Source organism: Silurus aristotelis (genome assembly GCF_946808225.1).
Source record: "Silurus aristotelis genome assembly, chromosome: 4".
Taxonomy (NCBI): Eukaryota; Metazoa; Chordata; class Actinopteri; order Siluriformes; family Siluridae; genus Silurus; species Silurus aristotelis.
In genome coordinates, this window is record NC_139577.1 from 10,725,403 (window position 1) to 10,786,350 (window position 60,948).

General features: G+C 40.1%; 1 protein-coding gene across 6 annotated transcripts; it reads right to left on the reverse strand.

The window, feature by feature from the left end:
• Positions 1-19,167: 19,167 nt before the first annotated feature.
• syndig1 (synapse differentiation inducing 1) lies at positions 19,168-59,768 on the reverse strand. 6 transcript variants are annotated; one of them, XR_014533287.1, is made up of 5 exons: positions 59,389-59,768; positions 55,941-56,605; positions 48,365-48,502; positions 27,457-28,078; positions 23,506-24,645 (listed from the first exon to the last, which is right to left on the reverse strand). XR_014533287.1 is itself a non-coding variant. In XM_083540100.1 (5 exons), the coding sequence occupies exons 3-5, from the start codon at positions 56,493-56,495 to the stop codon at positions 27,920-27,922; spliced, it is 852 nt and encodes a 283-aa protein (XP_083396226.1). In that variant the 5' UTR covers positions 56,496-56,605; positions 58,635-58,744; positions 59,389-59,695; the 3' UTR covers positions 25,001-27,919. The 6 variants fall into 6 exon arrangements, 2 of the variants coding, with proteins under 2 accessions (XP_083396227.1, XP_083396226.1); XR_014533288.1 differs by having other exon boundaries at positions 23,506-24,647; positions 27,746-28,078; positions 59,389-59,729; XR_014533289.1 differs by having other exon boundaries at positions 23,506-24,707; positions 27,390-28,078; positions 59,389-59,729.
• Between the last annotated feature and the right edge of the window lie 1,180 nt (positions 59,769-60,948).

Consider the following 60,948-nt stretch of genomic DNA (forward strand, 5'->3'; position numbering starts at 1 on the left):
TCCTGCCTACTTTTCTCATCACTCTGTCTATCCCACTTCTGTTTTGCCAACCTCTTTCTCCTTATGCTCTCCTGCACTTCCTCATTCCACCACCACGTCTCCTTGTCTTGCTTTCTATTTCCAGATGTTACACCAAGTACTTTTCTAGCTGCCTCCCTCATCACTCCTGCAGTAGTTACCCAATCATCCAACACCTCTTCAACACCACCGAGCCTCTGTCTGACCTCTTGCCTGAACCTCACACTACACTCTTCCTCCTTCAGTTTCCACCATCTTATTCTTCTTTCAGTCCTCACTCTCCTCCTCCTCTTTTTCGCCTCCAAAACCATCCTACAGACCACCATCCGATGCTGTCTAGCTACACTGTCCCCTGCCAACACCTTACAGTCTCCAATCTCCTTTAGGTTGCATCTCCTGCATAGCACATAGTCCACCTGTGTGCACCTTCCTCCACTCTTATACGTCACCCTATGATCCTCCTTCTTCTTAAAATAAGTGTTCACCACTGCCATTTCCATCCTTTTAGCAAAATCCACCACCATCTGCCCTTCCACATTCCTCTCCTTAAAACCATACCTACCCATCACCTCCTCATCACCTCTGTTCCCTTCACCTACATGCCCATTAAAGTCTGCCCCAATCACCAATCGTTCTTTAGGTACACCATCTACCACTTCATCTAATTCACTCCAGAATCTTTCCTTCTCCTCCATCTCACAGCCAACTTGTGGAGCATAGGCACTGATGACATTTATCATCATCCCTTCAACTTCCACCTTCACGATCATCACCCTATCAGAAACTCTCTTCACCTCCACTACACTCTTACTGTACTCTTCCTTCAGAATCACCCCTACACCATTTCTCTTTCCATCCACACCATGATAAAACAGTTTAAACCCACCTCCAATGTTCCTGGCTTTACTCCCTTTCCACTTGGTCTCCTGAACACACAACAAATCCACATTTCTCCTCTCCATCATATCAGCTACCTCTCTCCCTTTACCCGTCATAGTACCAAAATTTAAAGTACCAACCCTAACCTCCACTCTCCTACACTGCTCCTTTCCCTGCCGTCTCTGTAGACGTCTTCCTCCTCTCCTTCTCCTCCTTCGGCCAACAGTAGCCCAATTTCCACCGGTACCCTGTCGGCTAACGATACCTGTGGCGGTCGTTGTTAACCCGGGCCTCGACTGATCCGGTATGAAATTCTCATTTGTGATCCGCATATTTGATTTGGCACATGTTTTACGCTGGATGCCCTTCCTAACGCAACCCTCCCCATTTACCCGGGCTTGGGACGGCACTAAGAGTGCACTGTCTTGTGCATCCATAATGGCTGGGTTGGGTGAAATAATACATAAACATGGTATTTGCTTCCATTGCTTTGCTGATGATTCACAGCTGTATATTTCATCAAATCCAGATGAGAGAGATCAGCTTAACAATGTTGAGGAGTGCGTAAAGGACATTAGATAGTGGATGCTTGATAACTTCATTCTGCTTAACTCGGATAAAACGGAAGTTCTAGGAGCACATGCAGCTAGAAGTAACTCAAGGTTGAAATACTCCATTGACTTCAAATCATCACAACAGAGCAGGAGAACACAACACTGCATGCTTTCGTGTTTTGTTTATTCTAAACCTGGCTCAGCTTTTGAAGGACTTGGCAGTTAAAATGCTTCATTGATTCAGGAGTTTCAAAAGCAAGAAATGACTGAAACCTAGGAATGTAATACGTCATAATAATAATTTAGAATTAGTCTTTGCCATAATTGTATGCTATTTTATGGGAATTCCTTTGATATTTGGCTTAATATGATAGGATGCATTAGGGTGCAGTTGTTGTTTTGTTGTTTTCACTTTTGTGAATTATCAGCTAAATTAAATTATAAGTTAAACTAATTATCTAGTTTATTTATATAGAGTTTTTTTTAAATCAACAGATATCTTTTTGTATGCAGGGGCAAATTAAAAGGAGAACTGGTGGCTCTGCTAAAATGCTGTACAGTGGTCACCCCAAATCAATACACAGATTTCAGGCTGATCGCCTTTATCCTATGATGAAACATTTCTAGCCTAATAGGTCTCTGCTAAGATGACACTGTGCCCATCCATGGAACTCACTGAATGGTTTGATAAGAAAAAAAAATATTAGTCACCAGTAGCTATATAGTGATGGGAATTTATTTGACTTTGCAGTCTGTTAAAAAAAATATGCAAAAGTTTCACATTAATAACTGACCTTTTTAGCTCCCCGATGGCCCACTGCCACCTTTTTTCTAAATTGGACAAAGCATACAATATTTTGATCGGTGAACAATGCCTGAAATTATAAAAAAAAATCTTACTTTATGTTTTAATGAACTAATAGCTGTACATTGCATTGTATTTCATAAGGAACAGAAATTTGCCTATTGTAAGTTTGTCATCGTGTCTGCTGTGTCCGCATTTTATTAAGAAGGTTCATTTTCATTTATACTGATAATTAACTCCTCTAATCCACTTTGACTACAAACCGAGCCATGCTGAGCACTGCGTGTTGGCCCAGTAATATTGCAAGCAGTGATCCGCGTCTGTGAGGCTCTCCATTGAATGTGAATAAATTCTGGTCTATTGTTATAGGATGTAAAAAAGCACTTTTGACCATTAGTATCTAAACACTTATTTGTGGAACACTATTTCGGGGAACATGGTTTATATCCCTCCAGTACATAAATGCTGTGAATGTAAATGAGATATGTTTACTCATTATTCTGATTAGTGTTTATTATTAGATTTTTATTTTTTTATTTTAATGCACTTGGATTCTATTTTATTACATTGTATAGTCTATGTTATTTCTCTATTCTATTTTAATTTTATCTATTAATTTTTTATCCATTTTTAAAGGTCAGTGGTAATAAGCATTTTGCTTTGTGTCATACACTATATGGCTATGTATGTGACATAAAAAAATTAATTTGAAAAATTCAAGAAAGAGGCTTGACTCAAAAATATAAATAATTTGATAAAAGGTTATACATATACAGGTGCATCTCAATAAATTAGAATATCACTAAAAAATGTATTTATTTTAGTAATTCAATACAAAAAGTAAAACTTGTATATTATATATATTCACACACAGACTGATATATTTCAAATGTTTATTTCTTATAATCTTGATGATTTGAGCTCACAACTAACAAAAACCCACCATTCACCATCTAAAAAAAATTAGAATACTTCATAAGACCAATCAAAAAAAATTTTTAGTGAATTGTTGGCCTTCTGAAAAGTATGTTCATTATATCATCATACTGTATATATACTCAATAATTGTTAGGGGCTCCTTTTGCTTGAATTACTGCCTTAACTGACTTTATCAATAAATTGTTTGAATCCTTGCCAAGCCGCATGGATGCAGTCCTTCAAGCTCATGGAAGTCATACAAGATATTAAATTTGGATCTCACAGCACCAATACTTAATTTGCTGCCATATTTTTGTATTTGCAGTAAATTTGTTCAAGCACACCAACACTATGGTCGTTTAATTAACGTTTGGTGCTTTTGGCAGTGTTGGCAGGTGCCAAATGCTACTGGAAAATACAATTTTACAGTGGACCTCAAGTAACTTGGATTCTGTTCCTCTCTTCTCTTCTTTCAGACTCTGGGACCTTGATTTCCAAATAAAATGCACAATTTTCTTTCCTCTCATCTTAAAAGACGACTTTGGCCCACTAAGCAACAGTCCAGTCCTTTTTGTCCTTTGCCCAGGTAAGACACCTCTGATGTTGTCTCTGTTTCAGGAGTTGACACAAGGAATGTGTCAGATGTAGCCCATGGATACATCTGTGCGTATAGGCTCTCAAAGAACTGCAGTCCATTTTTTGTGAATCTCCCCCAAATTCTTGAATGGGCTTTGTTTCAGCCAGCTTTTTTAGCGATGAACTTTTGTGTCTTACCCTCCATGTGCAGGGTGTCAATGATCGTCTTCTGGACATCTGTCAAGTCAGCAGTCTTCCCCCATGATTGTGTAGCCTGAACCAGACTGAGACACCATTAAAATGCTCAGGAAACCTTTGCAGGTGTTTGGATTTAATTAGTTAATTAGAGTGTGACACCACAAGTCTCCAATATTGAACCTTTTCACAATATTTACATTTTCTGAGATATTGAATTTTGGGTTTTCATTAGCTGTAAGCCATAATCATCAAAATGAAAAGAAATAAACACTTGAAATATATCAGTCTGTGTGTGATGAATCTATAAAATATCCAAGTTTATATTGGCACAAATTAAATTGATTAAATAACATTAAATTGCTGGAAAAATTCAATTAAATAAAGAGTTTACATTTGTTAGACCCCATTTGGGTAATACTGGTGTGTGTGTGTGTGTGTGTGTGTGTGTGTGTGTGTGTGTGTGTGTGTGTGTGTGTGTGTGTGTGTGTGTGTGTGTGAATGCAGAACAATGCACTACAAATCTTATTTTTCTGGCACTAAGTAAGTAGCCTGTGCTAACTCTTGTTTAATTTTTATACCCCTGCCATTCTTGTGTATGTTTTCAAGTTTAATAATGATAGTTGAAAAAATGCGCTTAAAGTGCAAGGCAGAACAAAACAAACAAGCGGTACACCACTGATGTTTCTGAGGGAACTCAGATTTGAACTATGTTCTCCATGTTTTCCTGTACCGGAAAACTTTGGTACGAATACATGTACCGCTACACCCCTAATATATATTTATACACCTAAACTAATCCCCAGATTATTATCTGTCCAACAAAAAGAAACTTAGCCAACGGTTTAACTAGCAACCTTAACGGTGCTAAAAATAGCATATGCTGTATGCAGCTTCTATATAGTTAAATGCAGTCCTAAAATAAATTTTCTTCATTCCAAGGCAATTTTCGAATCATTGCTTTGAGAAACTGCTACAGCAGCGACATGAACTTTACCCCCTTTAACACGAAAATGCAGATAGACATTTCTCCCTATTTTGAAAAAAAAAAAATTGGCCCTCAGCTCTGCGTGGAGTGTAGCCTAGCAACAGTGTCTAAGTGCCATCTACTTTAATCTAGATTTCCAAACACAGTGCTGTATGAAGTAGGGTTGCATCTAATGTCACCTGGATTTGCATTTTATACGGCCTGCATGAACATGATAAATAAAATGTTTGTCAAGGAGAAGAATAACTGTTTATGGTGCATTGCACTCTGAGATGCTTCCAACATTTCCAAAATGTTGATTTAGCAGTGGAATGAATGCAGATTGCTGGTTGGTGGTTTGTTTTTTTCCCCATAAAGCACGGTAATTTTCTTCCTTTTAAATCTGCTAGAAAGGGAAGGAACCATGCAAATGATGGTAAAAGCAGGGTCAGGAAGTAAGGTATAAAAGAAAGGCAAGAACTTAACAATAGAGCAAAACCAGGGAGCTGGAGTGAGACAGAGGTTTGTTTTTTATAGCAGGCTCAGCTGAGAGATGACTTTAGAAATCCACTGTTTTCTGTAGCAACCACCTTAATCCAGAAATAAAATGTACATTGTTAATCACGCACAATAATGTTAATTGACCCCACTGATGACTGCATTATATAAGAGGGAGCTATAGAGGACTGCTAATCCCTTCTGAAACCTATTAATTACATTCAAAGATCAATACACGAGAAGTGAACTTGTTATAAACGCTTAAAGCCATCCTGTCTACAGTGATCCTGTTAAAAACCCAGCTTAATACCATTTTCCATCTAAGCAAGAAAATTAAAAAAAATAATAAACCATTTAATTAAGGCAATATGTTACTTCAGAGATGCATTTGTTCTTAAAGACAGTTGCTATGGCAAAACAAAACCAATAAAAATTCCATTGTTTATAATATAGCATTAATAAAACAGTCAGAGCTTCAAAACATTACTTCAAGGTCTCATTCTTTTGCTTATTAATATTAGTGAATATTAGTATTAGTGCTCTTCTAAAGGTTTACTGATAATTACAGATGACAGCTTACAAAGCATGGAGACTGAACCACCAGCACAGAGAGCTCAAGATCATTGCATTGGGCTAAATTCTTAGGGCTGCTAATTATCACATACACACACACACACAACAATAAAGCCCTGTTTTCCTCCAGGTAGGTCCTGTAATTTTTTTATGGATGCACCAGTCTTGAAAAATCAAATCTTCAGTCAGTCATGTTTAAAAGCTATGTGGTGAGACGGACTTCTATTCGCTAACAATCATCCACTTAGCCACCAACATACATTAAATAAAAGACAACTATTGAAAAGATGCTAGTGCTCTTGTAAGACCAGAACATGCAAACAAAGCTAATGTAACATCTGGACTTATATCATTTCAGATATCATTTTTAAGAACATGCAAGTGCCACTGGAATATGTAATTGTTAATAAATGTCATTGTGCTGAAGAAAGCAACATTGGGTCCAGTGTAAGTTTATCCCTAATGATTGAGCCAGTGGTGACTGTGGCAAGGAAAAACTCCCTGAGATGGCATTTGGAAGAAACTTTTAGAGAGACCAGACTCAATACGGAACCTGTCCTCATCCTCAACACAGAATGTTAATTCATAACAGTTCCATCATGAGGTGTACTGTTTTGTGATAAGTGCTCAAATACAGAACTGTTCATGCAAGCTGTTTTCCTGAGAAGACTTGTAGTAGACTGTTGACTGTTGATTTATGCATTATATAATATTTATGAAAAAAAAACCTAGTGATAATCACTTTCAAACAGTTATTTACACTGACTAGGCATAAAATTATGACATTATAACATTATGAGCGGTGAGTGAATGACACTGATTATCTCTTCATCATGGCACCTGTTAGAGGGTGGGATATATTAGGCAGCAAGTGAAAATTTTGTCCTCAATGTTGATGTGTTAGAATCAGGAAATATGGGTAAGCATAAGGATTTCAGCAAATTTGACATGGGCCAAATTCTGATGTCTAGACGACTGGGTCAGAGTATCTCCAAAACTGGAGCTCTTGTGGGGTGTTTCCAGTCTGCAGTGGTCAGTATCAATCAAAAGTGTTCCAAGGAAGGAACAGTGGTGGCAACAGGGTCATGGGTGGCCAAGGCTCATTGATGCATGTGGGGAGCGAATGCTGGCCTGTGTGGTTCGATCCAACAGACGAGCTCCTGTAGCTCAATTTGCTGTAGAAGTTAATGCTGTTAATGCACGATGGGTCAAAACTGTTTTGGCAGCATAAGCGGGACCAACACAATATTAGGCAGGTGGTCATAATATTATGCCTGATCAGCATATATTTGAATAAGGCTTAGAAGCTACATTTTTGTGAAATGTATCATGCCAAATACAACCAAGCCATTATGGTTTCACAAGCCAGTGCACTCTTAGTGCTGGTCCCAAGCCTGGATAAATGGGAGGGTTGTGTTAGGAAGAGCATCCAGCGTAAAGCATGTGCTAAATCAAATATGCAGATCACAAACCAGAATTTTATACCAGATTAGTCGAGGCCCAGGTTACCAACGGCTGGGTAATCCTTAAGGAGAGTTTAGTAAGAGTGTAGTGGAGGTGAAGAGAGTTTCTGATAGAGTAATGAACATGAAGCTGGAAGCAGAAGGGGTCATGATAAATGTCATCAGTGCTCATGCTCCACAAGTGGGTTGTGAGATAGAGGAGGAGAAGGAAGAATTCTGGAGTGAGTAAAATGAAGTGGTGGAGAGTGTACCTAGGAAAGAAAGATTGGTGATTGGGGCAGATTTCAATGGCCATGTAGGTGTAGGGAACAGAGATGATAAAGAGGTGATGGGTAAAATGGCAGTGGTGTATATTTATTTTGAGAAGAACTAGGAGCATAAAGGGACATAAAAAAGTGAAGGAATGTGCACACATGTGGACAATGTTCTATGTAGGAGATGCAACCTGAAGGAGATTAGAGACTGTAAGGTGTTGGCAGGGGACAGTGTAGCTAGACAGCATCGGATGGTGGTCTGTAGGATGGTTTTGGAGGTGAAGAAGAAGAGGAGGAGAGTGAGGACTGAAAGACGAATAAGATGGTGGAAACTAAAGGAGAAAGACTGTAGTGCGAGATTCAGGGAGGAGGTCAGACAGGGGCTCAGTGGTAAAGAGGTGCTGGATGATTGGGCAACTACTGCAGAAGTGTTAAGGAAGACAGCTAGAAAGGTACCTGGTGTGACATCTGGAAATAGAAAGGAAGACAAAGAGACATGGTGGTGGAATGAAGAAGTACAGGAAAGCAAAGGGAAAAAGAGGTTGGCAAAACAGGATTGGGCGATGAGAAAAGTAGGCAGGAGTACAAGAAGATGCAGCACCAGGTAAAGAGGGATGTGGCTAAAGCAAAGCAAAAGGCATATGAGGAGCTGTATAAGAAGTTGGGCACTAAAGAAGGAGAAAAGGATTAATACCGACACCGTGCAGCTGTTGAATGAGGAAGATGAGAGAGTGAGAAGGTTGTATGATGTGGAGATGGTGGATCAGGAAGTAGATAGGATCCCTTTAGGATTAGTAAGGAGGAAGTGAGAGCAGCAAATAAGAGGATGAAGAGTAAAAAATCGGTTGGAGCAGATGTCATCGGTAGAAGCGTGGAGATGTTTAGGAGAGATGGCAGTGGAGTTTTTAACTAATTTGTTTAACAAGATTTTGGAAGGTAAGATGATGCCTGAGGAATGGAGAAGGAGTGTGTTGGTACAGATTTTTGGCACTATAGATGCAATATTTGCTTTGAGAATGTTGATGGAGAAGTATAGCGAAGGTCAGAAGGAGCTGCATTGTGTGTTTGTGGATTTAGATAAAGTGTACAGGGTGCAGAGATAGGAATTGTGGTATTGTATGAGGAAGTCAGGTGTGTCAGAGAAGTATGTGAGGGTGGTGCAGGACATGTATGAGAACAGTATGGAGTAAGTAAGGTGGGACTGCATCAAATATCGGATTTGGGCCCTTTCTTGTTTGCAGTGGTGATGGTCAGGTTGACGGAGGAGGTCAGACAGGAGTTGCCGTGAACTTTGATGTTTGCAGATGATATTGTCATTTGTGGTGAGAGTAGGGAGCAGGTTGAGAAGAGCCTGGAGAGGTAGAGGTATGCACTGGAGGAAAGGGGAATGAAAGTCAGTAGAAGTAAGACAGAGTACATGTGTGTGAATGAGAGGGAGGGCAGTGGAGTGGTGCGGTTGCAGCGAGAAGAGGTGGAGATGGTGGATAAGTTTAGGTACATGAGATCAACAGTGCAATGGAATGGAGAGTGTGTTAGAAAAATGAAAAAAAGAGTTCAGGCAGGGTGGAGTGTGTGAATAAGAGTGCCAGGAGTGATTTGTGATAGAAGAGTATCTGCAAGAGTGGAGGGGACAGTTTATAGGACAGTGGTGAGACCTGCTATGTTGTATTGTTTAAAGACAGTGGCATTGACTATAAGACAGGAGGTGGAGCTGGAAGTAGCAGAGCTGAAGATGTTGAGGTGTTCGTTGGGAGTGACGAGGATGGACAGGATTAGAAACAAGTTTATTAGAGGGACACAGCATGTAGGACGTTTTGGGGACAAAGTGAGAGAGGCGCGTTTGAGATGGTTTGGACATGTGCAGCGGAGGGACATGGGGTATATCGATAGAAGAATGCTGAGGATGGAGCCACCAGGAAGCAGGAAAAGAGGAAGGTCAAGGAGAAGGTTAATGGATGTGGTGAGGGAAGATATTCAGGAATGAGAGGGAGGGACGTGAAGGGGTGTGGTTGCAGGTAGAAGAGGTGGTGAAGGTGGAGGAGTTCAGGTACCTGTGGTCAACAATGAAAAGTAATGAAGAGTGTGTTAGAGAAGTGAAGAAAAGAGTGCAGGCAGGGTGGAGTGGGTGGAGAAGAGCAGGAGTGATTTTGATAGAAGGTATCAGCAAGAATGGAAGGGAAGGTTTATAGGACAGTGGTGAGACCTGTGATGTATGATTTAGAGACAGTGGCATTGACTTAAAAACTGGGGGTGGAGCTAGAGATGCTAAAATTTTTATTCGGAGTGACGAAGATGGACAGGATTAAAAATTAGTTTATTAGAGGGACAGCCCATGTCAGATTTTTTGGAGACAAGGTGAGGGAGGCTAGATTGAGATAGTTTGGACATGTTCAGTGGAGGGAAAAAGGGTATATCTGTAGGAGAATGCTGACGATGGAGCTGCCAGGCCAAGGAGGAGGAGGACAGGGATGTATGGAGACTGTGGCAACCCCTAATGGGAAAAGTTGAAAGAAGAAGAAAAATCAATAGATTCCCAATGATGGAGACAAACAACAATTAAAAAAATAATAATAATTGCAATGCTAATTAAATGCAGTTAGTGAATTATATACTTTGGGCTTAAAATGTACATACTGGATAAGCTCATAAGAATAATATTTCTCTTCAAGGACATTAAGTACATTGTTTAATGACCTTTGCAACCATTGTCATTTAATTAATTTCACTGATTTCACTCTATTTGATTATTGACACCGATTTTGAACACTCATTGCAGCCTAACAAACTTATTGCGATGACAACACACATTGCGGAATTTGCACATTTATGGTGAACTATGGTACACACAGTTGATGTTGCAAAATATGTTTGCATACTTTTTCACACACTGCACACTGCATACACTCATTGCACAAATATATCTGGTTTTGTACTCTTCTCTGGATACATATGTAAAGTTTACAGTATATACTTTCATATGCTGCTGTTTTCAACACATCAATTATTTTGTTATATTATTGTTATATATTATAATTTTTTTGTGGCAGTCACTGTGGACGTGGGAAAAAGGAAGAATCTTATTGTACGGGGGAAACGTTTCTTTGCTGTGCATATGACAAGAAAAGAAAAGAAAAGAAGAAAAAAGAAAAGAAAAGAAAAGAAAAGAAAAGAAAAGAAAAGAAAAGAAAAGAAAAGAAAACAATGATTCTCCTCTCATATTTTATCCTATGTATATTTGGGGCAATTATAAATATTGTAAATGATAAATGTTGGTATTTTCCCAAATAAATGTTTATCATTATTTCATTTGCATAATTTTTCTGTTCTGGATGACATTGTACCTCAGTGTGTCCGAAATTTGCATAGTAATTAATTGCCTGTTGCTGGGGTGAGCATCATTTCCATTTGACTGCATTGGCTGCCCTTTAAAAGGTTGATTTATTCCATCCTTTTTTGGAATTAGCCTCTTAAACCTCTCTTTGTCTGGTTTTGTTTTCTCTTTCCCGATTATTCATCAAGCCAGCATTGCTGGAAGAGGTTTACTAGTGATTGGACCCCCACTGTTGACTTTATAATGTGAGTAACCACTCATGTACTCAACATAAACAATGCGGAAGCTTTTTCTTAACAATTTGCACAACAAGACTGGACCTTTCCATCAATCAAATCACAAAAGTAATATAAGAAAGCAATATAACTAATGTTGCCACTGTTGTGATGATTGAATGGTTTCAGAGGTCGTGCTTTGTTGGCTTGCTGTGTGATGATTAGTGTAGGAATGCAGAGCTCCCCTTGCTAAACACCCAGAGGCTAAAAATGTCTTTATTCCCGACAAGTGCTGTGCTTTATTCGAGTAGACAGGCATTCAAGAGCGTTTGGATCTTCTGATCTGAGCCTTAGGGAATTCCAACTAAATTGCTTCATTCATTTTATCATTTTTACAATATATGAAGGATAATGAGTTTAACTTGAAATACTACAGCTAAGCGTTGGAACCTGATTTATATTAAATTGTTTATGACATTTAATTGAAACATAATTTAAATTTTATTGGCATTCGGTGCAGTCAGTCAATTAAAATGTACACCCCTCACATTTCAGTAACCATTATAGTGTATCTTCTCAAGGAACAGTACTATAGAAATAAAACTTGTATATACTACCAGTAGTCAAAGTGCAGCTTGTTTTATTTTTATAGTATTGTCCCTTGAGAACGTGTGTGTGTGTGTGTGTGTGTGTGTGTGTATACATATATATGTATACACACACACACACACACACACACACACACACATATATATATATATATATATATATATATATATATATATATATATATATATATATATATATATATATATATATATAAAACAGTAACAGTAACCTTGGAAACGGTGGTCCCAGCTCTTTTCAGGTAATTGACCAGCTCCTCCCTTGTAGTTCTGGGCTGATTTCTCACCTTCCTTAGGATCATTGAGACCCCACGAGGTGAGATCTTGCATGGAGCCCAAGTCCGAGGGCGATTGACAGCCATGTTTAGCTTCTTCCATTTTCTAATGATTGCTCCAACAGTGGACCTTTTTTCACCAAGCTGCTTGGCAATTTCCCCGTAGCCCTTTCCAGCCTTGTGGAGGTGTACAATTTTGTCTCTAGTGTCTTTGGACAGCTCTTTGGTCTTGGTCATGTAATTAGTTGGATTCTTACTGATTGTATGGGGTGGACAGGTGTCTTTATGCAGCTTACGACCTCAAACAGGTGCATCTAATTTAGGATAATAAATGTAGTGGAGGTGAACATTTTAAAGGCAGACTAACAGGTCTTTGAGGGTCAGAATTCTAGCTGATAGACAGGTGTTCAAATACTTATACTGCAGCTGTATCATACAAATAAAGAGTTTAAATATCATATATTGTGATTTCTGGATTTTTTTTTTTTAGATTATGTCTCTCACAGTGGACATGCACCTACGATGACAATTTCAGACCCCTCCATGATTTCTAAGTGGGAGAACTTGCAAAATAGCAGGGTGTTCAAATACTTATTTTCCTCACTGTATATATATATATATATATATATATATATATATATATATATATATATATATACAGTGGGTACGGAAAGTATTCAGACCCCCTTAAATTTTTCACTTTTTGTTATATTGCAGCCATTTGCTAAAATCATTTAAGTTCATTCTTCTTCCTCATGAATGTACACATAGCTCCACATATTGACAGAAAAACACAGAATTGTTGACATTGTTGCAGATTTATTAAAAAAGAAAAACTGAAATATCACATGGTCCTAAGTATTCAGACCCTTTGCTGTGACACTCATATATTTAACTCAGGTGCTTTCCATTTCTTCTGATCATCCTTGAGATGGTTCTACACCTTCATTTGAGTCCAGCTGTGTTTGATTATACTGATTGAACTTGATTAGGAAAGCCACACACCTGTCTATATAAGACCTTCCAGATTACAATGCATGTCAGAGCAAATGAGAATCATGAGGTCAAAGAAACTGCCTGAAGAGCTCAGAGACAGAATTGTGGCAAGGCACAGATCTGGCCAAGGTTACAAAAAGATTTCTGCTGCACTTAAGGTTCCTAAGAGCACAGTGGCCTCCATAATCCTCAAATGGAAGACGTTTGGGACGACCAGAACCCTTCCTAGAGCTGGCCGTCCGGCCAAACTGAGCTATCGGGGGAGAAGAGCCTTGGTGAGAGAGGTAAAGAAGAACCCAAAGATCACTGTGGCTGAGCTCCAGAGATGCAGTCAGGAGATGGGAGAAAGTTGTAGAAAGTCAACCATCACTGCAGCCCTCCACCAGTCGGGGCTTTATGGCAGAGTGGCCTGACGGAAGCCTCTCCTCAGTGTAAGACACATGAAAGCCCGCATGGAGTTAGCTAAAAAACACCTGAAGGACTCCAAGATGGTGAGAAATAAGATTCTCTGGTCTGATGAGACCAAAATATTACTTTTTGGCCTTAATTCTAAGCGGTATGTGTGGAGAAAACCAGGCACTGCTCATCACCTGTCCAATACAGTCCCAACAGTGAAGCATGGTGGTGGCAGCATCATGCTGTGGTGGTGTTTTTCAGCTGCAGGGACAGGACGACTGGTTGCAATCGAGGGAAAGATGAATGCGGCCAAGTACAGGGATATCCTGGACAAAAACCTTCTCCAGAGTGCTCTGGACCTCAGGCTGGGCCGAAGGTTTACCTTCCAACAAGACAAAGACCCTAAGCACACAGCTAAAATAATGAAGGAGTGGCTTCACAACAACTCCGTGACTGTTCTTGAATGGCCCAGCCAGAGCCCTGACTTAAACCCAATTGAGCATCTCTGGAGAGACCTAAAAATGGCTGTCCACCAACGTTTAACATCCAACCTGACAGAACTGGAGAGGACCTGCAAGGAGGAATGGCAGAGGATTCCCAAATCCAGGTGTGAAAGACTTGTTGCCTCTTTCCCAAAAAGACTCCTAGCTGTATTAGATCAAAAGGGGGCTTCTACTAAATACTGAGCAAAGGGTCTGAATACTTAGGACCATGTGATATTTCAGTTTTTCTTTTTTAATAAATCTGCAACAATGTCAACAATTCTGTGTTTTTCTGTCAGTATGGGGTGCTATGTGTACATTCATGAGGAAGAAGAATGAACCTAAATGATTTTAGCAAATGGCTGCAATATAAAAAAGAGTGAAAAATTTAAGGGGGTCTGAATACTTTCCGTACTTTTATATTTCTTCCTCTTCTTAAGACTGCTCCTGTTAGTGGTCGCCACAGCAGAACATTAATCTAAATACCACACTGTCCTCTACATCTGCCTTTTTTAAACCAACTACCTGCATTTCTTCCATCACCACATCCATAAACCTCCTACTGGTCCTTTCTCTTTTTCTCCTGCCTGCCAGCTCGATTTTCAGCAATCTTCTACCATGTGCCTCATCTCATATAGGAATGTCAAAACCATCTCTATCACCTTGTGTCCAGAATGTCCTACAACCTTCACAGCATCTTCAACTCTGCCACCTCCAATCTTTTGGTCAATGCCACTGTCTCTAAACCATACAACATAGCTGGTCTCACCGCAGTCCTATAAACTTCCCCTTTCACTCTTGCAGATACCCTTCTATCACAAATCACTCCTGCCACTCTTCTCCACCCACTCCACCCTGACTGCACTCTTTAGTTCACTTCTCTAACAAACTCTCCATTACGTTACACGGTTGACCCCAGATACTTAAACTCATCTCCATCTTCATCACCTCTACTCCTTACAACCACACCACTTCACTGCCCTCTCTTTCATTCCATTTCTCTCCATTATGTACTTCCACTCTCCAGGCTTGTCTCAACCTGCTCCCTACTCTCCACAAATAATCTTCCATGCAGACTTCTGTCTGACCTCGTCTGTCAACCTGTCCATCACCACTGCAAACAGGAAAGGGCTCAGAGCCAATCCACCTCCATCTTGGACCAGTTTGTCAATCCTACTGCACACCACATACACCACATACTGTATACAGTATATGTATGTGTGTGTATATGAATGAGTTTTATATAGTGTCTCTGCATTATATATAACACATTATAACCAATGTATCCATTCATTTCATGCTCCCTATTGGTGTTTGTGTATTTTCTATGGACAATAAGATTCAGTGTGTCATTTCAGTCATGCAGGAGAGAGATATGGTGCTACATTGTTCACTGAATTAATAAGCAGAGCTGTCTTTCTCCATGGGCTGCATGTAAAAAGTCATGTGGTTATGTTCATATCTAATTAATGACCCTAGAGGAAAAGACTGATTCAGTAAGCAGATGCCTGTACACAATGCCCAGATTCTGATGAATGGCATCACTCTTTCATTTATCCCAGCATTTGAATAATTTATTTGGTGGTTTTGATGTTAACACTCTACACAGACGTTTAGCAGATGTATGCTTGTTGATTTTAATCTGCTTGATATTATGTCTGTGAATATACAGTATACAGCTAATTTGTCTGGTTACCTACACTATAAAATATAAAACAATATATAATTCCTAGATAGCATTTATGAGGATTCTCCTTACATATTTAGTGGAAATCCTTAATAGTTAACTAATTAGTTATAATTATAATAATACAAATAAATAGCATGGAGTCACATTGTGATGCTGCCTCCCAGCTTATTTTCCTGGTACCTTGGTAAGCTTGGGTTACTCTCTATGCTAAGCTTTGCCTACTCTTCCTGTGTTTGTGCAGACATACTAGTTTATTCCCACCTTCCAAAACATATCGTTAAGTGAATTGCAATTAATCTTTTGGATTAATTCTAATCTTAAACTTTTTTCTTTTAAAACAAAATTAAACAAAAACCAGATTGGCATGGTATTTTTAGGAAGGGATACAAGAATCCAATCACACACACACATCATTTATGTTTATTAATTCATAATCACAGAGCAATAACTTCTAAAATTATATACATATACAAGCTTTGCTGAACAGAAAAATGCTGTCTCCTCAGAGTGGGTCTCAGTGAGCTATTAAAAGATACACCAATCTAGTCATGCATTAAGCTAATTCTGCAGCCGCCATTGCTGCCATCTAACCCTTTCAAATGAATGGGATCCATGAAGTTCACTGTTATGAGTAATGGTAGTGTCTATAATACAAAAGCTTATATTCTCTTGCCATTAAAGAGTGGAAATAAACAGTGTTCTAACATATTACATCTATTAAAACCTGAAAACCATGAAACACCTAGTCAAAATATTGGCTAATAAATATTAATTTATCAATATTTTACTTCATAATCATTTATTGATGCCTTTCCAGAAGTGTCACCAAAAAAAACTGGCCACTGCCAGCAGACTGCATTGGAATACTGATGAGATAAAACCCTATGGACCGCTTTCTGTGTCATATTATAGACAGATAATGGCAAACAGGAATATCAGGAATATAAACAGAAATATATAGACAGAAATATAATTATCCCTAATATATATATATATATATATATATATATATATATATATATATATATATATATATATATATATATATATATATATATATATATATATATATATATATATATGTATATGTTGATGGCAAAGCTACAGCAGGTAATAAGCTGTACACCTGCTCATTTATGCAATTATTTAATCATGTGGTAACAGTCCTGTGAAAATCTAATCAAGCAGATACAGGTCAAGAGCTTGAGGTCATATTCACATAAACACAACATCATGGTGAATGATTGTTGCTGCCAGGTGGGCTGGTTTGAAAATTGATCTCATAGGACTTTTACACACAACACTGAGTAAAACATCTTACACAGGTACTAAAAAACAAAAAACATCCACTGGGCAGCAGTTTTGCAATCTGGATTAGACAGTATATTGTTGGATAAATCTTGACTTCAGCTGCATTACTCAAATTAATTTTGTGTCATCAACACAAATCAATGGACTAGGGCAGGGGTGTCCAAACTTTTTTCTTGACGGCCACACACAGAAAAAGATGTACGAAGGACTGGGCCACTCACTAGATGTAAGGTTTACTGCCTTACTTTTAATGCACTTATATTGGTAAAATAAATTAAATGCAGGTAAATTACGTATGATAATTTAACATGTTTAAAGAAAAAAAGCCTCCATCACAGCTCTCCATTTAGAGAAGTGTAGATCTCCATGTAGATTTGAATTATATTTTTTACAAAAAGGTTTGCAGGTCATTCTCTCATTGACAACCTCAGATTGGTTCTTAGGATGGCATGTCTCTTTGGTTCTGCCATTTTTGGTGATCCTGAGTAAATTCTTTCTTTGATTGCTTGCTTTGTGGAGACGCCCTTAACCCCATAGCTGCTTAGTTGTATGAATGAGGTAAAATGTAAGAGATAAAATGCACTGGATGTGCAGCAGGGCCAATATCTATATCTCTATCCTAAGCCATGTACAAGTTATTTGTATTCAAAAATGTACAATTCATCTTTTGTTATCAAGCCATTATTCGTGCATATCAATATAAAGCATTCACTTTTGGCACATCCCTACCATGGACCTAACCTGCTGTGTCAATAGTTTAGACTGGTAGGTGCATGTAGCAGTGTGAATACTGTTTTGTTCACAACAAACATTGTCTCAAAGCAGCTTTACAAAATTGTAAGAGTTAAGGTGACTGGTGTGCATTTATCCCTGATGAGCAGCCATGGCGACTGTGGCAAGGCAAAACCCCCTTAGATGTTATGTGGAAGAAACCTTGAGAGGAACCAGACTCAAAAGGGGAACCCATCCTCATTTGGGTGACATCAAGAGTGTGATCATAAATCTTTAAACAATACAGAACACTGGAGAGAGAGAACTAACATGAGCACTGGAATGTAAGATTATGAGTAATGTTCTTTCTACAGTCTTTTACAGTCATTTGTGGTTATAAAACTAGAAACTACTGAGCAACTCATGAAATAGCTCAACATTTGCGATCATCATCATCATCATTGATCAAACACCAGCTTCTCCATGCCAGAGCCTTCAAACACTCAAGGAGGTCCAGTGTCAAAACTCCACATGAGGTGGGATCCAATTGGCGCTGGTACGTCTCTAGACGGCATCTACTTCTTTAAAGGTCCACAATCTTCATGAGGTGGGACCTGACTGGGGCTGGCGATACCTCAGGATGCCTCGGGATGGGTAGAGAAAGAGAAGCAGTGGAAAGGAATTAGCGTAGTGCTGTTCATGATATTAACAAGCACAAGTTGATAATGTGCATGTGATCAGATGTACTGAAGCACAAGGTTATGATATGTGATGTGTGTTATGTGTAGGCCTTGCTAAAAAGATCAGTTTTTAATCTCCACTTAAACTGGGAGTGTTTGAATCCCAAATATTGTCAGGAAGACTTCCAAAGTTTAGGAACTAAATGTGAGAATACTCCACCACTTTTAGTGTACTTTGCTATTCTAAGAACTACTAGAAGTCCCGAGGTTTGAGATCTCAGGGAGCGTGACGGATTGTAACATGTTAGAAGACTGGAAAGATACAATGGAGCAAAACCATTTAGTGTTTTGTCGGTAAGTAGCAGTAGTTTGTAGTCGATTCAAAATTTAAGAGGTAGCCAGTATAACACAGCATTTTTTTCTCCCCATAATTTACTCATCCAATAATGTCTAATTTTAGCACTATAATGTCCAATGCTACAGTGAACAGATAATCAAAAAAGGCTTAATTGCACTCCAGTGGCTTCTAGGGTCACCTGATCTGAATCCAATCAAGCTGCATTGGAATGTAGTTGTGTTACCTGTCTAGCCTAGACATTTATACACCACATAAAATACTGCCCTAAAGTTGAACTGACTTATTTGGTTATCTTGCTAATTTCCTGTGTGCATGCTTTCAAAAGCACATGGACTTTTCAATATACTGTACGTGAAACCTTACAGTTTTCCCACAGTCTTAAACATTTTTTTTATGTATTAGAACTGTGTATTAAAGCTCTTTTCAATACAGCTAGAATTTGAGATTCTTATAATATGAATTTACAACTGGCACATTCTGTGATGTCAACATGGACCAGAATCATAAAGGATTGTTCCCAAAATCATATGAAATATACAAAGAAATAAGGTTGTTCTGAGAACAGGTGGGGTCTGTTCCTGTGCTATATTCTGCATTCTTGGTGCCTTATGTGTCTTTTGATTACTCTGTCAGAGCATGTAAAGCTCAAATACGATCTTTAACCTCACTTTAAAATTGACAGGCTTTTGGTTTATTCTACAATAGTAAACTTCAAAAACAAAGTAAGGCAACATTTTGGATGATAAAATCGTTGTGTTGCAACAACAGTAGAAAACAGTGTCTGTATAATAAATAGTCTATAGACAACACGGATATACATTCATTTAAAATGAGAAAAAGAGCAGGTTTTACTTAGGTACACAAAGAGCATAGTCATGTTGATTTGATGTCACTGCAAAAAACAAAAAAGGAAATCGTATTTAACAAGACAACCCCAATTTTAAATTTCAAGTTGTTGGTGGTGGAAAATTATTTCTGTGGCTTTTACTGGGAGTGGTAGCTCAGTGGTTAAGGTGCTGATATACTGATTGGAAGGTGGTTGGGTTCAAGCCCCGGTATCGCCAAGCTGCCACTCTTGGGCCCTTGAGCAAGGCCTTTAATCCTCTGTGCTGTCTCATGGCCCACCCTGCGCTCTGACCCCAGCTTCTAAGCAAGCTGGGATAAAAACGAAATTTCTCTGTGCTGTAATGTATAAATGACAAATAAGGGCTTTTCTATCTTACTGGTGCAATGCAGGCATATCATATTGTTAAAAAAGAGTTTGTTGTGTATGAAACATGTATCCAACATTCAGAAATGAAAGGTGTCACTAAACTTTTTCTCTATTGCATAACTAGAAATAAGTCTTTCTGCTATAATTGCTGTTTCCTTGACAGGGTTTGTTTTAACAATGTTTAATGCCTTAAACCATGTAGAATGAAAATTTTTCTTGATTTTTGCTTGAATTAGGCCAAATCTAGTATGTCTACATCACACGCTCACTCAGAGGAGCACTAAAAGCTTTTCTAATTATCTCAAGATGAGCATCCTGCTTGGGTTGAATGACAATTTCCTTCAACAACTTCAGCCTCGTCTGATCTTTCTCCTCAGGGTCCTCATCCCCTTGCCAGAAAAACAGCTTCATAAAACAGCTATTGTCATTTCACTTATTTCCTCTGGCAAACATGCGCCATAAATCAGCTGTGAGCAGCAAGCAAGCTGTTTTTTCTTATATGAAATATGCATACTGTGTCCAGGTGGTTGGCCATTCATCCTACCTGTGATGCTGGTAATATAGGCTGAGATGACCTCTAATAGTGTCTATTTTGTCACCACTTAAATGTGTGTCCATAAAGCTATAGTCCTTTTTTCCTGATGTGTATTTCCTGATATTGCAGTCTGCTAAGACTTAATAAAAATTTATTGAAAAATAATCAAACTCATTTATTCATTCATTCATTTTCTCCCGCTTATCCATAATCCGGGTCGCGGGGGCAGCAGTCTAAGCAGGCCCCCGCCTTCGACTGCTGCCCAATCCTCACAGCACCGTCCCTTACGGTCCCTCCTGCTGGTGGTGAGCCCACGGGAAGGCGGCCCCACGTCACTCCGACGTCACAGACCTTGATATTTCCCTCGTAATAATTAAACTCATTTGATTAAATAGGCATGGCAATAAAATCAGTTCTCCCATTCAACCCATTTTCTCACTAACAAATCAAAAATGATTAGAGAAAACTGATGGCCAGGGTAGGACTAGAATGAAATACAGAGTTACAGTACAACATATTCAGAGTTCATAAGTTAAGTATTTGTATTTACTCTATAAATTCTTTACTCTATAAAAGGTTTTACTAATTGTTTTAATACTAATTACTGAAATGACTACAAATGGGACCCGTGTCAACATTATAAAAGCAGCACACACACATACAGTGAGGAAAATAAGTATTTGAGCACCCTGCTATTTTGCAAGTTCTCCCAAATAGAAATCATGGAGGGGTCTGAAATTGTCTTCGTAGGTGCATGTCCACTGTGAGAGACATAATCTAAAAAAAAAATATCTAGAAATCACAGTGTATTTGGATGATACAGCTGCAAATAAGTATTTGAACACCTGAGAAAGTCAATGTTAATATTTGGTACGGTAGCCTTTGTTTCACCAGGTTTGCACACACTGCAGGAGGGATTTTGGCCCACTCCTCCACACAGATCTTCTCTAGATCAGTCAGGTTTCTGGCCTGTCGCTGAGAAACACGGAGTTTGAGCTCCCTCCAAAGATTCTCTATTTGGGTTTAGGTCTGGAGACTGGCTAGGCCATGCCAGAACCTTGATATGCTTCTCACAGAGCCACTCCTTGGTTATCCTAGCTGTGTGCTTCGGGTCATTGTCATGTTGGAAGACCCAGCCTCGACCCATCTTCAATGCTCTAACTGAGGGAAGGAGGTTGTTCCCCAAAATCTCGCAATACATGCAGTCGCCCTGTCCCATGTGCAGAAAAACACCCATAAAGCATGATGCTACCACCCCCCGCTTCACAGTAGGGATGGTGTTCTTGGGATGGTACTCATCATTCTTCTTCCTCCAAACACGTTTAGTGGAATGATGACCCAAAAGTTCTATTTTGGTCTCATCTAACCACATGACTTTCTCCCATGACTCCTCTGGATCATCCAAATTGTCATTGGCAAACTTAAGACGTGCCTGGACATGTGCTGGTTTAAGCAGGGAAACCTTCCGTGCCATGCATGATTTCAAACCATGACGTCTAAGTGTATTACCAACAGTAACCTTGGAAACAGTGGTCCCAGCTCTTTTCAGGTTATTGACCAGCTCCTTCCGTGTAGTTCTGGGCTGATTTCTCACCTTCCTTAGGATCATTGAGACCCCATGAGGTGAGATCTTGCATGGAGCCCCAGTCCGAGGGAGATTGACAGTCATGTTTAGCTTCTTCCATTTTCTAATGATTGCTCCAACAGTGGACCTTTTTTCACCAAGCTGCTTGCCAATTTCCCCGTAGCCCTTTCCAGCCTTGTGGAGGTGTACAATTTTGTCTCTAGTGTCTTTGGACAGCTCTTTGGTCTTGGCCATGTTAGTAGTTGGATTCTTACTGATTGTATGGGGTGGACAGGTGTCTTTATGCAGCTAACGACCTCAAACAGGTGCATCTAATTTAGGATAATAAATGTAGTGGAGGTGGACATTTTAAAGGCAGACTAACAGGTCTTTAAGGGTCAAAATTCTAGCTGATAGACAGGTGTTCAAATACTTATTTGCAGCTGTATCAAGTCAAGTCAAGTCAAGTTTATTTGTATAGCGCTTTTCACAACAGACATTGTCTCAAAGCAGCTTTACAGAAAACAACAGTGAAGGTGAATGGTGTGCGTTTGTCCCTGATGAGCAAGCCGTGGCGACAGTGGCAAGGAAAAACTCCCTTAGATGATATGAGGAAGAAACCTTGAGAGGAACCAGACTCAAAGGGGAACCCATCCTCATATGGGTGACATCAAAAGTTTGGTCATAAATCTTTCAACAATACAGAACAATTTGTGATCATCATAGATCCAGCATCAGCTTCTCCATGCCAGGGCCTTTAAACACTCGGCATCATACAAATAAATAGTTTAAAAATCGTATATTGTGATTTCTGGATTTTTTTTTTTTTAGATTATGTCTCTCACAGTGGACATGCACCTACGATGACAATTTCAGACCCCTCCATGTTTTCTACGTGGGAGAACCTGCAAAATAGAAGGGTGTTCAAATACTTATTTTCCTCACTATATATATATATATATATATATATATATATATATATATATATATATATATATATATATATATATATGTATATGTATATATATATATATATATATATATATATATATATATATATATATATATATATATATATATATAAGAAATACCCCTGAAATATATTGTACTTAAAGGAAGCTGTAATAGAGAAACTATTTCAGACATTTGACCATGCTGTGACTGTAATCCAGTAACAAATCTTCCCCAGTGTGACAGGGGCATAGAAATATATTAACCAATCTCAGGCAACAAGTACATTTCTGTACAATTCCAAGTAACACAATGGAAATCAATGGCATTTTTTTATTACTGATAAATAATACAAATGTTACTTTCAGTCTATAATTTAAGCAGCATAGCTGTACTTAAAATTTATATTGACGATGGCAAATAAAAAACACAAGAATAAGAAAAATGTACTCGTTTTACAAAAAACATACATGTACACGTCATAGCCTTTATTGGATTATTTATGGAACAGGATGTTTTTAACATTATATGTTAAATGAATTGACAAATCTTAAATACTACATTTTCTGTACTGAGAGGAAGTGTGTGAAGCAGTTTCAACATGTAAAGGTGGTATATTTTGCTCAGCACATAAGTTGCTTTTAGAAGAAGAAGAAGGAGGAACAGAAAAAGAAGATGCCTTTATTTGTCACATTTACTTTACAACACAGGGAAATGATTTACTTTTTAGATCCAAGCTCTTTTAGGAAGTGTCATTCATGATACAGCACCCCCGGAGCAGAGTGGATTAAAGATGTTGCTTAAAAGTCCAACAGAAAAGTTGTATGGTGCTGGGGCTTGAGATTTTCTAAACAGTTACCAAGTGATTTAAACACTGAGCCGCCACTGCACCTTAATCTACCCGTTATATGTAGAGAAGTTATGTAGACCCGTTATATGAAGAGAAGTTTTCAGGTAAATTTCTGTCAATAAAAAAAATCAATACAATATCAACGACTTTCAAAGCCCATTGGATAATCATACCGATAGTGTGATAAAATCTGTTTTGACCATTAAAACAAGGCTCATGTATGCAAAGAGTTGGGAGTTAGCAAAATGTTAACCATTTGTGGTGAGTACTGGGTAGGGCAAGACACTGGAATACATGCATTTGCTTGAGCATATTGTGCAGGTCCAGAATTAATTAGGCTGGGCATAATTTAACACAATCACATAGAATACATAAATTAACACAATTTTTTAAATGAGATACTACATTTAATATGCAAGAGGACACATTTCAAAGGTGCTCAAAATCTCCCAAAAGGTGAAACTCCATAACACAGTGAAATTCTTTACACCCAATCAGAATCTGGCATGTAAAAACTGAAAGCATATGGCCTGGTTTAGAGTCTTCTCGCAAAAAAAATGGTTTATAAATATTTACAGCCCTCTCAGATCAGAATGTTACTGCTAGACTAAGAAGGTCCACATTCAGAGTTTGGCAGGCCATCTATATGGCTGTGTGTCTATCTTACCCTTGAGTGTTAAATAAGCCCCTTCTTGTGGTCCTTATAATATTGTAGTTCCCCTTTCAGGAACTTGAGCTGCATCATAACGCTTTGGGAACGCCTCTGCGTTGCTCACGCCCTAAATCTTGTGTGAAATCCGGCCAACGGCAAGGCGTCATGTCACTGGCAGGGCGACGTCGTGAACCAGGAAGCTACAAAATGCGTGAGCATTGGAGCGACACTAGCTTCTGTTTGTTTAGGTAAGTGCTTTTTGTGTGAATCTGTGCAAACAATGGCTAAAAGCAAACTTCAAGACCTCCGCATGTGTGTCCCTCCTTGCCCCCGTTTCAATACAGGGGGGAGACACAAATGAGAGATGCGTTGTTTGCTTGGGAGTGGAGCATGCTCAGTCGGCTCTTGAGAAAGACCATTGTTCGCACTGTAGCGGCACGGCTATGCGCTCGGGGGATGGGGGGTTGCGTCTGATCCTAGATCTAGATCAGATCAAATCCAAGGACTGGTTTGTCATGATAGATCTAAGGGACGAATACTTCCAAATAGCCATCCTTCCCGCTCACAGGAGATTCCTGAGGTTTGCTTTCGGGGGCGAAGCTTACCAATACCGGGTCCTCCCGTTCGGCCTAGCACTCTCAACCCGCACCTTCACAAAGTGTATGAATGCGGCTCTAGCCCCGCTAAGGCTCCAGGGCATCGGCATTATAAACTATATCGACGACTGGATGATATTAGCTTGATCAGAGCATCAGGCAGTCCGGCATCGAAATGTTGTTCTCACCTGCATGAAGAAGCTGGGGTTAAGACTAAATGCCTGGAAGAGTGTGCTTTCTCCAGAACAGAGAACCACCTTCTTGGGCATAGTGTGGGACTCGACCGTGATGCGGGCACAACTGTCTCCCGCCCAGATCAAAGCTATCCTCACAGCAGTCAGGAGAATAAGAGAAGGCCAGTCACTCACTGTGAAGCAGTTCCAGAGGCTGCTTGGTCACATGGGGGCAGCATCCAATGGGATCCCACTTGGCCTCCTTCATTTGAAATGCCTCCAGTGGTGGTTTAAAAACAAAGGGTTCTCCCGAAAGGGCAGTCCACTCAGTACTATTAGGGTCTCACGGCGAGCCCTTCGAGCCTTAGATATGTGGAAAGAACCTATGCTCCTGTCTCAAGGCACTGTTCTGTGAACTCCTTGTCATCGCGAAAGGCTAACAACGGATGCATCACTCACGGGGTGGGACGCGGTCATGAGTGGCTACTCCACCCAAGGTCAGTGGAACGAGCTACACCTTTCATGGCACATAAATTGCCTGGAGATGATGGCTGTGTTTTTGGCTCTAAAACACTTTCATTCTAAACCTGAGAGATCGCCATGTGCTGGTTCCTACGGACAACAACTCGGTGGTCTCGTATATCAACCACCAGGGGGTCTCCAATCTTGCCCCCTGTACAGGCTGGCATGGCAGATCCTCCTTTGCTCCCAGGGAAATCCTACTGAGAGCAGTTTATATCCCGGGTCAACTAAATTGGAGCGCAGATGCCCTTTCGAGGCAAGGGCCGAGGCCCGGGGAATGGAGGCTCCACCCCGAGGAGGTGTAGCAGATATGGCAGAGATTTTACAGAGACCATTTGAATCTGCTTGCGACTCAGGAGACTTTGCACTGTCCCCTCTGGTTCTTTCTTCCGTTGGTGCTGGACGCCATGGTGCAGATGTGGCCGAGGCTATGCCTGTATGCCTTTCCCCCTATCGCTCTGCTCCCAGGTGTTTTGGAGAGAGTTCGCCAGGAAGGAATCTGTCTCCTCCTGGTAGCACCTCGTTGGCCGGGCAAGATCATGGTTCACCGACCTGGTGTACCTTCTTGAGGAATCTCCTTTTAAAATCACTCCCAGGAGGGATCACCTCTCTCAGGCAGGGGTAACCCTGGTTCACCCCCGCCCAGAGTTATGGAAGCTATGGCTGTGGCCCCTGAGGGGGCACAGTTTCTAGCAGCTGGTCTCTCTACTGAGGTAGTGGAGACCATCCTCCATTCCAGAGGACCTACAGGCTCTTTCAGTGGCCCCGTCTCTCCTGGAGTTTGCCCCTGGCATGGCCAGTGCCTTTCTCTACACTAAACCTGGTATGTACCTAAGGTGCCTACGGCTCCCCCATGACCCGTTGTGCTGCAGGCATTCTGCCCTCCTCCTTTCCAAGCCCCCGACCAGGAGAAGCAAAACTGGCTGTGTCCAGTGTGAGCACTGGACACGTATGTCCACAAACGAGTCCAAGGAGAAAGTCGGAGCAGCTGTTTGTTCGCTATTGGCGTTATAGGAAAGGTTTTCCTGCCAATAAGCAGATACTCAGTAGGTGGATAGTGGATGCCATTTCTTCATCTTATGAGTCCTCTGGTCTTCCTGCTCCGTTTGGAGTCAAGGCTTACTCTACTCGGAGTATGGCGGCCTCTATGGCCTGGTCCGCTGGAGTATCACTCAAGGACATATGCAACACTGTGGGCTGGTCCACCCCACTGACGTTTGTCAGGTTCTATGACCTTGACGATAGAGCCACTCCTGGCTCCTCTGTCCTCCGTTCTGGTTGTGCTCAGACACACTAGGCAGGGACTGGTCAGTATGGCGCGAATGGACACTCGTTCCCAAAGCATCGTGACGCAGCTCGAGTTCCCGAAAGGGAAACATCTCTAAGCTACGTATGTAACCCTAGTTCCCTGAGGTAACGAGATGCTGAGTCTACATGCCACACTCCCTGCATCCCTGCGGCACTTACCTTCTCTTTTTCAGAAGCTAGCGTTGCTCCACTGCTCACGCATTTTGTAGCTTCCTAGTTTGCGACGTCGCCCCACCGGTGACGTCACGCCTTGCCGTTGGCCGGATTTCACACATGATTCAGAGCATAAGCAACGCAGAGGCGTTCCCAAAGCGGTGTGACGAAGCGTCTCATTCCCTCATTAAACTAGGGTTACATAAGTAACCTAGAGACGATCTTTATAAGAAGGCTTCAAAGCACTGTGGCACTTCAGATAGATTGTGTTTTTCATAATTCACCATCATCCATGATAGAAATAACACTGCATTAAAAGCTCCAAAGCCCAGAGTGGCACAATAAATAGTGTGGTTGATCAAGGCGTACTGACATTGTCGCTTGTAAAAACAGCATCTCGACACATCTCTGCCACTGCTATAAACAGTGAATATGGAAAAAAAAAAAAAAAGGGAACGGCAATGATTTACAATGTCACAATGTTTACAAAGAGGATCCACTCAGTAATTCCATGTGATTCATAAAAAGTGCTGCAGAGTATGTAGATCATTACTCAGTGCAATATCCTCTAAGTGGCCGTTATAGTAAATCCGCACTGACAGTCAGGGGCGAGATGAGAGGTGAGGCAAGGCTACAAGTGGTTGTTCTTGGAAAGGTATGCAATAAGAGCCACTGCTACACCAACGTAGATGCCAGTACCAATAGTGATGGACAGCACAGCTAGAAAGAGAGCACGTCTGGAGCTGGAACTGGCATGGTGAAAGTCCCCTTTATTTACTGCTTTGTTAGTCTGGTGGGAGAAGGAGAGAAAGAGACACACACAGAGGCAAAGAGAAATCAGTACATGTCAAAGTAGAATAGATTGAGCATAATTCACAGAGAATATTACAAGAGTTAAAAAAAGAAAAGAAAAATGAGTTGATGAGGAGTGGTGAAAAGGAAAGTAAAGTAAACAGTAAGTAAGGAATGATTAATTGGCTTCACTCCAGCAGCTGACTGACAGAGGGGTTCTAGTACAGTGTGGTTGCATAAATAATTTGAATGCCATGATTCACTTCCTTCCTGAGGGCACCCAAGCCTTTGAAGTTCAGGAAATCTTACCAAGATTTAGGACACGATTATTTATTTTTTGATGAATTCATTTATCTCTCAACGCTCTGCTTAGTTATTCTTTTCCTCATATATACGGCAGATGTTTTTTTTATTTCCGCTTAAATTATTTCTTTTTATATTAATTTTATCTGCTGCATAATGGAGAGAGAAAACCCAAGAAGTCTGCCTCTAGCCTTTTTGTCTTACATCTATGCCTGAGAAGGCAGCCATCAAAACGGGCAGCAACAGCACATTAAACGTACTGTAGCTTGATAATATTAATTGTCAGACATAAGCTCTAATTGAGGACCCAATCATATTAGGGAAAGCCAATTTGCCTCTATCAAAAAGGCAGCTACAAAAGCAAAAAGTTTTTTTCCTCTTATAGGTTTCATCTCCACACTCTTCAGCTACAATTAGTTACCCGTTTCCCTCTGGGATGATTAATGTGATCAATTATCTGTCCATCTGTCTGTTTATCTTTCTATCCATCTATGTTCGTCAAACTCTCAGTAAATACTGATCCCCTTGAACATGTTACGAGTTATTTATTTTTCTGTATTTCCTGGTATTTCAGCAGGAACACCTATCTGCATGTAGACAGACTAAGGAAAATAAAAAAGCATGCAATGTAATTTGGAATAGATTTATAAGCACTGGAAAATTTAAATTTTGCCTAATAAATGAATTTAAAGTACACACTCTCTCTCTCTCTCCCTCTCTCGCTCTCATGGGAGCAGCAGTTTTTCTCCACTCAGTGCAGGGTGAGTACTAGAAAAACAAAGTGAGAAAGTAAAAGGCCTTTGAAATGCAGAGGCAAAAGGAGGAAGTACTGCAAAAAGCAAACTAGCACTTCATATTTAAAAAATAATTCATAATATAATACTCAAAATACAAACTAATCATTCTTTGGAAAGGCTTTATCCAAACAGTAATGGGTGTGAAAATGGTCAGTGGTAGTGCTGCTGAAATATTTATGTGTTGTTGGGTGCTTTTTGTACGTCCCATGAGATAACAGCAGGACATCCGCACAGCAGACAGCACTGCAAAATCCACTGAGCCTCAAGTGCAAGCAGAGAGTGGAGAGGAAATGGCTACCTGCTGAGTTCACAAGCAAGATGACAATCCGTAGAAAGTGATTAAAGTATGGCATTTGCTGTAACTGTTGCTGTGCTTTTTCATCTTGCATCTCCTGCTAGATCTCTTGTTTGATGCTCCAGCTGATATGTCACGCAACTAAATCCCAATTACCTATATGCATTATCTTATTTTTGAAAATTGGAGTTTATGCTGTAACCTTTGTACCTGCTAAATTATGAAAATGCACCCATTTCTATTCTCCAAAGTACAGGATCATTTAGAGCGTGAAACTGTCAGGGATTCACCCTGCCACGCCCCCCTCTGTAGCTGTCAGGGATTCACCCTGCCACGCCCCCGTCTGTAGCTGTCAGAGATTCACCCTGCCACGCCCCCCTCGATAGCAGTCACGCTGCTTCCCAAGATTACCGACAGCTGTGGCTCATGAAAGATCAGACTACATAAACTCACGTTCTTGAGTCACAGGCTGTCGGTCGTTATATTGTCAAGCTGGACAATCGCGTGGCTGCTCGACCGCCGGCTGTATATGCAAATTCCACTTCCGACTTGGATTACTCATTGCCGAAGGCTTTATGGATTATGCTTGGGACATTCGAACTCATAGCGGACAAAGCGTATCGAGCGGATGTCTTTGTTTGTTGTTTTCAACGGCTTATGAGTGTTTTTGTGTTGTACGGTTGTTGAAATAAAAGGACAATGATCGGACTATATCGGCTTCCGCGTCTGCAGCCTGACAGAACGACCGACCTATACCGAACGCGGATTCGCCATTCCGCGATTCCGACCGCAACGGATCGGCAGCTGAACCCGGCTTCGGATTTTCTCCGGAAGCTCAGTGCCGCTTCTCGCGGTTCAGATCCACAGAAGCCGGATCATGAGAGCGCGGCTGCGCCACGCCCCTCAGAGAGCGCGAGGGGATTACCGGCTCGTTACTCGGGGAAAAAAGATGAATTGGGCGGATTTCTGCAAGGCATCGGCGAGTATGTGGCTGTTAACATTTCCCGGTTTCCTTCCGAACGAGCCAAGATTGCCCTTTGTATTTCCCTCCTGTCTGGAGAAGTTCTTGCCAAAGCCAGCTCACTATGGAGCGCCAAAGGGGGCAAATTCGGCTCACTCGCCGAATTCAGCGGGCTGCTTCTGGGGAAGTTGGGGATAGAGGTGGTGGATCTCCACTACAGTCCCCTTGAGGAGGAAGGTGCTCCATTCCAAGGTTCTCAAGAGCACGCGGCTCCGTGCCGGATCTCCCATGAGCCTGCAGCTCAGCCCCAATGTTTTGATGAGAGGGCTGCTTCATCTCAGGGTCTCTACCAGCGTGCTGCTGTGTTCCGGGGTTCTCGTGGACGCACCACACCATCTCCGAGCGTCGGCGAGCACACCATGCCGTCACAGAGCTTCTACAGGCGTGCCGCTCTGTTCCGAGGTTCCCGTGGGCGTGCCACGCCGCCACAGTGTCTCCAGGAGCGTGCTTTCCCGCCACAGAGTCTTCACGAGAGCGCCGCGCCGCCACAGAGTCTTCACGAGAGCGCCGCGCCGCCACAGAGTCTTCACGAGAGCGCCGCGCCGCCACAGAGTCTTCACGAGAGCGCCGCGCCGCCACAGAGTCTCCAGGAGCATGCTTTCCCGCCACAGAGTCGTCACGAGAGCGCCGCGCCGCCACAGAGTCTCCAGGAGCATGCTTTCCCGCCACAGAGTCGTCACGAGAGCGCCGCGCCGCCACAGAGTCTCCAGGAGCATGCTTTCCCGCCACAGAGTCGTCACGAGAGCGCCGCGCCGCCACAGAGTCTCCAGGAGCATGCTTTCCCGCCACAGAGTCGTCACGAGAGCGCCGCGCCGCCACAGAGTCTCCAGGAGCATGCTTTCCCGCCACAGAGTCGTCACGAGAGCGCCGCGCCGCCACAGAGTCTCCAGGAGCATGCTTTCCCGCCACAGATTCGTCACGAGAGCGCCGCGCCGACACCTCCGGTCACAGAAGGCGAAGTGACTCCTCCGAGTCCCTCTCCAGACGACGCCCCATCCCAGAGCCCCTTCCAAGGCGACATCTCACCCACGAAAAGCTCGGCTCCGCCCCAGGACCTCCAAGAGAGCTCCGCCCAGCTCCAGGTCCCTCCAGAGAGCTCCGCCCAGCTCCAGGTCCCTCCAGAGAGCTCCGCCCAGCTCCAGGTCCCTCCAGAGAGCTCCGCCCAGCTCCAGGTCCCTCCAGAGAGCTCCGCCCAGCTCCAGGCTCCTCCCGAGAGCTCGTCTCTGCTCCAGGCTCCTCCCGAGAGCTCGTCTCCGCTCCAGGCTCCTCCCGATAGCTCGTCTCCGCTCCAGGCTCCTCCCGAGAGCTCGTCTCCGCCTCCGAGCGACCCCACGAGCTCGTCTTCGCTTCAGTGTCCCAAAGAGAGCTCCACTGATGTCGTGGACCTCCAGGCGAGCCCTTCTCCGCTCGTGGATCTCCAGGCAGGCTTCACCTCATTTCCAGGCTGCTCAGTAGGCTTGATTTGCTCCTAAGGGTCCCAAGGAGCGCCCCTACGCCCAGGGGTTTCCCTGTGCACTCACCCCGGCTCCAGGACTGCGAAAGGGAGGTTGAACTGCTGCCCCCGGGTTCCACCGACGGCGACGGCTCACCCCACAGTCCCGCAGAAGGCGACGGCTCGTCTCCAGCGCCCGCAGAAGGCGACGGCTCGTCTCCAGCGCCCGCAGAAGGCGACGGCTCGTCTCCAGCGCCCGCAGAAGGCGACGGCTCGTCTCCAGCGCCCGCAGAAGGCGACGGCTCGTCTCCAGCGCCCGCAGAAGGCGACGGCTCGTCTCCAGCGCCCGCAGAAGGCGACGCCCCCGGGGTCCTCTTCAGGGCGAAGGATCGCATCCAAGCTCCACGCAGGGCGAAGGATCGCATCCAAGCTCCACGCAGGGCGAAGGATCGCATCCAAGCTCCACAGAGGGCGACGTCTCGCCCCCAGGTCCTCTTCAGGATGACGGATCACCCACAGGATCCCCGCATGGTGACGTCGGTCCTCCAGGTCCCTCTGACGGCGACGTCGGTCCTCCAGGTCCCTCTGACGGCGACGTCGGTCCTCCAGGTCCCTCTGACGGCGACGTCGGTCCTCCAGGTCCCTCAGAGGGTGGTACGACGTTCCTAGTCTCCGCCCGGGACATCCTCCACTCCCCGGTCATTGTCATGGTTGGCGTCCAGTTCCGGTTCCCCGCCATGGAGATCGCTCCGGCTCCAATCCCCGCCAGGGGCTTTACTCAGCCTCCCATCAGCACCTAGGGCGTGGCTCCGTTCCGGATCCTCCTGCAAGGTGTTGTTCCATTCCGGCTCTCCGCAGAGAATGCTCACCAGGCCTCCGTTGCTCCCAGGCGTCTAAGGAGGCCTTCCTCGGAGTGCCCTGGCCCGCCTGGCATAGGTGGGTTTTGGGGCATCAGGTGTCGCCCCTGGAGGGGGGGGTACTGTCAGGGATTCACCCTGCCACGCCCCCCTCTGTAGCTGTCAGGGATTCACCCTGCCACGCCCCCGTCTGTAGCTGTCAGAGATTCACCCTGCCACGCCCCCCTCGATAGCAGTCACGCTGCTTCCCAAGATTACCGACAGCTGTGGCTCATGAAAGATCAGACTACATAAACTCACGTTCTTGAGTCACAGGCTGTCGGTCGTTATATTGTCAAGCTGGACAATCGCGTGGCTGCTCGACCGCCGGCTGTATATGCAAATTCCACTTCCGACTTGGATTATTTATTGCCGAAGGCTTTATGGATTATGCTTGGGACATTCGAACTCATAGCGGACAACGCGTATCGAGCGGATGTCTTTGTTTGTTGTTTTCAACGGCTTATGAGTGTTTTTGTGTTGTACGGTTTTTGAAATAAAAGGACAATGATCGGACTATATCGGCTTCCGCGTCTGCAGCCTGACAGAAACATTAAGGCCATGTGTTATTTTGGTGATTTTCTCCTTAGATTTTAGTCAATTGTTTTTAGTATAGTTTGTACTAACAGATTTTTTTCCTCTAAACAAACCAAGTTTTGACAAATTGTATTCTGTGAGAACTAAAACTGACAAATCTCAACAAAAACTGATCCTAATCCTTGTTGGATTTATGAACAGTTCCCTACTGTTCTCTACTATTTATATTAAGTTTGTAATCTTGCGTACCAGTGTAGGTTTATTCATTACTAGAGACTCAAAGCACTTTTGTTCGTCGCTCTGGATAAGGGCGTCTGCTAAATGCCGCAAATGTAAATGTAAATGTACTGTTGACAATCTTTTGACTTGCAGTTCAATTCATTCTTCAAGGAGTTAAAAGAAATTTGGGACACATTTGGGACACACTGTACTAAAACACTAAGTGATAGAATCATGACACTTTAAAATAAAAACCTGTGGTGAACAGAGAGCAAACCCGTATGCCAGCCCTGCAGTGCAAACCAATCATCAAGATATATGTATATGTTATCTGTCAGGGAATAAATATTAGGTCTCGAACAACAGACAAAACAATTATTTGTTATCTCTTGCACTGTCATCTTTTTTTAATGGGTATATTGCAATAAGCAATTAAGGCATAGTTAATGTTACATATACAATACATATGCAAAATACAGTGCTGTACTGAGGGACCATGACATGCTGTTAAAAGCATTTATCCTCCGTTCCTGACCTGTGTAGGCAGAAAAAAAATCATTGTATGTCCCATTAAATCAGCTTATATTGTTTTTATGTTTGGTAAAAGGAAAAGAAAATGCATTTGCTTTCTATAATAGCAACTCTGTCATTTTTTTCTAATAGCATGGGTTGACTTTTTCTTTACTTATATGTTTTTACTGGATTATTATGGGGTAAAATGCCAGCATTCAATAAAGTCCTAAAGTGTCGAATTACATCCTACATCATTCTTTTAATTGTTCAGTCATTTGTTGCAAATTGTGCGTTATCCATTCACCTTTCAAAATGGTTGCAATACATAAAGAGGAATTTTGAAAATACAACCAGTGTCAAGGTGATTCTTGAAAAAAATCAAGCTTAACATGTTCTTTTACAAATGTACACAAGTGCTCCAACACATTTTCACACACACACATCACCACCTTGCGTTGTTTCTATCTCTGAGTTTTACCGCTTCCAAAAATTGCATAGCTTGCTTAGCATATTAAACTGTCAGGCAAAAGAACGTGCCGGAAACCGAAGTGAAATCCACTAAGGTTTTTTAACGAAGAACAAAAGGGCAAGGCAGAAAACGGCAAACCGCAACGAAACTCCAGGTTAACTAATCCCGGTGAAATCTGTGACTAGACAGTTGCAACAAAACACACAGAGTCCCGTAAACAAAGATAAACCAAAAAGAGTAGCTTGGGTAGTCCGACAGTGTTCCTTAGCCTAAGCTGTAGAACGGACAATGAGCTGGTGGAGGAACAGAGGTTATGTAGCATGAGAACTGATGAGGGCCAGGTGTAGATGATTAGTAAGTAGGAGAGCTGCTTGGAGTGATAGGTGGAGGTGTGGCTGGTGGATACCTGACATAAACATATTATTAATTAATTGCCATACAATATTAAGAAACAGCAGCAGAGCTAATAGACAAGGTATCTAGGCTAATACTATAATACTGTTCAATATTCCAGGTAGGAAACACCTAGTCTATTATCATGTGCTTTTCATTATTATGTGTTCCCTTTGTTAATATGCAACAAACTAATCAAAAGTAAAAAAACTAAACAAAAAACAAAAAAAAAACACAGGAATTGGAGAGTGAATGAGTGGAAGAAAGTTATGTGGAGTCCAAATTTGCCATTTTTTCTCTAACAGAAGAACTTGAATGAGAACAGGAGAGAAGATGTAATCTGTCTCACTCCACAGTCTAACATGGAGGTGGAAGCTTAATAATTTGGGGTTGTTTTGGAGCAGGAAAGGTTGAAGACTTCCAGGAAGTGAAAGGAATCCTGAACCATCATGGCATACATTCCCTACTTTAGCACCATGCAATTCAGTCTGGACTGCGGCTCATTGGAACCGAATTCCCCATACCACAAGACGATGAGTGTACATTAATAAGTGTGTTTCATGAAATGGTCTGCCCAGTCACAGCACCGAAAACATTGAACTGCTCTAGGATGAACTGGATCACAAAAAGTTTTACAAGAGGTATGGCAAAATATTTCAGGTGAATGTTTGGAGAAACAAACTGTCCAGATTCCGAGAGTGTGCAAAGCTGTTATTCATGCTAAGGGAGGATTTTTTCTATTGAATTATAGTTGAACATCTGTATATTTATATATTTGTTTGGTCAAAGTAAATCCTTATTAACTAGTTTGTTGAATAAAAACAAAAGGATCATGCGACATGTGTCTTTCAACAAAGACGTGTCTTCCAATCTTTTAAAAAAATGCAGCTTTACACAAATAAATACATTATGAATATACTGTTTCGTCCTTATAAGTTTTTCCTAATGAGTGAGCCAGTGGCAACAGTGGAAAGAAAAGACTCCCTAGGATGGTATAAGGAACAAACAATATTAATAACAGTCAGTATTTTTAAAAATTTAAGAATACAGGGTAAAAAACTAATGGGTTGGTAAATTATTATGACAGAAATTAATTACTATTATTAATTACAAAGTTATTATATCTCCTGGAGTTATTAATCCCAATATTCATTAGAAGTTAGAATATCAGTGATTTAAGGGTTAATATAGTGATATGTAATGTAATGTAAAATTTTCTTTTAGTTAGTGACTCCACATTTACCTATTGAACAACATTTTAATATACAGTATTCTTTTTCTTCTTCTTTCGGCTTCTCCCATTAGGGGTCGCCACAGTGGATCATATTCTTCTTCTTTTTTCGGCTTCTCGCATTAGGGGTCGCCACAGCGGATCATCCGTCTCCATTCCCCCCTGTCCTCTACATCTGCTTCTTTCAACCAAACTACCTGCATGTCCCCCCTCACCACATCCATAAACCTCCTCCTTGGTCTTCCTCTTTTTCTCCTTCCTGGCAGCTCCATCCTCAGCATTCTCCTACCAATATACCCCATGTCCCTCCTCTGAACATATCCAAACCATCTCAATCTGACCTCCCTCGCTTTGTCTCCAAAACGTCTTACATGCGCTGTCCCTCTAATCAACTCATTTCTAATCCTGTCCATTCTTGTCACTTCCAACAAAAACCTCAACATCTTCAGCTCTGCTACCTTGAGCTCCACTTCCTGTCTTTTACTCAATGCCACTGTCTCTAAACCATACAACATCGCAAGTCTCACCACAGTCCTATAAACTTTCCCTTTAACTCTTGCAGATACCCTTCCATCACAAATCGCTCCTGTCACTCTTCTTCACCCACTCCACCCTGGCTGCACTCTTTTCTTTACTTCTCTAACACACTCTCCATTACTTTGCACTGTTGACCCCAGGTACCTGAACTCCTCCACCTTCTCCACCTCTTCTCCCTGCAACCGCACCACTCGACACCCCTCTTGTCGACATGTACTCTGTCTTACTCCTACTGACTTTCATTCCCCTTCGCTCCAGCGCGTACCTCCACCTCTCCAGGCTCTTCTCAAACTGCTTCCTACTCTCACCACAAATAACAATATCATCAGCAAACATCATAGTCCACGGAGACTCCTGTCTGACCTCATCCGTCAACCTGTCCATCACCACTGCAAACAGGAAAGGGCTCAGAGCCGATCCTTGATGCAGTCCAACCTCCACCTTGAACCAGTCTGTTGTTCCTACTGCACACTTCACTGCTGTCACACTGTCCTCATACAATGAGTCCTCATACACAATGTCCTGCACCACCCTCACATACTTCTCTGACACACCTGACTTCCTCATACAATACTACAACTCCTCTCTTCGCACCCTGTCGTACGCTTTTTCTAAATCCACAAACACACAATGCAACTCCTTCTGACCTTCTCTATACTTCTCCATCAACAGTGTCTGTAGTGCTCTTCCTCGGCATAAAACCATACTTCCAGCCAACATGTCCATGTGGGCCCCACATGGGTTTTATTTGGGTTATATGGGCATCACGTGGGCATGGGGTCAGAGTGGGCACTTTGATGGGCTGAATGTGGGCCCCAGCTTAGTCAGGTTTGTGGGCCCCAGTTAGGTTGCCCATTTTGTTTATTCAAGGGCCCTGTATGGGCCACATTTGGGCTATATTTAGCTATATTTGTCAAAAGAAATCTATCATCCAATTATTCAATTGATGATAAATTCAATTGATATGTTTTTTGCGTGTTTTATAAGATCAATAGATTAACAAAAAATTGTATATATTAACAATAACATAGTATGACCTTTTGTTAGAAAATAAAATAAAAAATTCAGTTGTGCTGTTCACAGAGTCTCTCATTGGCTCCTGTGCTCCCACCTTCTCATTCTGAAGAAATGGTCGTCACTCACCACACTGGAGCACCTGACCTGACCTGGATAACCTGACATCTCTGTCACGGTATGAAATTAGGTTTTGTTTTAAATTAATCACATTTTACTGTTGCTTTTATTTAATGTATATTTGTGGTAATTAAAGTTACAGGCACGATATAATGAAGGTAAGTGTGGAGAGTGAACTGGTTTACCTCAGAGATAAACACCTGTGGAAAACTGAACATTCTTAACGATTGGCAGATAACTAGGAAATTGTCTACTAAAATGTGGAAATATAATTTTAAAGAAACCCGTGTTTTCTTCATATAGTGGCCTCATGATAACAGGAGGGTGAAACAGTAAAAGCACTGTGGCCTAATCTTTCTCTTTCACTACCTTTATAACATGTGTATATGTAATACACAGAGAAAAGCTCTGAGGTAATTGTGACAATACTTAAAATTATTTTAATGTTAATTAGGTGAAATAGGTAGAGGTGATAAAAAAACTTTCATATTTATATCATTTCTAAACATTAATAAAAATATGATAAAGATGATTAAGAAAAATATGATGTTTGACTTGAAGCTGTGCAGTGCAGACCGACAAATTCGAGAGCAGACAACTCCGTATTCTTCCGAATCGCTTTCACGGTATTTTTATGTCAAGCACGCTTCGGTTTGTGCAAAGTCGAACACTTGCTTTGTTAGCTCCACTAAGGCTTTTTAAAGACAAAACATTGTTATAAGTAAGTAACTTAAACTAATGTTACAGTGGTTAGTTCAAATTCACGGTCCAAAGTGAACCAGTACGAATTTAAAAATCGATGTGTTCAAGGCCCCACTAATTATTCTAAACATTAATCACAACAAAGCCTGAAATTCACCATATTGATGCATTTAACTTTTTGCATGGTATTGTGTAATTTTAACATCATTTACTCAGATCAGTTAACGGTTTGGGCAAATGATGAATTAGAAGGTGCTTACAACCTTGTGATTTTTTTTATTATTTTTTTTTATTTAGTTATGATAGTCTTATGCTCATATAACTTGCATGCTTTATACATACAGATAATGGGTTGTGCCCTGGTTGATGCAGTAGCATGCTCTACTTTATATAAATTTTTTTGCTTTACAGGTAGCCTGAAGCAGAACCCTTCGCTGAAAACTGTCAGTAAGAAAGAGCTGGAGACTGCGCTTGGTAAATGGTTTACAAATGCAAGAGACAGAGAAGGCAACCGTGCTCTGAGAGCCCAGCGGGACCATGATCGGAGGGCAGTAGAGCCGGAAGTGTAAGTCATATAACCTATAGCTAGGGCTGCACAATTAATAATATTTTATCCCGATCTATGTTTATTTAAGGGAATACTCCACCCTGAAATGAAAAAATATCTTATAATTACTCCTCAAGGAATCCTATACAGTGGCTGAGAGAGCTCAACACGCTGCAACTTAAGAAAACACATGCAAATAGAAAAAAAACACCAGCAAATAAAAAAAAAAACTACGTTATCAGTTTGACAACACGTGCTGCAAACCCCCACAATGCAACCATGTACAGAAACACGCTGCAAATCCTCATAGCACAACCAAACACCGAAAGAATCTGCAAATACTTACAACACAACCAAATAGCACAGATAACAAAATAAATGTTTCAAGGGGACCACAACAAGTGACAAACCCATCTGGGTTTATTGTTTATTGTTTAATGTTTATTCGTCAGTGGTGTTGTCGATGACCTGAAAGGTGAGGTGTTTGTTTATTTTATTATTGTTTGTTTATGATTCCTTGGCCTTTTGGATATTATTATCCTAAATAATCTGATGAAATACACAGGCTGTTAAAATAAACAAAAAACTCACCTTTCAGATCATTAACAACACCACTGATGAATAGACACTGAACAAGCAGTCCCGGGTTCGTCACTTGTTGGGGTCCTCATGAAACATTTATTTTGTGGTCTGTGCTAATTGGTTGTGTTGTGAGGATTTGCAGGACGTTTCTGTATTTAGTTGCGTTGTGAGGATTTGCAGCATGTGTTGTTTAACTGATGGAAGATGTTTTCTTAATTTGCTGGTGTTTTTTGTATTTGCATATGTTTTCTTCAGTTGCAGTGCGTTGAACTTTATGGGCCACCGTGACCTGGGTGTGACTTACATCTTTCAGCTGATCAGAATCATTGTTCTAATCATTGGCTTCTGGCAATGGCCAAATATTCGTTTAAGAGTCAAGTTCAGACGCAAGGTTGATATTTTAATTGTTACATTCATACGTTTGGATTCCATGACTGGTCCCCCGGCATAAGTTATTACTGTGCGAGGCAGAGGTGGGAACAATTCACTGATGAGATTCTAGGATATGTCTTAATTATATTAATGCATGTTTTTTTAGATGTTGCTGTGAATAATAGTATTTTTAAATGTACTAAATTGGCTTTTCTGTCTTCTCTTTCTTTACTGTTGTAGGTGTGCAGCTGATGAATCTGCATAGATGCACCAGTGAATTATTTTACTCCCTTAATTTGAATTAAATGTGATTTACACATTCTGAGTTATTTATTTTTCTAAAGTAATTTATTTTTCACAGTTCAATACTCAACAATGTAATTTTAAACATAGAGCAGCACATAAAATCAACTAATATTAGTTCTTTGTTTGGTCAGGCACAGTTTTACATTGTAACTGAGGTTTGAAATAGTTTGACAGTGGATTTTCCATAATAACACATTAAGTTCACCCACAGAAATCAATGATGAAATTAATAAATGGCACCCAAATCTCACACACTGTGGTCCCACAACAACCCTTACTCCCTTTCCACTTGGTCTCCTGAACACACAGCATATCTACGTTTCTCCTCTCCATCATATTAGCTAACTCTCTCCCTTTACCAGTCATAGTACCAACATTTAAAGTGCCCACCCTAACCTCCATTCTCCTACACTTCTCCTTTCCCTGCCTTCCTCCTCTTCTTCTCCTCCTTCGGCCAACAGTAGCCCAATTTCCACCGGTACAGGTACAAGGTACTAGGGTTTCAGCCACAATGAGGTCAGGCACTGAGTTCCAGCAAAGAGACTCTCACTCAGCCTTTCCCTGCTCTAATCACCTACACCTGTTTCCCATTACCTTTCCCCTTTATAAGCTCCCGAATCTACCTCACTAACGCTCGGATCTACTCGTTGCCGTGAGAAATCAACTTGACTTCCTACCACTAGTATTCCCTGTACTTTTATGCTCCTGGCTCCGCATCGGAGAAAGCGCTCAAGATAGGTTTGCCTTTATCGGTTCACATTGGCGATCATCCCTGGACTACCTGCATTACGGATTCTACCCGCATTACGGATCCTACCCGCTCTCCGGTTCGTACTTCTCCTCAAGCCTCTCTGCCATGTATACCTTCAGACTAAATAAAGACAAGGTGTTTAACCATACTCCGGTTTCCGACTCTTTGTCTATCTGTGACAGATTATAAAAAGAATTGCAACAAAAAAATTTTGATGCAGCTCACTGGTAAGTAGCTCTATGGTGAGCTATTTTCAGAAAAGGCCCACGGGCACCATGTTGGTGACCCCTGTTCTACATCATACAAAGGTGTTTTGTTCAATTGTATGAGTTCACTTAAAGTTTGATTGGTCATTTGACTATTCAATTTTGGCCAGAGAGTGCAAAAAACAGGTCAGGTTTCTCTCACTACTATACACTATTCACTAAGGCTTGCCTTAAATCAGACAAGTATTGTTTATTAAGGTTCATTGAAAAGCTTTAATATGAAATCTGATTTTAACATATCTTTCTTACAAACCTTAAGCAATTACAGCAAATAAAGCTGGGTTTGCATAAAAAAAAAAAATAATTCTTGAAATTGTTTCCCTTGAGGCATCAGTAGACACAAATCAGATTAACAATTCTATTATTTTGGGCCAGATGAGAAACTGTTTAACTTCAAGTATGCCTGAGCAAAACTAAATCAAAGCAAACCTGATTAACAATGGCTCAATAATGGAGATACAAGGAAAAGATGACTAATAATACAAGGTAAAAATATGCTTTAAAGATGTAGCAGCTGGTTTATCACCAACACTGAATATGAGGAGGAGTTGGATTAAAATATTTCAAAGCATACCGTACATGGGCAGCGTGGAGGAAGGGTGGGTAGCGTTGTTACCTCACAGTTTGTGGGTTTCATCCTGGTTCTCCAGCTTCCTTAAAAAACATGGCATAATGTGGACTGTCTGTTCTGTATATCCTGTAAGTGTGAATGAGTGTGTAACTGTGTGTAAATGGTGCCTAATGGAGTCCTATCTTGTGTATATTGCTCTTTGTGTACTCAGCCTAACAGCAAAACTAACAAGAAAGCTACTGAAGATTGATTTGTATTGCCATTATTCTATATGTTATAATGATCCGTGTGGCAATGAAATAGGTCAGTGTAAATCTCTCCTGAACAAATGGTGTGGAAACACCCACAGCTATGTTGAGTGAGAATGTTGTTTTTAACGCATGTCTTCATTGTACATTGAAAGGGATTATTAAATAAACCTCTAAAACCAATCAATCAGATTGTGCACACAGGATTAGCAAAAACAGATTGCTGCAGTTCGTAGATGAGCATGGAGAATATTTACATATACATAAATATGTGGCTGTAACACATGCAATGAATGAAAATCAGTATTTATGGTTTTATATATATATATATATATATATATATATATATATATATATATATACATACATACATACATACACACACACACACACACACACACACACACACACACACACACACACACATATTTATTTAATAGTTGCATTTGATTTAATACATAATAAATAATATACAAATTATTACTAACATTATGAAAACTACATCCATCTTTATTGCAGTTTATATTTAAAAATACTGACTGACAGAAACCCTGCCCATCCATCAGTGATTTATATAATATTATCCTTTATTGTAAAAAATCCGTGCCTGTACAAAATGACAGGCAGACAAATGGCAAATGGCTACAACTTTGTTTTAACAGTTTAGGGAAGAATCACATTTGGCTGGAAAAGTCAGGTGTCAAAATCTCCACATAGAGATAGACAGATAGATCATACATAGACAGACAAATAGACAGACAGATAGATAAATCACACACACACACACACACACACACACACACACACACACACACACACACACACACACACACACATATATATATATATATATATATATATATATATATATATATACAGTATACTGATATATATATATATATCTTCTGTATATGTATACATATGCTAGATTAGCATATTTCTCCACCCTCATAGAAAATAACAAGCATAATCCTAGATTTTTATTCAGCACGGTAGCAAAATTAACAGGGAATAAAAGCACTGCTCTAACATGCACACCATCATTAGATAGTAATGATTTCATGAACTTTTTTGATAATAAAATTGAGAACATCAGGCAAGAAATCCAGACGGTTAATATAAATCCAAATTTTTTTCCAAGTAACCCTGTAGACAGCAGCATAATTATAGCAGACAATTAACTACAAAGCTTCACTCCTATTTCCTCATCAAAATCATCAACCTGCATTCTCGATCCCTTGCCTACAAGTTTCTGTAAACAGATAACTCCAGAGGTAATTGAACCTGTTTTAAAAATTTAAAAACTCTTCCATTAGCACTGGTTATGTACCAAAATCCTTCAAACTGGCAGTTATCCAACCCCTTATTAAAAAACCTGACCTTGACCCATGTCAGTTGTCCAACTACAGACCAATATCAAATCTCTCCTTTATATCCAAAATTTTAGAAAAGGTTGTATACAACCTTTTATGAATACAATTTTTTAAATGTATCAGTCAGGATTTCGGCCTCATCATAGCACAGAGACGGCGCTAGTTAAGGTGGTAAATAACCTGTTATTGGCCTCTGATCAGGGTTTTGTCTCCTTACTTGTTTTGCTAGACCTTAGTGCAGCTTTTGACACCATTGATCACACTATACTACTTGCTAGACTTGAGAACGTTGTTGGAATAAAGGGAACAGCTCTCTTTTGGCTCAGGTCTTATTTGACTGATCGCTATCAGTTTGTTGATGTAAATGGTGAGTTCTCCACACTCTATAAGGTAAAGTTTGGTGTTCCTCAAGGATCGGTCTTAGGCCCACTGCTTTTCTCTTTATATATGCTGCCTCTTGGTGAAATTATTCATAAACATGGGATTCGCTTCCATTGCTATGCTGATGACACACAGCTGTATATTTCAGCAAAGCCAGATGAGAGAGATCAGCTAAACAATGTTGAGAAGTGTGTAAAGGACATTAGACAGTGGATGCTTAATAACTTTTTTCTGCTCAACTCAGATAAGACGGAAGTACTTTTACTAGGACCACATGCAGCTAGAAGTAAACTTTCCGATAAGCTTCAGTTAGTTCAGAATGCAGCAGCAAGAGTCCTCACTAGATCTAGGAAATATGACCACATCACCCCTGTTTTAGTCAGTCTACACTGGCTCCCAATTGAATCTCGCATTGATTATAAAATACTACTACTGACGTATAAAGCACCTAACGGTCTCGCACCTCAGTATCTGAGTAAACTTTTGTACCAGTATGATCCTCCACGCCTACTTAGATCAAAAGGTGCTGGCTATCTGTTGGTTCCTCAAATAATGAAGACTACAGCAGGGGGATTAACATGGGGGAGTGGTGGCTCCAGCGGTTAAGGCGCTGGGTTACCGATCGGAAGGTTGGGGGTTCAAGCCCCGGTATCGCCAAGCTGCCACTCTTGGGCCCTTGAGCAAGGCCCTCTATGCTCCAGGGGACCCTTACGAGAAAAATAAATCAAGACCGGCGCTGAGAGGATTGGGCAGCAGTCGAAGGCGGGGGCCTTGACAGCCTGATCCCTGGACACAGAGAAGTGTCTGGGGAATCTGCTTAGACTGCTGCCCCCGCGACCCGAATTACAGATAAGCGGGAGAAGATGAAGATGAAGATGAAAATGAAATGATGAAACAGCAGGGGGCAGATCTTTCTCTTATAAAGTCCCACAGTTATGGAACAACCTTCCAACCAGTGTTCGGGACTCAGACACTCTCAGTGTTCAAGTAGAGGTTGAAAACATTGTATATCTGCTTCAAATGGGCATTCGGTGCAACCCAGATGAGGATGGGTTCCCTCTTGAGTCTGGTTCCTCTCAAGGTTTCTTCCTTATGCCATCTCGGGGAGTTTTTCCTTGCCACAGTTGCTTATCAGGGACAAATGTACTTACAAAGAACATATTTACTTTTAATTACCACATTATCTGTGTAAAGCAGCTTTGAGACAATGTTCATTGTTAAAAGCGCTATACAAATAAAAATGAATTGAATTAAAAATGAATTGAACATATATCTTCTCAAGAGACAAAACTATAGAAATTAAACTTTGAGATATTTTAGAGTAGTCAATGTGCAGTACACAGTTACAGATCAAGATTTACTGTCGTCTGAAAATAACTCCAAATACAGCCATTATTTTCAAAATAACTGGCAACAAAAGTGAGTACATCCTAAGTAATAACAGCTGTACATCATGTAAGCATGTGAAGCCACATGTCCTATTCATTATGTTCATGTTTTCTTCTGCTTGACAGGACCAGACAAATTTGTATATCTTTTATTAAATTATAAAATGAAATTTTCTCATACTGACCACTGGATGTCCAACATGGCACCTCATACCAAAGAACAAAAGAATGAAAATAGAACAAAAGACAAAAAAAGTAAAGGTTGAAGCACTGACTACACATTTTCACTCAAGTTAAAGTAAAGAGGTTTGGGCTCTGACATGTATTTAAGTAGAAAATAGCCTTTACTACTAACTGTTTTAGTGTCACACTGGTAACTGGACTTCACAGCATATTAATATATTAATACAAAATAATTTCTAATTTTCTTATCTAATGAATGTATCCAGGCTGAACAACCACCATACTGAACTTAAGCAGGGCAATCATGTTTAGATCACTGATTTCCTCTGTCTCATCCATGTTAGCTCCATATTTCTTGTTGCCTTCTGCCCTGCTTGTTGTTAGCTTTTTAGGCTAGCCTACATCTGTGGTGTGTGATAGTCTGGAAATTATACACGTCAAGAAATAGGTTGATGGGCTGAAAAAACAGCATGCAATAAGAAGAAAAAATATAAATTATGTCACCAAATAGATTAAAAACAAAGTAACAAACCTGGTTTGAAAATGTAAGAAGTAGAAAGTACAGATATTTGTGTAAAAATTCAATGAGTGAAAGTAAAAGGTCCAAAAAATGAGGTAAAGTGTGGATATCAAAGAAATCTATATAAGTACAGTAACAAAGTATGTGTACTTCATTAAATCCCATCTCTTCTCTCTGAGGATTCGAGAATGAGAAGAGTTACAGTACAGTGGCCAGGATCGATCTAAGAAGTTGAGTCCTCATACTTTGCATCAGGTGCAGAAGCTGGCTTCAAAAAACAGATACATGAGTGCTACCAGCATTGCTTTAAGGGTGCAGAAACGGAAGGTCCGCTTGTCAGTGCCCCAGACCAGATGACGCACAAGACAAGTTTGCATTGCTATCCTCCCAGAAGGAAGCCTCTTCTGAAGCTGGCTCACAAAAAAGCTCACAAATAGTTTGCTGAAGACAACCAATAAAAATGTTAAAGGAACTGTGTTGCCTGGAGTGAAACATGGTGGTGGCAGTGTCATTATGTGGGGCTGCATGAGTGCTGCTGGTGTCGAGGAGCTGCATTTCATTGATGGCATCATGAATTAACAAATGTACTGCTCTATACTAAAAATAAAAAAGGTGCTACTATTACTCCGTACCATTGGTCGGCGTGCACTTTTCCAACGTGACAAAAATCCTAAACACACCCCTAAGGCCCCTGTTTTATTTCTGAAGAAGAACAGGGTGAAAGTGATTCAGTGGCCAAGTATATCTGAACCCAATCAAACACCTATGGGGAATTCTGCATAGACAAGTTGAGCGTCAATCTCTATCAAGCACACAGTCTCTAAAACAGGTAAGTATTAAAGAATGGGAAAAAAAATAGATGTTGCAAACTATCCCAACTTGTTCATTCCATGCCTAGAAGATTTGGTGCTGTCATTTAAAATCATGGAGGCCATACAAAGTACTAGATGTCTTATTTTTGCATCACCCTAATCTGAGTTATATTGTTAACCTTAACTTGTTAACCATGTTATAAGTTAAACAAATGTAATATTAAACTTTGTCTTGTCAACAATTTGAAAATAGTTTTTGTGTTTATTGAGATTTTTTTCAAAGGACACCCCCACACACACACACACACAAACACATATATATATATATATATATATATATATATATATATATATATATATATATATATATATATATATATATATATATATAAAAAGCAATTAATAGTTGGAAAAGTTGGAAAAGTTTTCAAGCATTCATGTACACCCTGCTTGTTTCTACAGATTTTTTTTAATCAGATGATCCATATTAAACTAGCGCATGAACAAAAGAATCTTCCTGGAAATGAAGAGGATATCATTTGACATTCATAGAAAATAAAAATCTCTCCTACCCATATGAGATTATCTATTGCCTTCATTTTTGTGTGACAAATTTATTTTCTATTTTCCTGTTCGTCAGGGATCTCTGCATGTGAAAAAGCATGCTGTGTGTGTGGGAGCCTGTATAAACAACAAGCTGTAAGCAATAGATGTTGTGTAATGTGAGCAGTGCAGCAATTCTGTTTTTTTTTTTTTTTTTATGCTGCCACATGTCCACTAGACATTAAAAAGTGTGTCAAAAATGTTTTATTGCTCTGCTGTGCTTACCCACAATTACAGGTATACGAAGCAATGATTCACATACTATGCCTTCCAAAATGCTTTTCAGCATGTTTCATTCCAGTGTGTGAGATAAGCTGAGAGGATTCGTTGGGGGTTTAAGGGAATTGATTTTGGCGTGGGCTTAGTTGCTAGGGCCAGGCTGAGTAAACTTTTTTTCCCTTTCATATGGAGAATTAGAGAGCTGTAGGTGTTCAGTCGTGATGTGATATTAGCAAGTGAGTTGCCACTGAGCTGATCGCTGTTTTAAATAAGACTCACAGAGATTAACCCAAGGCAAACATGAAAATGGCCCATTCCAAAAATGAGCAAGTAATAGTTTTCTTTTGCAAGGTTTCAATAGTATTCTATTCATAATTCATTTGTATAACTATTAGAAACTACTGACATTTGCCACATCTTTCCTTTTTGTGTTGTACAACAGAATGTACACCAGAAGACTAAAAACCCACTTGACTGTACACTAGGCAGAAGTCACCTTTGTTTGACAGGATATTGTACCCATAAATCATTATTCTGTATTTGTGTGGTTTATTTCACCCTAATAAGTGTGACAATTCTTTCATCTTTTCTCCAATGACTTCCAATTTCAGTAAACAATAATAAATTGTGATATCTCTGTTCTATTTCTCATAGGTGAGGAGCAGGTGTTGAGAGATCCTTACCTCATGAGACAGGTAGAAGGCGGCGATGCCTAGGGGCCAGAAGCAGCACAGCATTGAGAAGACACTGAGGCCCAGGTGGTCTCGTGGAGGCATCATCAGGAAGTTGTCCTCACTCTCTGAGTCACTTGAGTACTCACTCTGCAGAAAGTGCACAATAACATGAGGTGAGCAGAATAGACTTTGTATTAGAAAGTGCAGGTTATTCAACATTATTTAGTTTTTGTACACTTTAGTTTCCAATGAAAGCCAAAAAAAAATGATCTTACAAATCTTACAATTCGCGGGAATCCGCAGCGGGTTCAATTGTCCAGGAACGTTAGGAATAACATTTTAAACTATGTTTTCACAGGATTTTCAGAACTCATGGGGGTCTTAGAACGTAACCCCTGTGAGTTCCGGGGGACCACTGTATTCCCTAATCTGTATCTTATTTAGATTTCCCAGAGTGAATGAGTGACAGGGAGTAACTGTCTACACAAAAAAAACTTTAAATGTGTTATATTGGAAATTATATTTCTAATTAAGGGAAACAAAAATCCATTTGGGATTACTGGTTGATCACACATCACACCATGATTTAAGTGCACAGTAGTAAGCACTAAATGATCCTAAAATTACATCCCTGTAATCATTTGCACTTGTGTGTTTTGCAGACACTTTTTCCTAAGCAATTTACACATGAGGCAAGCGTGACTTAGGCAAAGAGCTCATAATAGACAATATTAATAATACTAAGGATTGGAAGAGCTCATTCCATAAAAGGGGAACCACATACAATAGGACATGTTTTACAAGCAGCTAAATAATAAGCAATGCAAGTCTCTGCTTAGAGCCAATCCCGGGACATTAGAAGAGGTATGACATGGAAGACCAGTCAGTCAACTGCATGTTGAACATCTGTGAACCATCAGCTGAGACACTGTGCATGCTGGAAGGCAGCCAAAACAACATGTTCTTTTTGGGAGGTCGAGTTAAATGTAGCATTTTTTTCAACAAGGCTGCAGCATTAAAAATTCTTAAGATCATAATACTGTTCATATATGTAGAAGAGTAAACTGTGATTGTATGTAGTGTAGATTGAAGGCCATTTTTCACACTGATTTCTGTAAAATACTACTTTATAAGTCTTAGCCACCTTTTCTGTAGGTCTGTCTAAACAAGAAGGCCTCAGTCTGTACTCAGAGTATTCCTGTACTTGAACAAAGGAACACAGACACTGCATAACCATTCCAGGAAACTTATACCGGTTTTACAATTCTACATGAGTAAAAGTATAAAAGATCTTGCTTTTGAAGGTACTTTATGATGATATATGATATTTAACAGAAGTAAAAGTATTGATCTGTGAAACCTATTTTGTAATAATTGATGTGATCCAATGATCCATTCTCCTGTACATTATACGGATAGGTATAATGTGCAGAAATCATATTTGAAAAAAAGTATTGATATCTTACTGCAAAACTTACAAATTACAAGTTAAAAGTCACCAAGTGCATTATGACTTGAGATAAAGTCTTAGAGTGTCTGATTTGAACAGTGCTTGAGTATTAGACTCCTATTGAAAGTAGGCTCAAAGATGCACTAGTGCTCAACACCAAGACATGTGTTAGTGAAAAGCCAAAAACATTTGATCTGTAAGGTTTTATTTCCTACAATACAAATCAAATTGTACACTTCAACACTGCATTTACCATTTATCAACACAACAGCCTAATAGTTAAGCGATCTTTCAAAAGGGGACCTTCAATTAACAAATAAAATTACACTATCATGTCACAAAGTAGAAGAGTCATTAGTATTCAGTGGACAAATAAAATTTTATAGATTTAGATGAAGTGAAACTAAATACTGACTGAATTATTGCTAAATGTAATTGGTAATGCCCATTCTGAATTAAAATTTAGTCAAGTAAAAAATGCATATATTAAATCATATGTAGTTGAGTAGGTAATAAAAGTTGGTTATATCTTGATACTTAGTAAATGCCAAAAAAATGTAAAACTTAAGTACAGTAATGAAGTACATTTACTCGGACACTTTTCACCACTAATTATACGTAATTACTGAGAGAGTTTTCTGTTGTCACAGACACACATTGCGATCGTCTGTTACTTCACGCAAATTCTCACTACAACCGCAAGGTTTCTCTTGTCGTCTAATTATGTTTTTGCATCCACTACAAAGTACCAAGGAATGGCATGTTATTTCTATATAAAATTTAAGATATGCATTATTGTATAATAAAATTCCTTAAATGAAATAATAATATATAATGTATATATAACTTTCTTTTCGGCTTCTCCCGTTAGGGGGCGCCACAGCGGATCCTCCGCACGTTTAATTTGTCACATGTTTTACGCTGGATGCCCTTCCTAACGCAACCCTCCCCAATTTATCCGGGCTTGGGACCGGCACTAAGAGTGGCTGGGGATGGTTCCCTGATCGAACCCGGGTCGCAGCGGTGGGAGCGCTGCATCTTAACCACTAGACCACCAGGGGACCCATATAATGTATATATAATAATATAATAATGTACTTAAGTAGCACTTGCTTTATGAGAGTGCTTGTATTTGTACATGTGATTCACCTGAGAACCCCAGCTGGCTGTTGTTGTTTTCACCTTACTGTTTACATGTCTAGGATAAAGCATCTTGCACCATATGCTTTTCTTGCCATCAATTTGTAACAGGATGGCCTTTTGCATATGTTCACATGCAGGAACATTGTAGACAATGATTCTCTCTCTCTCTCTCTCTCTCTCTCTCTCTCTCTCTCTCTTTCTCTCCTGATTACACAACAGTGTTTAGTTCTGAGCCATACTGTATGTGCCATGGCAACATAATCTTTGCAATATTATAAAAACATGTTGCAGAGGAAGAGACAACGAAGACCAGTAACAGCATGGGGGACTTTACACCAACCCCCACCTAGGCACAGCAAACTGTATCAGTCAAAAATAAATCAAAACCAGCAATAATGTTTACATGCAACTGAATTAGTTTTTTTTATTATTTGTGTAGAAGATTTAACATTAAATATATTTTTAAAAGTATTGTTTGGCATTTTCAAAAGCAGTATCATCTGTCTGGAGGCCAAAGGAAGAGATGACCTATAACAGACAATAATATAAAAATCATAATTAAATAAACCACATATACAGTGAGGAAAATAAGTATTTGAACACCCTGCTATTTAGCAAGTTCTCCCACTTAGAAATCAAGGAGGGGTCTGAAATTGTCATCGTAGGTGCATGTCCACTGTGAGAGACATAATCTAAAAAAAAAAATCCAGAAATCACAATGTATGATTTTTTAACTATTTATTTGTATGATACAGCTGCAAATAAGTATTTGAACACCTGAGTTAGTCAATGTTAATATTTGATACAGTAGCCTTTGTTTGCAATTACAGAGGTCAAACGTTTCCTGTAGATTTTCACCAGGTTTGCACACACTGCAGGAGGGATTTTGGCCCACTCCTCCACACAGATCTTCTCTAGATCAGTCAGGTTTCCGGCCTGTCGCTTTGAAACACGGAGTTTGAGCTCCCTCCAAAGATTCTCTATTGGGTTTAGGTCTGGAGACTGGCTAGGCCACGCCAGAACCTTGATATGCTTCTTACAGAGCCACTCCTTAGTTATCCTGGCTGTGTGCTTCGGGTCATTGTCATGTTGGAAGACCCACCCTCGACCCATCTTCAATGCTCTAACTGAGGGAAGGAGGTTGTTCCCCAAAATCTTGCAATACATGGCCCTGGTCATCCTCTCCTTAATACAGTGCAGTCGCCCTGTCCCATGTGCAGAAAAACACCGCCAAAGCATGATGCTACCACCCCCATGCTTTACAGTAGGAATGGTGTTCTTGGGATGGTACTCATCATTCTTCTTCCTCCAAACACGTTTAGTGGAATTATGACCCAAAGTTCCATTTTGGTCTCATCTGACCACATGACTTTCTCCCATGACTCCTCTGGATCATCCAAATGGTCATTGGTAAACTTAAAACGTGCCTGGACATGTGCTGGTTTAAGCAGGGGAACCTTCCGTGCCCTGCATGATTTCAAACCATGACGTCTTAGTGTATTACCAACAGTAACCTTGGAAACGGTGGTCCCAGCTCTTTTCAGGTAATTGACCAGCTCCCCCCGTGTAGTTCTGGGCTGATTTCTCACCTTCCTTAGGATCATTGAGACCCCCACGAGGTGAGATCTTGCATGGAGCCCCAGTCCGAGGGAGATTGACAGTCATGTTTAGCTTCTTCCATTTTCTAATGATTGCTCCAACAGTGGACCTTTTTTCACCAAGCTGCTTGGCAATTTCCCCGTAGCCCTTTCCAGCCTTGTGGAGGTGTACAATTTTGTCTCTAGTGTCTTTGGACAGCTCTTTGGTCTTGGCCATGTTAGTAGTTGGATTCTTACTGATTGTATGGGGTGGACAGGTGTCTTTATGCAGCTAACGACCTCAAACAGGTGCATCTAATTTAGGATAATAAATGTAGTGGAGGTGGACATTTTAAAGGCGGACTAACAGGTCTTTGAGGGTCAGAATTCTAGCTGATAGACAGGTGTTCAAATACTTATTTGCAGCTGTATCATACAAATAAATAGTTTAAAAATCATATATTGTGATTTCTGGATTTTTTTTTTTTAGATTATGTCTCTCACAGTGGACATGCACCTACGATGACAATTTCAGACCCCTCCATGATTTCTAAATGGGAGAACTTGCAAAATAGCAGGGTGTTCAAATACTTATTTTCCTCACTGTATATTTAGAAGGCTGAGAAACTAGGGTTCAGTCGAAGGCCAATGATCCTGTTACACTTACAGTTTACTTCCAGCACTGGGGCTTACATAAAGTTGCTACTTGCACTGTAATAGGTTTTCATTAAAAAAGCTGTCATATTTTACACGGACCTTCTTTTTCTGACTTTATGAGCTTCAAAGTTACCCATAAAATATTATTAAACAAGTACATTCAAATTTATTTATGAAAACACATGCAAGACATAAAATACACCAGGACTGTTTTTTTTTTTTCAGAAACACTGTAAATTATATTCTGAGATGATACTGCACATAGGAATAGCAAACTGCCACATCTTATTCAGAGCAGTGTGTCATGGAGAGAAATGACGTTGCACTCGAGATTTACAAGTGAGCCTGCATTCCATGAATAGTAATCGCTTCATTAAATGGATGCCAAAATTAACTTCAAATTTGTATTAAAAAAAATAATCTGAACACATAATAAATCTCTAAAATACAGTTATATATAATTGAAACAGTAAAATAATTGTAACAGTTGTTTTTTTTTTTTTATTATGAAAATCGTTAATCTGTCCTTGAAAGTATATGTAGTCTATAGAATGTAGTAGTAAAGAATTTAGTCTATTAAAACATGAGAAAAGGGTGAATTGGTGTATGTATTTATATGTATTCAAGTATATTCATGTGTATTCATGAAACAGAAAATGTGCAATATCATAATGTATACATAAACAATCATGTAGTCCTATTTTCACCTTATATACCTGTAGGTATTGTATATAATTTATTTTTCTCTGTATATAAAGATGTCTACATTAGTGATGGGAAGATTGGATCATTTTAGTGACTCGGTTGAATGAATCTTTTTTTTTAGTCATTTAGTTAATTTCTTTTCTTTGATCATAAATAAAAGGAAATGTAAAATTTTCAATAAGCAGATCCACCAACACGTCCCCATACATGAACTTTCAATATAGTTTCAGTCATTTATAGATGTATATATAACTCCATAGCGTATATGGGAGTCACGTGACAAAAGAACGAGCGACTCGGACCAGAGGACTCATGAGAACAACTATTCAATTCTTTTCCTGTGTAAAGCATTGCATAGCGTCTATAGGAGTCACATGATAAAACAACGAACGACTCGTACTAGACGAGTCGAAAGGTAAACTACTCAATTCTGTTTCCTGTACTTAACATGTGGAGGTTTTTGGGATGCTTTACTCATGCGTGTCCAGTAGAAAATTGACGAATCACTCTTTGAGGCTACTCGTTCCTTTGAGTCACATTATAGACTTGTTCAAAATGAAATATTCATCACTAGTCTACATCCATATTTAGGTGCTCTGAATCATATATAAACATGTTATGTGTGCTTATTTATTGTCAATATACTTTAGAGTTCATATCATAATTTAAAAACATCAAGCGTGCTCTTTTTTAGTTCTTTTATCACAGAAGAAAAACCCATAAGTTACTGCACTAGCAGGTGTTTTAAAAAAAGCCTTGGCAGCTAATAGCAGTCACTTCAAGGTAGACTAGTTAAATTAATGAATTACATAATCCAATAGAATAATCTATTAGAATGTAATGGCAATATTCTGACATCAACGGTAGCCTTTAAATCAATCAATTACATAAGTGTTTTTGAACAAGGTTAACCAATTTTCAGTGGAGGTCATTTAGCCTGACATTCAGAAAAACTAAATCAATATATTTTGTCATATGCTTTTGAAATACATACAATTTTACTTAACGCACTACCAAATAATTTAGAATGATAAGGTGTTTTTAAATATCATGAGAATGGTTCCACGTCAATAAATTCAATTTAGCTAAAGACACATTTAGTCTGCTTTGTGTGTATTTGCATGTTAATTTTTGCTGTAAAAAAAGTTTTCATAGTGCATTAAATCTCCTCAAGACATAAAAGATTTCTTAACAACATTATTCTAAAATTCTTCTATTAATTATGCTAATTTTGCTCCCAAGCATAAAACTTTAGGGAGCCAAATAAAAAAACTGTATGTGAGTTCCAAATGTCAGTGTGAATACCAGCAGGTTATGGATTTGATGCCCATTTGAACATCAGCTCAAGGTTTTTAGAGGTTATTTTGTTGACAGTAAATCAGATCACAGCCTGGGTAAACCAAAGCACATCTGCATTCCTTCTTCCTCTCCATGCATTATTGTCACCACACAGAGATCTGCAGAACGTGCAGCATTTTCAGAACAGGTGGCCTAAGCAGGTTGGAAACAGCAGGAAACTGGCTGTCCATACTGCATTTGCACTCAGATTGCTCCCCAAGCTTCCGCACACACGCACACACACACACACACACACACACACACACACACACACACACACACACACACACACACACACACACATACACAGACCCCAAGTGTGTCGATAGCTTTCAAGTAACCTGTTTGCAGTGAAGCAAAACTAGAGGGTGGCAAAGAAATTGTGACAAATAACAAGTTAATACTGTGCAGAATAAAAAATCATTGAATCATATCAAGTATTTAAATCAACTACAAACATTTCAGGAACTTTCTATTTTTGTAAATGCATGTTTGGGAAACATACAGTCTGCCTTTACCCTGACTTTGTAAGATGCTGCTCTATTTTTCTGTTTAGATTTGTATCTATATGTGTGTTTTTTGTGTATTATTTTTACTTACTCCAAGTTGTTTTATTAATCAAAATATGACCTATGTTACAAGCAATATAAGTGAACAGATTTTAATCATTATTAAGTTCATAGATCAAAACAATGGTGAATACCAAAACTCCTACCTCAAGCTCTTGAAACTCATCGTCATCATCCACATCATAGGACAGTGTATGAATCTTGGAATCCTCCACTGATAAATCCAAGAATTTGTTGTCAGTGAGCATGAGCCCATCTTTAGTAATCGTAGCAGCAGGGTTAGCAGGAGCCATGTCCTCAATGAACGTGGTCTCACAGCAGTCGCTTCCCTCCCCCCACCCTCTCAGAACTCCTTCGGGGTATAGGATGAGGTTGGGTTTATAAAAAGGGTCCAGTGCCTGGGGCAAGGTACTGGGGTTAAGCAGCTGCGGATGGTGTCCACTTATCCGTGTCCCATTTCTATTCTGACCCACATGCTCAGGGGAATAATTGACGACTGCATGGCCCTGATACTGTGGGGCTGAGTACACTGACACCCGTCCTCCCTTGGTGTCCACCATTACGTTTCTGGTGTTGATTAGACCGTTGCATTTGCAGCACTCTGGCCCAGGGTCACCACCAATTGATGTTGATAACTTCCTCTGAGCAGGAGGATCTTTTGCCGCTTGTGCTCTGGGGGCAGTTCTGAGCCCTGTTTCCATTCTGTCCTAGTGAGCGCTGATTCTGAGGACAGCCACTTTCCAGGCACTAGTTTGCCTCATGAGTGATCCGTGAGAGAAAACATAAGATGGAAGCATTGCCCTGTTCTCTCCTATACAGAACCACAGCAAACTGAGTCAATAATATTTAAGAATTAGATTTATTCATTTAATATTTATGATCCACTCAAATGCTAAGTAATTTTTCATGAGAAGTTACCGAATTACATAAAATCACAAAGTCTTTGCTCATTTTTATTGATGTCTGGGACTTCATTTAAAAAAATGTAAGTACAACCAAATTTTCTCTAAAATACTAATTAGTTTTAATGTTTAAAAAGTGACATACAAATCACTATTCATAAAGTAAAAACTTAAACTAGTAAAAACTTTACTATTGGTGCATATGGATTTTCAATCAATCGGAACTTACAAATCCACATTTATAATTATTTTACATCTGCATAAATGAGGCCCCGTAATCAACAGATGCATCATTAAATATATAAATGATCTATTGTCTATATCATAAATTTGGAATATGTCTATAACCGAATAATCAAGCCTGCATGCTCTAAACATTTTCATAATGCTATGGCATTGCTAGTGACAAATAAATGCACTTGTTAGCAAGTGTATTACTTTAAATCAGTGCAGAAATTAGCGCTTCTGTTTTGTTCTGTTACCTTGCAAAAAAAAAAATTTATCCATTCTATTTATTTTAATATCATTCATTACTCAAAATGTAAAAAGAAATCCTGACTTGTGGCTGTCTATATTATCAATTATGTATCTAATTTGATGGTATTTTTAAAACAATGGTTAGAAGAGTTCAAAAAACAGTGATTCAACCCTTTAGTCACAAATTCTGCTGTACTTTAACTGCCATACATTTGTGATTCATCTTTCTTTCTCGCTGTGACTAATAATTTACAACTCTGTGGCCCTGTTCCTGTACACACCCTATTTTTTACAAGTTCAGCAAGAAAATCCTCCTTCCAAGGTAATAAATGTTTTCTTGTTTCCCCAATGCACCCTGTGTAACCCTCATTTTTCATCTAGAGCACTGTAAACATGCTGTCCCAAATTCTTAACTAGTTTTCAGAGCTAATTTAAAATAGCTGTAATACTCATATTCACTCCCAGTTCAAACATTAGAAGTTCTTGTAGAACTTATATGAATAGAATATTATCCCCAAGGGTCTTTAATAGAAGATCAGAAGGATTGTTGTACTGAAAAAGCAAGTCACACTGCAGGGTGTTCTGTGTATATAGTCTTAATATTATAAGCATATGATAAAAATTTCACTACTGACACAGTCTGGTAGTAAGAGCTGTGCTGATGTTACTTTTGGGTCTCATGAAGATATAAGAAACGTCAACATTGTAGGAAGGAATATCAAAGGTCTAAGTAGTTAGGTCTTTTTATGTGTAATGGTAACAGAAACTGGCTTTTGCTTCTGCTTCAGTTCTTTCTGCTCAAAGTTTCTCAGGAATATACGTATCTACAGTCCACTATTCTGCTCTATCAAACACACTCCAGAATGAATGAATAATTATTTTTAGAATTTGCCAAATGCTAAGAATGAATCCTGGACATATTGAATATGTAGACCACAATATTTGATTCTCTTATATATTCACCAAAAAAAGCTTCGTCTAGGTTAATGAACATTGTCTTGTTTCCAATAGACGTGTATATGACTGCATCATGAATGTGATTTAATGTAATTGTAAAAAAATAAACCAGCTGTATTTAATAGAATGACTTATGACTTATGACAAATATTTCTCTCCATCAGCTTTGATTTAACTTGGATTACTGTGAATAACAACACCACAGTAATGCAACAACCTTCATATGGTTGTTAGCTAGGTATTTAAATATCCCTCTAACCAAATTATATCTCCAATAGAGTTCCCTACCATTCCATATATTTTCCATATATATTCCGTATATGGCACGGTTTAATACAATCAGATATCAATGAAATATCAGAAATAATAAAAAGTTAATGCGTAAACCTGTTAATGTTGACAAGTCACGTTATTCTTTACGCAACATCTATTTGGTATCATAGTGTCTACTTAACGTTTTTAATTTCCAGTCCGCATTGGTGAGCCCAGATTTAGGGTGCTTACCTACGTGATTACGATCACTGTTCTGTTTAGTAACGCTATAAACTCTTAGAATAAATGGTGCTGTCTGGCAGTCTGGAGGATTTGTTCTGTTTATCCCTCTGGGTGCAAGTCTAAAATGTTATAAACAAAAAAAGGTAATAAAAAGACACAACACAACAAATGAATCATTGAATATGATTTAAAGTGAATAATAAGCTAACTACAAAATGGTCCGAACAGAACAACAATCCTTTTGAAGAAAAAAGTTTTTTTTTGTAATAATGGTACTTCATTTTAAAAGAGTATAAATAGAATAGTAGGGAATTTTAGTTGCATCGAATGATTCATTAAAAAACGAACGCATGCAAACAGCAGTCAGGGTTTATTTTTATTTAATTTTTTTGTCTAGTATTTTGATCGTGTTTTTTTCATTATGCGGCCGCAGTGAGAGCTGTCCATTGTACTGAACCTTCCTGCAAGAAAACCAGAAAAACTCCAACAAGATTACTAACAGGTCCCTGCAATGACAGCCCTTGACAGCAGATGTGCGACGACATTCATCAGTGTGTAAACATTTTGTAATTCAGATGCATTAAAACGGCATATCAAAATAGACAAATACAAATAACCAATAATCTCTACCGTTTTTGGGGATCACGCAAATCAACCCGACCTGGCTTTCTTTGGCTGTTATGCATCCTGGAGGCGGCATCTTGGTGCAATCATTCATTTGCTGTACAAGTTCGTGATCTGACTGGTAAAACCCAGGGCTTACCTTCCGAGCCGAGCGCGTGCCATTCGACGTCCAAAACACACGCGGATTCTCGTGCCTTCTCTCCGTCCCACCGGTATGCATGCACAATTCTAGACAAGGTTAAGCACTAACCTCGATTACGAGAGAAATAATATTTGTGAAATGATCGGGAAAAATAAGCCAGATGGAGTGGACGCGTCTTTCCTGGTGTAGAGGACGCTGCATGGGGACACACGCGCGTGCTTATTTAGTTATTTATTTATTTACTCCCCCACACACACACAACAAACACGTATTACACACGCGCCTGCATTTCATACACGCATCATCCAAGGTATCTGGTATGTTTTGTGTGTGTGTGTCCTGAACGTGTGTACTGTCCTTATAAATAAAGTGCTCTCGCGTTCCTCATGGTCCTAAAGAGCAATCAGCCCTGGGACATCCTAAACAGTCAATTGAAACCGAATGAGGCATGTTATCATTTCATCTGTGCATATAGATGTCTTGTTCTACGAACTTCTAGTTATAACTACAAGAGATAAAAAGTAGGATGTGTGAGAAAACTCATTGGTGATTGCAATGGTTCATCTGATCGATTGGTCTGTCAAATTCGCCCCCCCCCCCCAAACTTTGGGTTGGCTTGGTGTCGTTTAACTAATGTAATATTGCCACCTAGTGATCTTTCTTAGGTAGGACCAGCTTGGAGAAGACATCAGCCATAGCATTAGAACCATCAGTCTAGTACTGTTTAGGTACCATCAAAACAGTTCATGTGGTACACACAGAAAAAGCAAGGTACAGAATATACCTAAAAGGGTACAAATGCTAGTAATATAAAATATAAAATATAGGCGTGCATAAATGTTCTTTTAGAGGTACAAACGAGAAGTTACGAAAAATGTACCAATGTTCAGAGGTACTGGTTCGACAAAGCATTTGTTCACAATTTAGGTTAAATTTTAGGTCAAAGCTGTCCCCTGCCAACACCTTACAGTCTCCAATCTCTTTCAGGTTGCATCTTCTGCATAAAATATAGTCCACCTGTGTGCACCTTCCTCCACTCATATACCCTATCACCCTATGCTCCTCCTTCTTCTTAAAATAAGTATTCACCACTGCCATTTTCATCCTTTTAGCAAAGTCTACAACCATCTGCACTTCCACATTACTCTCCTCAAGGCCATACTTACCCATCATCTCCTCATCACCTCTGTTCCCTTCACCTACATGGCCATTAAAGCCTGCCCCAATGACCAGTCTTTCATTCCTAGGTAGATCCTCTACCAGTTCATATAACTCACTCCAGAATTTTTCCTTCTCCTCCAGCCCACTTGTGGAGCGTAGACACTGATGACATCATCCCTTCAACTTCCAGCTTCACGTTCATCACCCTATCAGAAACTCTCTTTACCTCCACTACACTCTTACTGTACTCTTCCTTCAGAATCACCCCTACACCATTTCTCTTTCCATTCACACCATAATAGAACAGTTTAAACCCACCTCCAATGTTCCTGGCCTTACCCCCTTTCCACTTGGTCTCCTGAACACACATGTCTACCTTTCTCCTCTCCATCATAT

Coding starts and splice junctions, on each gene's coding strand:
- syndig1 (XM_083540100.1), bottom strand. CDS start 56,495: ATGGAAACAGGGCTCAGAACTGCCCCCAGAGCACAAGCGGCAAAAGAT. Junction 48,503..55,940: donor ATGAGTTTCAAGAGCTTGAG/GTAGGAGTTTTG, acceptor CACTTTCTGCAG/AGTGAGTACTCAAGTGACTC. Junction 28,079..48,364: donor CCTTCTACCTGTCTCATGAG/GTAAGGATCTCT, acceptor TTCTCCCACCAG/ACTAACAAAGCAGTAAATAA.